Source organism: Nicotiana sylvestris, chromosome 4 (assembly GCF_000393655.2).
Source record: "Nicotiana sylvestris chromosome 4, ASM39365v2, whole genome shotgun sequence".
Classification (NCBI taxonomy): domain Eukaryota; kingdom Viridiplantae; phylum Streptophyta; class Magnoliopsida; order Solanales; family Solanaceae; genus Nicotiana; species Nicotiana sylvestris.
The window spans coordinates 21,286,824-21,358,391 of NC_091060.1; the positions used below are offsets into that span (position 1 = coordinate 21,286,824).

Below are 71,568 nucleotides of genomic sequence, written 5' to 3' on the forward strand. Positions count from 1 at the left end.
CTGTGCTAGAGGAAAACATGTGAAGTCCTCTTTTAAGTCTAAAAGGGATGTGAGCACCTCAAAGACACTAGAGCTTTTGCATATGGACCTATGTGGTCCTATGAGAGTGCAAAGCAGAGAAGGAAAAAGATATATCTTTGTGATAGTGGATGACTACTCCAGATTCACATGGACTATGTTTCTTAGAACTAAAGATGAAACCTTTGAGGTGTTCGTGTCCTTTGTGAAGAAAATTCAGGTGAAGATGGAGTCTAGAGTCGCATGCATTAGGTCAGATCATGGAACAGAATTTGATAATGCCAAATTCGATGAGTTCTGTAATGAAAATGGCATCACCCACAACTTCTCATCTCCCAGAACTCCTCAGCAAAATAGAATAGTAGAAAGGAAGAACAGAACTCTAGAAGAGATGGCAAGAACAATGCTAATCGACAGTAGAATTGCAAAGAACTTCTGGGATGAAGCGGTCAACACTGCCTGCTACTTGGTGAACAGGTGCATGATCAGATCCCTCCTGAACAAAACCTCATATGAGATGTTGAATGGAAGGAAACCCAAGCTGACTCACCTAAGAACATTTTGGTGCAAATGCTATGTTCTCAACAATGGAAAGGATCAGCTTGGAAAATTCGATGCCAAGAGTGATGAAGGAATATTTCTGGGCTACTCTTCTCAAAGCAAAGCATACAAGATATATAATAAGCGGACTCAATGTGTTGAGGAAAGTGTTCATTTTATTTTTGATGAGTCTTATCCATCTTGTGAGAAGAATACTGAAGAAGATAAAGATGGAGAACCCTTACTAGTCCCTGGTGAAGTCATTGACATGGCAAATAGAAAGGCAGATATGATGAGTCAAGTAAAAGAGCTAAGTGAAGACAATAATATCTCATCTTCAATGGAACCAGGTACTTTAATTACCACCACTAAATTTGAAGAAAGAGTGGTTGATGCAGTTCAGGGTACTCCACTAGCACCTGAGAGAAGAACTCAGGAAAACCAGTCAAATGTACCCACATTCTCTCTAAATGAACCTCGGACGCTAAGAGAAACAAAAGCTCTCTTCCTCTTGACAACATAATTACCCCTCTAGATTCCGGAGTACAAACCAGGTCAAAAGCCAGAAATTTACTTGCCTTCTCAGCCTTTCTCTCCCAAATAGAACCCAAGAATATCAAGGAAGCCTTGAAAGGTGCAGATTGGATTACAGGCATGCAAGACGAGTTATATCAATTTGAAAGGAACAATGTCTGGCACCTGGTACCCAGACCCTCAGATCGAACCATTATAGGAACCAGGTGGGTATTCAGGAAAAAGCTTGATGAACATGGGAATACCATAAGGAACAAGGCAAGGCTAGTGGTTCAAGGCTACAATCAAAAGGAAGGGATTGACTATGATGAAACATTTGCTCTGGTCACTCGCATAGAAGCTATTAGAATTCTAATCACTTTTGCATCTCATATGTAATTCACCTTGTTCCAAATGGATGTCAAAAGTATATTTCTAAATGAACTTCTTAAGGAAGAAGGCTATAGAAAGCAACCTCCAGAGTTTGAATGTCATGAACACCCTAAATATGTGTTTAAACTGGACAAAACATTGTATGGGCTAAAGCAGGTAGGGGCGGGCATCGGTCGGTTCGGTTCGGTTATGAATATTATCGGTTTAGCATATCGGTTATCGGTTTACAAATTTGATAAACCGATAACCGAACCAATAAGATATCGGTTAATCGGTTATCGATTATTATCGGTTTGGTTATCGGTTTACCCGATAAGATAACTCAATCTAGAGTTAAGCAAAAAAGAAAAGACAATTCACTGGAGTTAAGCAAAAAAAGAGAAGAATTCACATATAGTATACTAAAGACTTACGCTAGGAGTAACTAGTAAGGTCTATGAAGAATGAAGATGAAGCAACTGAAGAGTGGGGTTGAGAAAAAATAGGAGATAATGAACTAAAGCCCTAGCATTTATATATACTTAAGGATAAAGTCATAATTTTATTAATTCTTTTTGGGTTATCGATTAACCCATTAATAAAATTGGAAAACCGAGGCCCGAACTGATAACCCAATAATAAAAAAATTCTAAACCGTTACTGAACCATTAACCCAATAATCCGATACCAATAAACAATTAACGGTTCGGATTATCGGTTTTCATCGATATATGCCCAGCCCTAGAAGCAGGCTCCTCGAGCTTGGTATGAAAGGCTATCAAAGTTCCTCTTGGAAAATAGCTTTAAAAGAGGAAAAATTGACAACACCCTGTTTCTAAAGAAACGGGGAAGGAACCTGCTCATCATTCAGGTCTATGTTGATGATATCATTTTTTGGGCAATAGCTGATTCTCTGTGTGAAGAATGTGCAAAACTCATGGGAAGTGAGTTTGAAATGAGTATGATGGGGGAACTGAACTTCTTCTTAGGTCTTCAAGTAAATTAATCCCCAAAGGGTACATTTATTTGTCAGAAAAAATACATCAAGGAGCTCTTGAAGAGGTTTGACATGGAAGCATCAAAGGTGATAGACACTCCCATTGCCACGGCCACTCGACTGGACATGGATAAAACTGGGACTCCTGTGAATCAAACCATGTATAGAGGCATTATTGGGTCTCTTCTCTATCTTACTGCCAGTAGACCTGATATTATCTTCGGTGTGGGGCTATGTGCAAGGTTTCAATCAAATCCCAAGGAATCTCATTTGAAGGCAGCCAAAAGAAGTCTGAGATATCTTAAATGAACACAGGACCTGGTTCTTTATTATCCCTTAGGTAACAGTTTTAATCTCACTGGATATGTTGATGTAGACTATGCAGGTTATCTAGTGGACAGGAAAAGCACTTCTGGAATGGCTCACTTCCTAGGCTCATATCTCATCTCTTGGGGCATAAGAAAGCAAAACTCAGTGGGTCTTTCAAAAGCTGAAGCAGAATATGTAGCAGCAACATCTTGTTGTGCACAACTTTTATGGATTAAGCAACAATTGGAGGACTTTGGGGTACTCACTGAGAGTGTTCCCCTTCTATGTGATAAAACCAGTGCACTCAACATGGCCAATAATCTAGTTCAACACAAAAGGACCAAGCATATTGATGTGAGGCATCACTTTCTGAGGGACAATGTGGAGAAAGGGTTGATATGTATGAAGTTCTGTAGCACAGAAGACCAAAGTACAGACATTTTCACCAAGGCTTTAAGTAGGGAACACTTTGAAAGAAACAGAGTGAAGTTGGGCTTTTAAAGCCAATTTGAGAACCTGATTCCTCATTGTTGGCTATGAAAATCACCTTCAAGAAAAACTAGTTAAAAGTGTTTTCTAGCCGTATCCAACTCACTTCAATACCATTGCAGGTAAACACGCATGATGAGTATAGAAGTCGTAGATGCAGTGCATGGATGATAAACGAGGATTAATATTTTTAAATAACAGGTCAAGAACCTGGTTCTTGTACCAAAGGTTAGTAGTTCTGTGCAGTCTTTAATACACGTCTTAAAAAGGTACAAAACACAACTACCGTGTCATCTAACTTTTCAGATCCTGTTGTCACTTCTCTTCACTTAAAATCGTTCCATCTCCCTCTGAAATGTTGCATTTCTCCACGCCCAACCGCCGTTTCAGAACTGGTGTCTATCTCTCTCTTAATAATTATCCATTCTTAATAAAAAAACTCCTCTGTTCTCCATAAACCATAAGTCCTCTATTAGAACTTCCCAAAGCACCATCGCTCCATCTTTCCAATGACTGATACAAACTCCGACCTCTCTGCCTCAGTCATACCTGTTACTGAAAAACCTATGGAGTCCTCCGCCCTACTAAGCCTTTTTTAACCACTCTTACCCTTCCTGCTAAAATCACACCTCACCCAGATTCCCCATATCTCTCTATTTCAAAAACCCCTAAAATTGTTGATTCATCCTCTCCATCTTCTAAGGTTCCCACTAATCAAAGACCAAGTGGAGAACAAGGTCAAAACCATAAGGTCACAGAGGGTTCCACCAGTATTGCTATCAATTGGTAGCAGTAGTCCCGATTGAGGAAGAAAATGTTGTAATTGTCTTTGTGGTGTCTGTTGATGGTGTACTGCATGAGATCATCTCTCAGAAAAATGAGGTACAAGGAATGGGGACAAAGGGTCCATTGTAACTGTTGAAGGCATTGTACTAGTAGATACTACTAGGCCCTCACATGAGGAACCTGATCTCTCTCCAGAGGACCCAGGTCAGGGTTCTTATTCCCAGAATAGTTCTGCTCCTGCATTTGCTGCTGTGCCGTTGGAAATACAGGCACCTGAGATGAGGTCCAGTGATGAGTAGGATCTAGATAATCTGGCTCTCGATGCGTTCATAATTAAGCGAAGGGTGGTGTCCACTCCCGAGTCTTCCACTAAGCGAACCACTACCAGGTTGCAAGCTAAAGTGGCCTACGACTCTGCCCTTCAAAAGAGCAGAAAAGATAGTAAGAAGAAAAGGAGGAAGCTGGTGAAAGATGGTGTGTCCGTAAGTGATAAGGCAATATCTGTGGTAGAGGTGGAAGAGGAAACACCAGATAAACCTGGTTCACTGGGTAGACGGTCTTAGAAAAAGAAACAGCCTTCTTTAGTAGAGAAGGTTTCAACCTCTAGCTCCAAGTTGAAGGATGTTGTGAGTGAGTTCTCGATCTGATGAGGATGTGTTAGTCAAAACCAAGGGAAAAGAAAAATCAAGTGGTGGGAAGTCCAGCAAACGAAAGTTTGAAATTGTTTAGGAACCTGGTCCGTGAAGAGGATGAGAAGTGAAGTCAGCCTTAGCTCAGAACGCCTGACGCACCAAAAAGTTCTGTTGGGTCGTACGTTTGACCCAGCAATCTCTGAAATGGCTGGTATGCGATAAATTTTTGAAATGGTTGAGTTTCAATGATGGGCGCATCTATTCCAAATAGATGCACCTAAGGCACATAGGATGAGGTACAAAGCTTCTTTGCTAGCCTCTTTCCCATTGAGACAGACCACATCTGTGCTTTGGTGAATGGAGTAGATATCGTGTTCGATGTAAAGTTGCTTGGAGAAATTCTTAAAGTTCCTACAGCTGATGTGTCTAGTGTAAAGGATGTGTGTCAGTTTAACTTTAGAAATGTCGTGGTAAAAGATAATGCAAACTAGAAGGGGACTAGATCCATAAGAAAGCGTTACTCCCTGTCTATTAGCTGATGTTCGAATTGGTAAACAAAGTTCTATTGCCTCGAGCTGAGAGGAGGTCATAGACTTCTAAGTATGACCTGCTCTTGATGGAGCAACTGGATAGCTTTACTCCTGTGAGCTTGCCTGCTATTATGATTGAACACATGCAAAAGGTCGCCATCTTCAAAGATGGTAATCATGGCCTTCCCTACGGGTTCTTGCTTACGCGAGTGTTTAAATTCTTTGAGGTGCCACTGGGGCCAGGCAAGGTGGGGACTAAGAAGCAGACTTTCTTACAAACAACATTGGAAAATGCGAGTGAATAGAAAAGAATGGGGGGCTAGGAAGTACATCAACCATCTCACAGCTTATTAATGCTCAAAACAGTGCAGCTGAGGAGATTCGTCGGTTGAAGGCTAGGAATACTATCCTAGAAGGTCAGCAAGCCCAAGGGGTTCTGGCGTCAAATGATGAAGTAGCTCGTTTGACAAAAGAAAATGCTGATCTCAAGGTGCAAGTAGAGAACCTGAAAGCATAACTTCTCAATGAGCAAAAGTCAGCCAATGCCCGAATAGACCTTGTTCTCCAAACACTTGTTGCAGCTTCCGAGCCCTCAACTCCTAGTTCCCCCTAAGTACCCCTTCAGTGAAATGTTCTTTTAAGTTTTTTTTTTGTTTGGCAGATGTTTTTTTTTTTTGATGTGGTTGGGGTGAAACAATACTTCTCCCATCCTAACAGTCCAATGTTGCCTTTACTTTTTTAAGCCAAGGCATATTAAAGTTTATTAATATCAAATCTATCCTCTTTTATCATCTCATTGCTTAAATTCTATGTTTCTTTGCTCTATCATGTTGTGTGCACATATGTGGCATGAGTTAGCTTGGGTAGATTTTTTTCTGCTATTTATCTGATTGTGTCTTTTAATGATGCTAAAAGGGGGAATAAAGTCAGGGGGAACACATATATGTGTCATAAGTTCCTGTTGCTTTATCTGGATAAGTATGATCAAACAGGAAGGAAGGCATAAAGTTAGGGGGAACTTATGCTTTATCTGGTTCATCTTGCTCTAAATAACAACGTTATCTGTTTAAGTTTGTCATCATCAAAAAGGAGAAAATTGATAGGTTTTTCAATGTCTTTGACTTATGTTTTAATGATCTAACAAACTTTGTTAAGAACCAGATAGGGAACCTAACATACTTGGGCTGGACTACAAGTTAATAGATTTCAGATCAAATGTGAACTAGCTTTAGGGGATAGAAAACCAAACAAGGACCTGATACCCTTGTTGTTCCCTCATAGCAGTACGAGGTCAATGGGACATAGCTGGAAGATGTGACTGCCTACACTGTTTTTGCCTGCACTGCACTACTTCCAGTGCCCACTTATTCCTTGACCAACTAAAGTGCTTACATCATTTCAAGTGATGTCATCAAGGTTTATCAACAATGAGTTTATATCAAAACATCACTTGAACACTTCTATTTCTCATTCAAGCCTTTTGCAAAACAGAGAAATCAATTCTCACGAGCTTGAAGAACAAAGTTAAACGCTACTACGGACCAGTTCCTAAAGTTCATATTTTGTTGTCCTTAGTTGAGTTGTAACTTTGAGATTATTCTTATTGTATCTCCTAAACTGCTTAGCCAGAAGCATTAATTAGGAATCCTCTTGTAAAATCCGTAAACTCTCTGAGTTTATATTGTGACTAGGTTAAGTCATAAGTTAAAGTCTTTGTCACTAGAGAATGACAAAGTGGCTTGTGGTGAGAGTATCACAAGTTAGTCAAAGTCTTTGTAACTAGAGAGTCACAAAGTGGCTTGTGGTGAGAGTACCACAAGTTAGTTGAGTTGAATCCTTTGTAATAGAGTTATTACAAAGTGGCTTGTAATAGGTTTTTACAAGTTAGTAAAGTTGAAAGACTACAGGTGTAGGTCGTGGTTTTTATTCCCTTGAGTTGGGATTGTCTCACTTACTTACAGTTTTACTAGCATTCTCAGCATAACCTCATAGAGGACCAGGTAATCTACTGTTTGGTGGACTCATACAAACTAATAATAACTAAGTCGGCGCCCACTATCCCCATCTCGTACCGGACGAGCATCAGCAACCGTCGATGCCTTTGGAGGGTCAGCAAAATGCCCATCCTAGTCTTGTGAGGTAAAGGTCGTGCCCGCAATCGACAATGGAGATGATGGGGTCACCTGCAAAGTCCCTGGAGTAAGCCCCAGACTAAACGATGGGATATCACTAAGATCAGGGTGGTCACCCGAGCCCAAACCTAATATACAATTTGGACGTAAAATTTAAGGTATATATTTATGATGTATGTTATAATAAAGAGAGTATTTGACTATGTTTTCACCTGCAGCAGCGGCATAAATCCTGCAATGTCTTGCTGGGTGACCATGCATGCCCGACACATCTGCCGGTACAAGTAACCAAGAACAACATCACCCCAGCTATATTGACGTAAATCATCTAGCCGCTCAAGATGATGAAGAAATCTCAAGCTGACTAGGTTTTCTGAAGTGTTCGGGAATACCTCCAAACATAAGTAGCAGCAGTGACCTCGTGTACTGATTAATATGAAGATCCGGTGTATCATGAGTAATGTCATCATGCATGGCCTCCAAATGCAGCCGTATGGGCGTCAATGCAAGACGACTAGCCCCAACCAATGCACCCTCATCCTCTGGCCAGAAACCGGTGAGCCGCTGCAACGTCTCCCGATAATGATCTCCTGTATAATCTCTCATGGCTTGCGGCAAAGCAACAGGAAGTCCATCAACCGGCAGCCCATACAGAACCTCCACGTCCTACATCATGATAGTAGCCTTGCCAATGGGCAAATTGAATGTGTGCATCTCTAGTCTCCACTGCTCTATCAAAGCAGTGATCAACGACCAATTCAGCTGCAGCCGGCCGATCTTAATGATCCTATAACCCGTATCTTGCAAGTGTCTGACTATATGGGGATGGAGCTGGCGGTCCTTAAAAAAATCCCACATATATCTACTCTACTAGAACGTAAAGCCTGGGCCAATAACTGCCCCTCTCATATGTAGGAAGACATATGCTCGGCCAGTAGCTGTAGTAGCTCTAGGGAGGCAGGTCCGGGATGCAAAGGCGCAACCTCCATGACAACTACTGTAAATTGAACAAAATTAATTACATTATTTTTCTTTTCCATTACTTAAATATATTGCAATACCTTAAATATTAAATTTTATTCGATATTTTTACTATATTGTTAATTAGGTTGATACATTTTTAATATTATAATTTTATATTTTATATGTATGTTAGTTTTATTATTTTATATATCTTTTAGTTATCAACCTATTTTTTACTATACAAGATTTATTATTAAATATTCATATTTTGGTTCCGGACACAATATTTGAGGCCCAGTAGCACCAATGTATCATGAATTCTTATGTTCATGATGAGAATTTTTTTTCGATTTACACTCAACATGTCTGTTATTTCATATGTTAGTTTATTATTGTATATATTGTATATGTTAGTTTTATTATTTTATATGTTAGTTTTATTATTTGTTTGTTTGTTACTGACTTATTTTTTACTATACAAAAATTAAATAATTAATTTTCATAACTACACAAGATTTAATTATTAAATATTTATATTTTGATTCTGGACGCAATATTTGAGGCCCAGTAGCACACATTCAATTGGAGATAGTTTGTGTTTGAACTACCAGCTTTTTGACGTATTTTTGGGAATAAGAGATATTAAATGATTAATTTCTATAACTATAAGGATACTACCTAAAGGGCACTACGTTTTACTACGCTAAAAGGTCACTACATTATAAATACGAGTACTACATTAGGCTACAAGATACCACTACAGGGAGCTAAAGTAACAATTTATCTAGTTTACTAATCTTTTAGCAAATAAATAATCTATATCAGATAAAAATAACAAATCAATTTAATCACAAAACAATCACGAAATTACATATACCACAGTAAAAAGTAACTAATTAATATTTTTTTTAAGAACTAATAACAATTTCTCTATTTTACGATTTTTTTAGCACACTAATACTATAGTCCAGATAAAAAATGATAAATTAGTTAAATCGAAAAACATTCACAAAATAACATAGAGAAAAACAACTAGGATGCATTTTTTATATAAGTTTTAACAAAAACTAAGTTGGAATACCTTGATTTAAGGTTTTTAGAAAGTCGAAGATTTTGTGATTTGGAGTCGAAACAAGCAACAATATCCGAGATAACGCCTTAGCTAGCACGTGGGAATGAGAATCTTTACTTTTTGTGGGACGGGTAAGCTCCACTCAAGTTTTTTTGGATTAAAAATGGAGGGGGACCGCTGAATTTTTTAATTTGAGGGGGGGGGTCGATGATTCTGTTTTGGGGAAGGAAGAAGACGGGTCTATATTATATATATAGCGTCTTTTGTTAAGACATTATATATATAACGTCTTAACAAAAGACGCTATAGTTTCCCGCTTAAATTAATTTAAATTAAAAAGACGATATACTTAACTGGGCAAACAGCCGCTAAGGTATAGCGTCTTTTAAAAAGACGTTATATATATTTTGGTCACTATATTTTTTTTCCACATATTTTTGTTCTTTGAGTCCAAAAGAACCACATTGTAGTTCCGGACTCCAACTGAGAATATCCATATTTTCAGCCAATTAGCTCTTAGTATACCCAAGTACTTCTCAAAGTCCCTTCAACAAAGCTCAAAGAAAGTGTCGGAATTGAACCAACAACCTAATAAAGATTTTGAACCTCCTTAACCACTGAGCTATGCTTGGGCAATATTAAGAGGACTCAAGATATAATATTGAGGTACAAACCAGATTTTTCCTTATAAGTACAATGTAATTTTTCGGCGAAGAGGGTTAACTCAATTTGCCCCCCCCCCCAATCTGCCCCTGGTCAGGTCAGGATGATACTTGAATAAAATATTTCGTCCATTTCAATTTGTTTGAAGTTTGAACCTTTTCGGTCAAAATAACTATTTTTTGTGTGAATGCGGACATAGATTCTTTAAGTTTTCGAAATAAAATTTATATATTTTGAAACTAAGCTAGCGTTTGGAATAGATCTGGTTGAAAATGAAAAAATGAGATTTTTGAAAATGAGATGAAAAATAGTTTTTGAAAGTTGAAATTATGTTTGGTCATGCATTTTACTTGAAAAGAATTTGAAGTTTTGTGAGTAGAAAACTCCAAAAACTAGAGTTTGTTTTGGAATTTGAAGATTTCGTTTTCAAAATCTGCCAAAAAATAGTTAAAATCTATAACCAAACAGATATTTGTAAACAAAATTTGAAAATAAGCTTCCAAAGTTTATGGCCAAATTGGAGCTACATAAAAAGTACCGTAAGCCACAATATTTAATAATTCAAAATATTTAAAAACTATTTGCAAAATATATGGTGAAAAAAAATCTTGTTTGACTCTTCAAATAGTAATATGTTTATTCTTTTTGAGACGATCAGGAGCAATATCCATAACTTTCAGCCCTTGTTCTTTTGGGGTTTTAGGCTTTCATGGCTTTTTACAATGTTGATTTTAAGAAAATATCTTTTTTATCTCTTACCTGTAAAGGATAGATCTCTCATATGTAAAAGCAAATCTCCCATATGTAAAAAAAAAAAAAAAAAAAAGATGGGATCATAAAACTAAATACAAGTTTGTAATGGGTCACAAAACCAATTGACCCGTTATTTTGCGCTTCTGGTTAAAATTAATGTTATATCCTGTTTAATTCTCTCTCTTATTATCAAATAAAAAGCAGAGTCTGTACCAACTAGTGTTCCATTTTTTTTTTCAGTGGACATCAAGTGATGGACAAGGTATAAAGACGGATCCAGATTTTGAACTTAACAAATTTGAAAGAGGCCAAATCAGAAAAGGTGTTTAGACAATCCTCACACTCTGCTATAATGTTCATTGTTTACACAAGTAATAAAAAAGGAGTTGCTGTTAAACTAATCCATGTTTATTAAGTACAAATAGCTCTATAAAATAACAATATCAACTGTCCTTTTATGCATGTGCATGTATTGTATAGAGCTTAGTGTTTGACCAATTTAAAAAGTGATAATCAAGTTAAACTACTTTAAAAACAAGGTTGAGTACAAGTTTTAGCAGATTATGAAAGCTTGACTTTGGGAATTACATCATAGTCAACTTATCATTAGTTAAGTAATAATCAAGTTAAACTTTTTTAAAACAAGTTGAAAACAAGTTTTAGCAGATTCTAATAGCTTGACTTTGGGAATTACATCATAGTCAAAAGAAGAAATACAGTTGGTCATTTATGCATCTGTAAGTTACAATATGACCGGTCTGCAATTGCCTCTAAGAACATCATTTATTTCATGCTAAGGAGCGCATTACTCAAATAGTCATATAACTATCCGAAATTACCTACTAAAGTCATCTTTCTTTCATTTATAACAGAAAGTCATTTTACCACTAGTAAGGTCACTCAACTAAATTTCTCAAACTTTTGATTACCAAATACCTATTTTACCCTCTAAATTACTTGTCTTCTTTTTATTTTTTTAACTTTTTAATATTATAAAATACCTATTTTGTTTTCTTGAGCCGAGGGTCTTTCGGAAACAACCTCTCTACTTCTTCGGGGTAGGGGTAAGGTCTGCGTACACACTACCCTCCCCAGACCCCACTAGTGGGATTTTACTTAGTTGTTGTTAATATATTATGAACTTACCTAGAATAAAAATAGGTAAAGTTAAGTGACTTTTCAATTACAAACGAAAGAAAGATGACGACTTTACTTGATAATTTCAGATAGTTGAGCGACCGTTTAAGTAATGGACTCCGTGCTAAGCTGTGTAGCTTGCTAGCCTCCTCTACATATTCTCAAGTGTTCAGGGACAAAAACACCACCAAATTTGTTATGATTTTGCATTCGCATATGGATTCAGCATTGTTCTCCTCCTATCACTCAGTAACTAGTAAATTTTCCCTTCTATTCTTCATTACAAGTTTTCTGTGTATTTCTGTGGCATTGTGTCATGGCAATGACACAGACCAACAAGCACTACTTGCATTCAGGAGAGCAATAAAGGATCCTTTTGGATATATGAAACCATGGAATGTATCCACACACTTTTGCCAGTGGCCTGGTGTCACTTGTGGACGTAAACACATGAGAGTCCTTCAACTAAACCTCGCGAACCAAAATCTAGATGGTCCCTTGTCACCCTTTATTGGCAACATGAGTTTTCTCAGGTCTCTATACCTGTCAAACAATAGCTTCCGTGGTGAAATCCCCTCGGAGATAGGTCGTTTGAGAAGGCTACAACGATTGAATCTTGGTAACAACTCATTTCATGGTGATATTCCCTCAAATTTATCAAGGTGCTCAAATCTTGTATCTCTTCTCCTTGGAGGTAACAAGTTAGTCGGAAGTCTTCCTCCGGAGCTAGGCTCATTGTCCAAACTCGAATACTTGTTACTCACTCGAAACAACTTGACAGGTGAAATCCCTTATTCTTTTGGAAACCTAACTTCATTGAGAGGATTCTATGCACCATTGAATAATCTTCATGGGAAAATCCCTGACTCACTCGGGCAGCTGAAGAACTTAAACAGTTTAGGATTAGCTGCAAATAATTTGATTGGTACTATTCCTTATGCAATCTTCAACATCTCTTCCATGACAACATTTGATGTTGGAATAAACCAAATTCAAGGTACTCTTCCTTCAAGTTTGGGAATCACCCTCCCCAATCTTGAACTATTTATAATTGGTGGGAACAACATTTCTGGATCAATACCATCTTCATTGTCCAATTCATCAAAGTTAGTGTATTTTCTTGCGGGAGGTAATCAACTTACAGGAAGTGTACCAAGTCTTGAAAACCTGAATGAACTTCAACAGTTAACCATTCCAGGGAATTATCTTGGAACTGGAGAACCAGATGATTTAAGTTTCATGTCCTCTCTGACGAACGCATCTAGTTTCAGAATTTTGGAGATGCAGTTCAATAGTTTTGGAGGAATTTTGCCTGTATCCTTCCAAAATCTCTCAACTGAGCTTCAGGTTGTGCAATTGTCATACAACAAAATACGTGGTAACATACCGGCTGAGATTGGAAATTTCATCAACTTGGAAGAATTTCAGGTGAGGGAAAACTTACTCACTGGTACTATTCCTACCAGTTTTGGGAAGGTTAAGATAATGCAGATTTTGGATTTGTCTCAGAATAGATTTTCTGGGAATATTCCATCATCTCTAGGAAATCTGAGTGCAGTAACCATCCTTCTTTTTCACGATAATGATCTTACGGGTGAGATACCAGCAAGTTTAGGAAATTGCAATAATTTGATTGAAATATATGTTGCTCAAAATAACCTGTTAGGACAAATACCTAAGGAACTTTTTGCTCTCTCTTCCTTAGTTGCTGTAGATATTTCTGAGAACCATCTAGATGGTTTCATTCCTCTCGAAGCTGGACACATGAGAAATCTCGAATATCTCAATGTTTCCGAGAACAATTTGACTGGCAAAATCCCAAGTACCATTGGTAGCTGTGTGAGACTTGAAGTCTTAGACATGAAAGGAAACTCTTTTCAAGGAATTATTCCACCTTCTTTCAGTTCTTTGAGAGGTCTGCATGTTTTAGACCTTTCTAGGAATAACTTGTCTGGTCAAGTACCAAATTACTTGGAAGATTTTAAGTTTCAACTCCTGAATTTGTCGTTCAATGGTTTCGAAGGAATGTTACCAAATGATGGCATCTTTAAGAATGCAAGTGCAATATCAGTAATTGGAAATCCAAAACTTTGTGGGGGTGTGCCTAACATACATCTTCCAGAGTGTGACATCAAAAGATCAAAAAAATTTGGTTCGAGGTTTATCCTCAAGATTGTAATGTCTATTGTCTTTGGTATACTAGGACTTGCCATTCTAGTCACTTTACTATTTTTTTTCTTGTTCAAGAAACCAAAAAAGGGGCCTGTTTTGAGCTCATTTGGCGAATCTCTCATAAATGTATCTTACCAAAGTTTGCTTCAAGCTACTAATGGATTCTCTGAAGACAACTTGATTGGTGCTGGTAGCTATGGATCTGTGTATAAAGGAACTCTTGATGGAGGAATAGTCGTCGCAGTGAAAGTATTAAACCTCTCGCGACATGGAGCTTCCAAAAGCTTTATGGCTGAATGTGAAGTCTTGAGAAACATAAGACATCGGAATTTGGTGAAGGTTCTCACAGCTTGTTCAGGAATCGACTATCAAGGGAATGAATTCAAGGCATTGGTTTACGAGTTTATGGCTAATGGAAGCCTCGAAGACTGGTTGCATCCGAGTCCAAGTGAAGATGCAAATCGGGAAGAATCGAAAAAGTTGAATATTCTTCAAAGGCTCAACATTGCTATTGATGTTGCTTCTGCAATCGATTATCTTCATCACCACTGTGAGACTCCGATAATTCACTGTGATCTCAAGCCAAGCAACATTCTTCTAGACGATAGATTGATTGGTCATATTGGTGATTTTGGTTTGGCAAAGTTCCTTCAACCAACTGCACAAAATTCTTCTGTTTCAGAAGGAAGCTCTAGTCTTGTTAGAGGAACTATTGGTTACACTGCCCCAGGTAACTGTTTCTCTCATTCATTTTTTTTTTTTCTCTACAATAAGAAACTTATCACGAACTGTTTACTTTTATAAAATCAAATCCTACTAAGTTATGTTCCTTTTAAGAAACTAAAGTTCCTTATTTTGTTTTGTGAATTGTAGAATATGGGATGGGCAGCGAGCTATCGACTTGTGGTGATGTGTACAGCTTCGGAATCCTCTTGCTTGAAATGTTCATAGGAAAAAGGCCTACAGATGGAATGTTTAGGGATGGTTTAGACCTGCCCAGTTTTGCTAAGTATGCTTTGCTTAATGGAGCTACAAAAGTCATAGAACCATCCCTTATCTTTGGAAGTAATGAAGACAATGGAGGTGAAAACACAAGAATGTACCAGAGTGAGGAGTGTCTGGTTTCTATACTTCAAGTTGGGGTTGCTTGTTCTGCATATTCTGGAGCTGAAAGAATGAACATCACTGAAACTGTTTCCAAATTGTACTCTATCAGAGATGCTGTCATGTGACCAGGAGGTCACGGGTTCGAGCCGTGGAAACAGCCTCTTGCAGAAATGCAGGATAAGGCTGCGTACAATAGACCCTAGTGGTCCAGCCCTTCCCCGGACACCGTGCATAGCAGGAGCTTAGTGCACCGGGCTGCCCCTGCTCTATCAGAGATGCTCTTCTGAAATCAGAAAAAAATTCAGGAGCATGCTGAAAACATCTTCTTTTCTTTTCTAGTTATAAGTTAACTGTGTCTTTGTTGTTTTTACCAATGAGTATAATAAGTTTCTTCGTCGGTACTTAGGCTATTCATCACCTGATTACATGATGTTAGAACTAAAGAATATCTTGTAATAAGTATAAGCAGAATCAAAATCAGATTGTATAAAGACAAGAAGGAAACTTTTATTGAAGCTGAGACTTCACAAGGTGGAAAATTGTTTTGGTTCTCATTACAATTTTCAAAAAGGAATAATAATCTACAAGCAGTGGAAAAAATTTAAGCAACTATTTAGCAGTACTGTTATTTCATATTTCATTTCCACTGGTTTGCAACAATGTCAGCAAGATCAACCACCCTCTGTGAGTAACCCCATTCATTGTCATACCAAGCAATAACCTTAACCATGTCATCTCCCATGACCATAGTAAGTGAAGCATCAACAGTTGATGACACATCACTGCACCGGAAGTCGACTGACACGAGTGGTTCATCGCAGACATCGAGAATGCCTTTGAGCTCCTTGTCAGCAGCCTCCCTAAATGCAGCATTCACTTCCTCAGCAAATGTCTTCTTGGAGACTTGAACGACAAGGTCAACGACCGAGACGTTAGGGGTTGGCACACGGAGGGCAATGCCGTTGAGCTTCCCCTTAAGGCTTGGGAGGACAAGGGCCACGGCCTTAGCAGCACCAGTTGAGGTTGGAACGATGTTGAGGGCTGCAGCTCGTGCACGTCTAAGGTCCCTGTGGCTCGCATCAAGAAGCCTTTGGTCACCGGTGTAAGAGTGAGTAGTTGTCATGGTTCCCTTGATAATGCCTAGGAAAAATATTTTGTTTATGAGTTTAAGTTATATGCACTGACAGTAAAGAACAGTTATGCTCGTGTATAACTAGATAAAGATGTATTACCGAATTTTTGGTCAAGAACCTTGACAAAAGGAGCAAGGCAGTTGGTGGTGCAAGAGGCATTGCTGATGATAGGTTCATCAGGGTTGTAGAGATCAGCATTGACACCAACAACATATGTGGGGATGTCACCTTTTCCGGGAGCGGTGATGAGCACCTTCTTGGCTCCAGCCTGAATGTGTTTTCCGGCGCCTTCTCTGTCGACAAACACTCCGGTACCTTCTATCACCAAGTCAATCCCAAGATCTCTGAACAAATTACACAAACATTTTGAACAATAGTAGTTGTTAGAGGTTGAAGGGGAACCTTGGCGTAACTGGTAAAGTTTCTGGCATGTGACCAGGAGGTCACGGCCAGTTCAAGCCGTGGAAATAGCCTCTTGCAAAAATGCGGGGTAAGGCTGCGTATAGACCCTTGTGGTCCGGCCTTTCCCTAGCCCCGCGCATAACGGGAACTTAGTGCACCGGGCTGCCCTTTAGTAGCTGTTAGAGGTTGACTAGATATCACAAGCTAGTATTATACTAGACAGTACATGAGCTAACTTAAGCATGTTATCATGATTCATTACTAGCTACTCACTGTTGGACATTGTTAAAACTTATAACTACTGTTTCATATTTTTGTTTTTTGTTCTCAGCATAATGACAATCACTTGCAATGCTCGTCCAAGTTGTGCTTGGACCACAGATATTGCACTAATCACACTAAGAACAAATGGATTGCTATTTTGTGATAATTCAAATTTTTGTACATTGAAAGTATAATGAATTTTTTACACTATCCATACTTAAAAACCAATTATAGATGACAACAAATAGTAAGGTAAATTTTTTTAACTCGAGAAAAGAGGATAACTAACTTACTATAGCCGGTTAAGTTACGGTTAAGATATAAATTTCCTTACACTATACATGAATGTATACAACTTAAATCCTTTCGTTATATGTTAGCATGAAAGAACTTACCCCCAGGGGAGGTTGACGGGGTTGCGATCGGAGACGACTTGGATGACTTTTCCGTCGACGGAGATGCCGTCAGTGCCGACGGGCTTGACATCAGCATCAAAGATGCCAAGGGTGGAGTCATATTTAAGAAGGTGAGAGGCTTGCTTGACACCACCAGTGTCATTGATGGCAATGACATCAAGGGGAGAGTCTTTCCTACCATGCCAACACCTCAAGAAATTCCTCCCAATTCTTCCAAATCCATTGATTGCCACTTTCAACTTGGCCTCCACTACTCCCCTCTTGCTGTTCCCTCCTCCAATCTACATTTTATAAATCCAATTTCATGTAATTATCACAAGAAATCTTGTTATACAACAACAAATCTAGTGTATTTTCACAAGTGGGGTTTGGGGTGGGTAGTGTTTACGCATACTTTACCCCTGCCTTTAAAAGGCAGAGAGGTTGTTTCCGGAAGACCCACGGCTCATGAAAAATAAAACGAGGGGGCAATGACAAGCCAATATATTGTTATACAATGACCAAAATTGTGGAAGTATAATTTAGATGTTATACAATGTTATCATTAATTTATGTGGTTCAAATTCTTTTTAAGAGTAGTGTTGATCTTCCTTCAAACTTATGCAATTACCAATTTGCATCAAGATCCAGTGAGGAGCTATTTTTCTTTTCTTGTTCTATTTCTAACTCTCTTTGCTAGCATTAGAGCACAAGAATTGCACTTACTTTTAGAAGACTAACAGTTAGAGGCTTAAAGTCTCTGACTTTTTCCTTTTAACCAAACACATCAAATCTTCCTATACTAAAAACGACATAAAGTATACTCGATGAAAAAGTGAATCAACATCCAACATAAAAAAGGAAGCATAGACTACAACAAGAACACAGCGGGAGTCTTGATCACAATAGACATGAAGGATTTAAGTAATATACGAACTGCCTCTTGCAAAAAATGCAGGGTAAGACTGCGTACGATAGACCCTTGTGGTCCGGCCCTTTCCCCGACCCCATGCATAGCGGGAGCTTAGTGCACCGGGCTGTCCTTTTACACTGTGTTACACTATCAGTATAGTTTAACCCGTGATAGCAGATTAGTTACCGTACTTGTCAAGTTACCAGTTAATGCTTGAACAAGTTACTAGACTCAAACTCAATCATTCAAAGATAAAAATACAATAATAGTACTCACAACAGAGGTTTGAAAGGCAACAACAGAGAGCAAGTCATCGTTAGTTTTCCTTCCGAATGGAATAGCTGATGAGGTGCGCAGCCCTGAGAATTCAGAGAATCCTTTGTTGCTGACCTGCATTCCCATCAATACAACAAACAAGAATTCAACAAATTAAAATGTTCATCCATCAAGTTAATGACAAGAAAAAAGGACAACATTAATTATAGAGTGAGTGAAAGAAGGACCTGAAGAGAAGAGTTGGCTACTGAGAGAGCAGCCGAAGCCATTGTTCTTTTTAGAAATGCAGCAGAAGAATGTGGTATTTGGTGTGAAAGTTAAAGAAATATGGAAGGTATAAGGGGATGAGTAGGACAAAATGGATGGAGGGAAGAAAATGGATGAGATTATGGATGATAACTAGATAGATAGCCTCTCACTCATTGTATGGCTGTGGTTGCCTACTTGCATGTTCTTTTCCTTATGTGCTACACCTTTTGTTTTTTCAAGTTTCCAGAATCTATTGGTCCGACTAATCTAGATGTGTATATTTTTCTCACTTTTTTAGTAAATGAGTTTAACTTCTTGAGCCGAGGTCTATTAGAAATAACTTTTCTATATTTTTAAAGTAGTGATAAGGTACGCATTATCCTCCCCAGATCTCACTTGTAAGATTACAATGTATTTGTTGTTGTTGTAATGAGTTTAGCTTCTAAACACCAAAAGTGTAAACAACTTTACACAATCACTTAAAAGATGCAGTTAGTAACTGCCTATAACAAGTGAAATTAGTAACATGAAGGCAAATAACCTACTAGGACAAGGCAAATTATATTGATAGTGTCAAAGTTCTTGTCACTGTACATAAATTAAAACCTTAATTTATTCAAGGTAGTCTCTATTTTTAGAAATTAGTATTATTATACTTCTGGTTTATATTAGCTAATATGATAAATCATGTGAAGAGACCTTTTAATTCGGTTTTGAATGTCTATGAGAACAAATTTTAGAGTGACGTCGAACATTAAGAACTCTGACTTTCTAAAATAAAACTTGGAGATTTGAGAAACAATGTCAAAAAATTCAAGATTTTATTTTTATTTTTTTTCGAAATATTAATTATACATAAAGAAATTTTGATATGTCGTATGAAATCTAATTTCAGAAATATTATAATTTCCCTTCACACCAAACATACCCCTAATCTTTTTTCTATAAGTTTAATTTGTGCGTTATTAAATGGTAATTCACATTTATAGTTTTATGTGATCAATAAAAATTCTTTTTCTTTTGTTGCCAAAGAGTTATTTTTTGTTATTTTACGTGCAATTTCTTTTCTTATTTTTCTTCTGTTAAATTTAAAGGTCCATATAAATTGGTCAGGTCACAGTTATTGCTATCCATAAGAAATTGCCACCTTGTCACTGAGACTCCCTGCCATTGGACAGCCAATGACTAGATATCCTTTGTCCATATCTGTTTTATTGGTTTTCCGTTTGGTGTCTGGTGCACGCGTTGGAGCCAGATTATATTCGAATTCGGACCGCATAAGACCTCATTCATAATACCGAAAAAATTTTCATACGCACGGTGCGAACCCGAGACCTCTGATTAAGGAAATAATAGCCTCATTCGTTGCACACTTCCTTTGGTGGTTTTGTCCATATCTATCTTAATTACCTCATCAAAAGAATGTATTTCTTCACCTTTGGTCCCAATGATATTTTGTAAGGACTTCAAAAGGAACAATGTTAAAAAATTGAAAGAAACATCAATCCTATTGCACAAATTGAGAGTGAAATTTGTGGCTTCAAAAAGTTTTCTTTTATGTGATATCTACCCATATCCTTTGGATTTAAAATAATGTTACTACCATTTTTTCAATAATTTGTTAAATCTTTTTCTACTGCAGACGATGGGACAAATTAAATTATTCTTTCCTCTCTTTTCTCCACCTTGCTTCCGGAGTTTACTCGGAAATCTTAATTCTATGGTAAAAAATGTTGTATAAATAATTAACAATACAAAAAATAGTGTGTAATAATTAATCTCTTTATACGTTCGTCATTTAATACTGTAATAGTATCCTAGTCAAAGAGCTAATAATATTCTGGAACATGCCATAACCAAGGGATGGTCCCTCGTAAAAATTGCACGAAGCGCCCTATTTGGTCGTCCTCATTTAACATATACCCATTTTTTTTAAAACTTTTAACTTGTACCCAATTCTTAAATAACTTCAGCCCCCTTTGTCTTCCTTCTTCTCCTCCTTCATTTTCTTCTTCTTCTGAAATAAATAGCTGAAACATGCAAACAAGCAAATTGAAAGAAAGGAACTCCATCTCATCACAGCTAGATGCCAACAAGGAGTTCTCTCTGATCAGATATCATATTACTCTATAAAACTTTAGTAAAGTTATCTAAACAAAGTCAAAGTACAGAATATTGTGGAAAAGGATTGGGTAGCCAGCACGATCATTATACAATTTCTGTGTAAAACATAGCGCTTATTTTCTGGTTAATATTGTTTAGTCGTTGACGTGAAAACAACGAAACAGAGAAATAATGCACTTGATTTACAAATAGTTAATTGCATTGTCAATACATCAATTGAAAGAAATGGTTGAATGCTAATAGCTGGTGAAGGCTTCATCAATTGGATCAATGGAGAGGAGCAAATCCAACGGCTTCATATAAGAGTTAATTTTATCCAAGCTTCAGCTCTAGAGCTGAAGTTTCCCAGTCACAACACAGAAACTTCAGCTCTAGAGCTGAAGTTTCCCACTCACAACACAGAAACTTTAGCTCTAGAGCTGAAATTTGCCAGTTATAAAACAAAAACTTTAGCTCTAGAACTGAACTTCAGGCCCGGCTACTAGAATGCTGAAGTTTTGCGTGATTGTCTTTGCTACTTCAGCCCCGTGTGCTGAAGTTATGCGAAAAAAGCGGGTACGCTTGCATTTTTTTTGCAAAGCGGACACAAATTAAAATGTGACACAAAAAGCGAGTATAAATGCAAATGCCCCTGGTCCCTCTACGCATATCATTTGTTTTATTCCTCTATTTGGGCCTAGTTTCAAGAAACATGTTATATAAATTGTCAAAGAAGATAATAGTGTAAATGATAATGCTTGGTACAATCAGACCTCTTTATAATAACATCTCTATATAACAGTCATTCACTATAAAACCAATTTTTTTTTTCTAATGTGATGTTATAATATATGCCCTCTATAACAGCACTTCACTATAGCAGTCAAAAAGTATCGGAACAAACGAGGCTGTTATAGAGAAGTTTGACTGCATATTATTGTAATATGAACTGCATTTCTCACAAACATATTATACAATGCTTCTCATATTATGTGTAGATGTATTTCTAGGTAATATGAACTGCATTTCTCTTGATCAAATTATACAATTCTTCTCAACTTTCCTGACTAATTTACAAATGTGGTCGAGTAATTCCAATTATGAGATAAAGAAGATACATTTGAACAAGTACACTTCATAAAATCAAAGGTTTTGTGATGTTCTGGTAGTTTTTCTCGTCGGCCGCCACACCCCACTAGCAGTTCTGATAGTCTTTGGAGGGTCCTTGAGAGATGTTGTAAGCTGAACTTCCAGTTTTGAAGGGTCCAAAGACAGCATTTCTCGGATAAAATCATCTAAATCAAAGCCGCTTCCTGTATCTATGCTATTGTCCTTGATGTTAGCCGAGGAGGAACTGCCTGATTCTTCTGTGCTGATGTTAGCCGAGGATGAGGAGGAACCGGCTGATTCTTCTGTGCTGATGTTAGCCGAGGAGGAGCCGGTTGATTCTTCCTGGCTGATGTTAGTCGAGGAGGAGCCGGTTGATTCTTCTGAGCTCCCATCAGTGTCGTCTGCAGCAGTAGTATTAGAAGACTCCTTTACCTTGTAATAAGAGTTCTGATCCAAATTCAAGAGCCTCTTTATGCTATCAATCGCCGGATCAATGACATCTAAGAAACCCATAATCCATGACTCATCGTCGACAACTTCAGTACGCTGTTACACAGGGAAAAAAAGATCATATCTCAGTCTTCACTGAACTTATCTAGCTTCATTGGTTCTTGTTATGACTCTATTTCTGAAGCTTAAACACCATTTACTACTTCTAAGATAGGTGATCAACGCCACAACCATTGTCAAAGCGTAAACATAGACATCTATTGGTTGGATTAAGCAGAAATAATGAATATTGAGAACACTGCTAAAAATATGCTCGTTGAAGGAAATCGCTTGTATTAATGGGGAATACTCATTTACCTGCTGAAAGTAGAGGTTACGAATTTCCTCTGCACGCACGGAGTTGCCTTGATCTTCCTCCAAATTTGCCCATGTCATCCATGTTATATAGCTCTGAGAGTTTATGTTCAGAGAAGATCTAAACAATCTTCGAGCAGCTGATAGATTTCCGGCTCTTTGCTCCAAAACACCCCAAGCCTACAAAGCATATCAAATTAATAAACAACTCTCAGTACATTTCCTACGGGAAACATAATCTCCACAGTTTAAGATATACGCCAGAACTATGAGTTTTAGGAAAAGCAAACTAGAAACTTACTCTATCAATTTGAGATTAACATTACCTGAAGACAGCGCGCAGCACTTTCGGTTGTTGAATTGATCGACAGAGCTCTCTGGTATAGTTCCCTAGCAGTGGAAATGTTACCTTCTTTCCACTCCATCCAACCCCAAGCCTAAATCAGTACCAAGTTTAGTAAGCATTTGATGAAAACATTCATGTTCAGGACAATGGATAATTGTGGAGGAAGTAAACTTCTCCCGAACGTAGAAAAGGGGGAAAATAAAATATGAATTTGGACTCATTGGAAAGGGGAAAAAGCAAAGAAAAAAAAGGTAGATGTTCCACCTTACTTTGCTTTGAGTACTCACTCCAGGAAACTCCCTTTATTTTCCGATACTACTGTCTGTTAAAAATGCATAGGATAGGTATTGAGTTGTTCATTATTCCTTTTTCTTGGTTGTCAAAGTTACAAGTTTACTATCTTAGACTGTTGCCTGAAAACAAATGGAAAAGCTCTGCCGGCTTCATCAATTGTTGTCATCTCTTATAGTCTTTCATCTTCTATTTACCATGTTAAGCGTTTGTTTTCTTTTAGTAAGGCTTTCATTTGCCGAAGGTTGTAAAGGAGGTCAGTCGATTATTCGGTTGAAAATTGAGAACATACAAAAAGAAACAAAACCAGGATACTTCTAACTTCTGTAGAAAAAGTTTAATATTTAAAAGAAAAGTCTTACAATCCAAACTGGTTGATGCCTTGGATCCATTTCAGATGCCCTCCGGAATAAAACTCGTGCGAGGTTGGCACTGGAGTGCTTGTATTCTATCAAAGCAAGTGACTGGAGAAGAACAGGATCTCTAGGATTTACCATATGCCCAATTGTCAGAAGTTTCCTTCCTTGGTCAATGTTTTCAAGATTAGCTTCAAAAACTCCCCACACGTGCCACGCAAACCGATTTTTTGGACTGGCCTGAACTGCTTTCTGCTTTGTCAGGAGTATAAAAAATACAAGAAAAATAAATAAAGTTGAAACTAAAGTAACAATGGCATCAAAGAAATAGGAAATGCTCAATGATGATAGCAAAGGATTAACTTCAGAAAATACAAACCTCGAATAGCTGCCTAGCAGCACGATTATTCTCTAACTGAGCCTCTAGTTGAGCCCATGCCTGCACAAGAGAGTACAGAACCACTATAAGGAATCCACCAAAGACATGTGTACAGACCATTGAAAAAGAGCAAAGGCGGATTAAAGTTTTTGGATAACTCTTACCAGCCAACTAGCACAACTTTTTCGGTTACACTTTGTCGCCTGTTTGAACAAGTAGCGGGCTCTTTCATATCGTTTTGCTTTAGCTTCAAGGAGTGCAAGAGTTTGGTATACGTACTCGTTACCTCCACAAAACTTGAGGCCTTTGCCAAGAAGATTTCTTGCCTTTTTTATATTCCCTTGCTTCAGCTCTAAAACTGCCCATCCATGCCAGGCTGCAATATGCTTCTTGTCAGCAACTGTGGCAGCATCAAATAGTTCTCTAGCTCTCCGTATATTACCCATCCTATTTTCCAGAATAGCCCAGCACTAGTCCAAAGGAGTAAGTTTGGTGAACTTCTGATACAAAAGATAAGTTGCAAGAAGACATGTAGTAGGTCATATTGTTTTCAATGAAGGCACATCATTTGCAAACGGATAATCTGACCTTGAATCCTCTTAATAATTAATTCTTTTTTTTCCACCCTAACAGACTCAAGGACCAATTCACTGATCCATGTTAAGACTTAAGAGACAGTCAAGGATTACTGATGAAAATTCTCTTCTTCGATATTTGAAATTTTGAACTTTATTAAGAGAAGCATTATGAAACGACCTTAGACATGATCAGTGGCGGATCCAGAATTTTAACTAAGGGGAATCAAAATATAAATAAGCATGCAAAGAAATCAAGGGGAGTCAACATATAGTATATATATATAAAAAATAAAAAATTTAACCTATCTATGCAGTGTAATTTTTGACGAAGGGGTGTCAATTGACTCCCCTTGCTAATGAGTGGCTCCGCTAGGGGGCATGATTTTGCCTTTTGCAAGGTGAATAATTGCAAGACATTGTAATGTTTGTATATGAATCAGCTGTTCCACATGCCCAAATTTATTTAATGTACAAAGTTAAAGGTCACTAAGAAACTGAACAAAATATACTATAAATGATCTTTACTCCATCAAGGATGATGACATATGTTTAGGTTGCAAATCATTAGTACTAAATCTGCTATCAAACACAAGTGGAAACTATGTGCTTAAACAACATATTCGACGGACTTGAAAATCAAATTATGCATTACAGTATGCTAGTAGAGAAACTTTTAACTTACAACAGATTCCTATTCAAGCTCAAGATTAACGTATAATATGGAAGTATAGGAGAAGACTAAATACAATGATAACACTGTTATAACACTAACCTGCCAAATGTAAGGATTTTCTCCTTGTGTTGCCTGGCATCCTTTTTCGTAAACAGTTCTGGCTTCGTTTAATTTTGATTGCTTACTCAAAATCTTTCCCAAAGCAACATATGGTCTCCCATCTTCTGGCCAGACATCAATACACTCCATGCATAAAAGATCCAGAAATCAGTAACATTATTAACAAATAATGAAGTGTCCTCACGATATCAAGAGAAAAGAACAAGGAATGTTTTTTTTTTTTTGGATCAACGAATGCTACCTGTTGCAAAATTTTCTCTGCATCTGCATACTGATACTTTCGAGCCAAAATCTTTGCCCGATACAGTGCTAAGTCTAAATTGACTTTAAGTGGCTTCTCTCCAGAACCAGATTCCAGCCTATTTGGCTCAAAAATTGGCATCTTCTTTGCAAATTTCCTAAGTCCATCATCAAGTGGAAATGACGAGGAAGATGGTTGCTCTTCCAAGAGATAATTTCTGTCTTGGGAATTCTCAAAGTTACGCATCTCTTCCCCTTTTTCGTCACCAACTTCCCCGTTAGGGTCCTTCACTGGCCTACGAACCACAAGTAACTCTTCCAAGGACTTCTTTGTAGTTCTGATCTCATCAGCAACTTCATCAGCGTAACGTCTATCTTGGCGATCAAACTTAGAAGAAGATCTTGATGTTTCTGGATTTTCTTCAAGAAGTGGTGATGAAGAAGATGACTCATGGGAACAAAAGGGATGTAAAAGAGGAGGTGAAGGTGATGGTTGGGATGTTCTGAAGGGGACGGAAAAATGAAATTTTGACGGATTGTGGTTCTGAGTATGATAGAAGAGAGTGAAATTAGAACTCGAAGAAGAAGTAAAAGAAAATTGACTCATTGCTTTTCCTTTACCTACACTTGTACTAGTACAACTGTTGTATACTTGATGGAAGACAATGGTGACTGGTGAGGCTGAAAAGAAAGGGCAAGTTTGTGTCTAAAGAGTCAATTTTATCCTATAATTAGTAAGAATAAATATTACATTGGTTTATATGTTCACCAGAGATGAAAGAATAAGCTGATCAACTTCACGGCTTGTGAGAAAATTGATGTGAAATAGCTCAAACTTATTGATAGTTCGACAGATTCTAAGAAGCAAGGTTTATTTGAAGATGTTCAAAATGCCCTTTCTCATAATAGATTATCCCAGTCAGGCATGCATTTATCTGTATCAATCCAAGAGCATCCTGTTAATTTGAAATGAATACAAGACAAGAGAAGATGGGGAGAAATATTTTTCTTCATCCCTATGACATACTGCCTTTTCAAAACAGCGAAGAATGTTTAACTTACTCCTATACATAGAAAATCAATTCACTAAACGATTTGAGAAACCAAACACATTACATAAGACACATTTAATCTATGATGGGATTTTTTTTTCACCCATTAAACTTTATACACAAACTAAATTCACCTTAAAAGTTTACCTTAACAGCACTATGTAACACAGTACCTAACTCAAATTAGCTTCTTAGTCTAGTGCCAACTCAGCCTACTATGCTAAAAGAATGCAAAGCGACTAAAAGGAAAAAAAGATGATCCACACCTTAAACCTTTGAGAAAGTCAGACAAATCTAAGTACTTTGATATATTCAAATGATGCAGAAGATTTATCAAGAGCTTATCATTAAATCTCTCAAACTAGTTAAACTAACCTAGATAACCTTCGAATATTGAAACTCGATTAACATACAGCTAAAACTATAGTTTGGGGGGTGGGGGGGGGGGGGGGCTAAGTGTGTTGGTAATAAAAATAATAATCCCGCCTAGGAATAATATCCACGGTAAATAACAATAACACAAGAGAGTAACAAGGACACCAAATATTTTAACGGGATAAAATATAATACCCCAGCGGAGCAATATTAGCACTATAATATTACAACTTAGTAGTGTCAAGAGACTACTACAACTTTGAAAGAAATAACTCTTTATTTTAAACACTCCACTACAATATTACTCTCACTCACTATTTATCTCACAGACTACAATCTGTGGATTACTCTCTCTAACTCTCTGTTGCTTCTCTCGATTTGGTGTATAGAAATGGAAGGATTGAGCTCCTATTTATAGGAGAACTTGCCAAACTTTCAGCCAATCAAAATGCTTGATTCATTGCAAGTTGCCAACGTCCAAGCTTGGTTTTGGTTTCAGCCTTTGTTGCAACTTGATTCTTGTTTCAGCCGTTATTGATGGCAACTTGTTGTTATCTTCTTCTTTTTTTTTAATTGATTTTTGTTTTTTTTAGATTGGCCCCACAAATCTCTCCCTTAATTTTGATTTTTCTTCTTCATTCCAAGTCTTGATCTCAAACTTTGAAAATCTTCAAATTTGAGAGGTTTGGTAAAAATATCCGCAACTTGATCATGAGATTTCACATACTTGAGCTCGACTTCCTTTTTGGCAATGCATTCTCTGATGAAGTGATATCTTGTATCAATATGCTTGCTTCGATCATGATATACTGGATTCTTCGCGAGTGCCTGTGCAGATTTGTTGTCAATACAAATCTCTGTAGCTGCAATTTGTGGCAAATTGAGCTCCTTCAATAATCTTCTTAGCCAAATAGCATGACATGTAGAAGATGTTGCTGCTATATATTCAGCTTCACAAGTCGAGAGAGTAACAATTAATTGTTTCTTTGAACTCCAAGAAATAACAGAATTACCCAAGAAAAACACAAAACCAGTTGTGCTTTTTCTATCATCAATATCTCCCGCATAATCACTATCACAATATCCTATAAGGTTGAAATCACTAGAAGAGGAATAAAATAACCCAAAGTCAATCGTACCTTTTAGGTAACGAAGAATTCTTCTAGCGACCTTCAAGTGAATGGAGCTAGGAGCTTCCATGAAGCGGCTTACTACTCCAACTGCAAAGAGTATATCTGGCTTGGTACAAGTCAAGTACCTCAAACTTCCCACAAGACTTTTGAAAATTGTGGGATCCATTTTTTCTCCTTCATCAAACTTGGACAATTTTGTCCCACTCTCCATCGGTGTATTCACGGGGTTGCAATCGAGCATGTTGAACTTCTTCAATATTTCTTTTGTATAGTTTTCTTGAGAGATAAAAATTTCATCCTCCATCTGCTTCACTTCTAGGCCCAGGTAGTATGACATGAGCCCTACGTGTGTCATCTCAAACTCAATGGACATATCTTTCTTAAAATCTTCAAACAAACTTGGGTTACTGCCCGTGAAAATAAGGCCATCAACATAAAGACAAACAAGCAAGATATCTCCATTAGTATGAACTTTAAGGTAAAGAGCATATTCATAGAGACAACGAGTAAACCCATTGTCTTGAAAATATTTGTCGATGCAACTATTTCATGCTCGTGGGGCTTGCTTTAATCCATATAAAGCTTTCTTCAACCGCAACACTTTATCTTCATGGTTTTTGACCACGAAGCCCAATGGTTGTTCAACATAGACTTCTTCTTCAAGATAGTCACGAAGCCCAACGCTGACTTGACGTCTAATTGATGGAACTTCCACTTCATTTGCGCCGCCAAAGAGATTAGCCGGCAACAGGTGCATAGACTTCTTCATAGTCAATGCCTTGCCTTTGCTTGTAGCCTTTAGCCACAAGTCGTGCCTTGTATCTCTCCACATCTCCATCAGCATTCTTCTTTGTCTTGTATACCCATTTCACTCCAATTGCTCGATGACCCTTGGAAAGAGTTGTTAACTCCCAAGTGTTGTTCTTCTCTATTGACTCAATCTCCTCTTCCATGGCTTGTCTCCACTTTTTGTTTGTAACAGCTTCATCAAAGTTCATTGGTTCACTGTCAGCAAAGAGACAACATAAAAAATCAAAATTAGTAACTTCTTTTGTGTCCTCATAGAGCTCTTGAATACTCCTTGTCCTTTGCGACTGTTCATTTGAACTTTCTTGAGAAGAGGGAGATGCAACATTGGTTGGAGAAGGAGGTGGAGTTGTATCCTGCACAGGTTCCACGGTCTCTGGTTCTTCTTCATTACCAAAGTATGGAAGAAAATCATATGAAGTTTCTTCCTGAGCTTCCGAGTTCCATGCCAATTCTTCATCAAATTCAACATCGTGACTTACCACCACCTTGCTGCTGGTTGGGCAGTATAACTTGTAGCCTTTTGAACTCGTATCATAACCAATAAACACATGCTTGACACTTCGATCGTCAAGCTTCGCGCTCCCTTGATGTGGCACATGAGCATAGGCTATGCTTCCAAAGGTTCTCAAGTGCTTGACACTTGGCTTTCTTCCACTCCATGCTTCTTGAGGGGTTTGATCTTTAACATTCCTTGTTGGAGACCTGTTGTTCAAATAAACTGCACAAGAAACAGCTTCGGCCCAAAATTCCTTGGGCATACTTTTAGCTTTCAACATACATCTAGCCATATTAAGAATCGTTCGATTCTCTCTCAGCAACTCTATTTTATTGGGGTGAATAAGGTACCGTTAGAGGGCGACGAATTCCATGAGACTGACAGAAGTCATTAAAATCTTTTGAAGTGAATTCGCTTCCTCTATCGGACCTTAAAGCATTAATTTCATAGCCACTTTCTTTCTCTACAAGTACTTTGAAATTTTTAAAAGCAGTAAAAGCTTTAGATTTTTGGCTCAAGAAATAAACCCAGGTCTTTCTACTAAAGTCATCAATGAAAAGTAGAAAGTATTTACTTTTACCAAAAGAAGGTGGATTGATTGGTCCACACACATTAGTGTGAACAAGCTGGAGCGGCTTGATTGATCTTGACATGGCCTCCTTTTGGAAAACTCCTCCTTGCATGTTTTCCAAGAAGACAAGCTTCACACAATTGATTGGGATGGTTGATTGATGGTATCCCATGCACCATGTTCTTTTCTCCCATTGATTTGAGTGCTTCAAAATTCAAGTGCCCAAATCGCATGTACCAGCACCATGATTCATCTTGCACATTAGCCTTCAAACACTTTGCATCAATTGTTTTAAGATTCAGAGAAAATAATCTATTCTTTGTCATATGCACTTTAGCAATTAGAATTCCACTTGAATCTCTAAGCCAAAGATGCATATTTTTCATGTGGATGTCATATTCCTTTTCAAGAAGTTGACCCAAACTCAAAATATTACTTTTTAATTTTGGCACATAATAAACATCTTGAATTAGCTTGTGACTACCATCTTTACACGAGATCAGAATCGTACCTATCCATTCGATTTGAATCTTTGAGGTATCTCCAAAGGACACATTACCTCTTACCGTTTTATTGATCTCCACAAACTTTTCCTTGCATCCACACATATGATTGCTTGCTCCATTGTCCAAATACCACGAGTTGCAATCATCCATGTCTTCTTACTTGAGTGTCATTAACAATGTTGAGTCAACTTCTTCTTTCTTGTCGTCAACAAGGTTAGCTTTTTCTTCAACATTGTTACGACATTCCCAAGAGTAATGGCCAACTTTATGACAATTATAACACTCAATTTTTGATTTGTCATACCTTTGTCCATTATTTTCTTGGTAGTAGCCACGTCCTCTTCCTCCTCTTTGTCCACGACCACGACCTCTGAATGTTTGGTGGATTTTAGCTTCATTATTGAAGTTGTTACCGTTACTTCTTCCTTTTCCATGACCGCCGCAGCCTCGTCCTCGTCTATTTCCTCGGTAGCTCTTTTCACCTCCATAATCCTTGAAGGATGCCTGCGTTTCAAGAAGTTGCTCCAATGGCGCTTCTTGTCTCCATTTGATCTTTTCTTCGTGGGCCTAGTCTAAATCTTTAGACTCCTCAATAGCACACATCACAAAATCAAATTTAGGTGTTAAAGTGCGAATGATCTTTTCTACCATACGGACATCTTCTATGTCCTCCCCGTATCTTCTCAATTGATTTACAACAGCCTTCACTTTTGAACAATAATCTGAAATGCATTCGGATTCTTTCATTTTTAAAACTTCAAAATCAGCCCTTAGAGTTTGAAGTTTTACCTCCCTCACCTTGTCAACTCCTTGAAGAGAATTTTGTAAAATCTCTCAAGCTTCCTTTGAGGTGGTAGCATCTGCTACCTTCTCAAACATGGCATCATCCAAACATTGGTGGATGAGCGTGAGGGCTTGTTGATCCTTCTTCCTTGTCTTTGCCAAGACATCTTTTTCATTTTGAGGCAGAGCTTCCTCATTATCGGTTTTGCATACCCTCTATCTACGATTTCCCATACATCTTGAGAGCCAAGAATGGCTTTCATACGTAGACACCATTTCTCATAATTATCTTTTGTGAGACGAGGGTATTGAAAAGACGGCGGACCATTATTCGCCATGGCTCTGATACCACGTTGTTGGTAATAAAAATAATAATCCCGCCTAGGAATAATATCCACGGTAAATAACAATAACACAAGAGAGTAACAAGGACACCAAATATTTTAACAGGATAAAATATAATACCCCAGCGGAGCAATATTAGCACTATAATATTACAACTTAGTAGTGTCAAGAGACTACTACAACTTCGAAAGAAATAACACTCTTTATTTCAAACACCTCACTACAATATTACTCTCACTCACTATTTATCTCACAGACTACAATCTGTGGATTACTCTATCTAACCCTCTGTTGCTTCTCTCGATTTGGTGTACATAAATGGAAGGATTGAGCTCCTATTTATAGGAGAACTTGCCAAACTTTCAGCCAATCAAAATGCTTGATTCATTGCAAGTTGCCAACGTCCAAGCTTGGTTTTGGTTTCAACCTTTGTTGCAACTTGATTCTTGTTTCAGCCGTTACTGCAACAAGTTGCCATTGCAACTTGTTGTTATCTTCTTCCTTTTTTTTAATTGCTTTTTGTTTTTTTTTAGATTGGCCCCACAAAGTGCATCCTTGCAAACTACTACTCCCTCCGTTCCAACATTTTTTTTAGTCCATTCATCAAAGAATGGCAGTTTCTAAATATGAAAATTACTTAGCTTAAACTTCATATTTTACCGTTAATAAAAGTTTTTATAGTCACACAAATGTTACGAAATATTTAGCACTACATATTTCAAAAGTCTTACAACCATACAAATATAATGTCATGTTTATGTATAACTACAGATAGGAAGCTGCGGAGGTCGAGTATTAGGGTTGTAGGTTAGGAGGTAGTTGAGCCTATTTCTACTTCATACCAATGTGAGGCTAGTGTGATAGGATTTTTGTCTTAGACTGCTAGTGGTTAATCTTGTGTTCTCACTACTCTTCCATTTTTCATAGTGTCGGGTCTATTTAGTGGTTATTGCTTTTGTTTTTCATCTATTTTCTGGTTCTTATGATGTTGTTATTATTCCTGTGATTTCTGTTGATGACACTGATATATTGTCTCTTTTCGTCTTCTTGAGTTTCAGAAACAACCTCTCTATTCCCTCGGGTAGGGGTAAGTCTACGTACACACTACCCTCCCCAGACACCATTAGTGGAATTTTACTGGGCCATTGTTGTTGTTGTTTATATATAACTACAAGTTTCAAAAGGTCTTTTTTTTTCTTAAATGAGGCGCTTATTCAAATTTTGCCACATAAATTGGTACGGAGGAAATAGTAAATTTTTAAGCTCTAAAAAAGAAGCGTACGTAGTCTGCAAGAACATATGATCTACCAGTATTTGGGAAACGGAAATGAAGTAAAATGTGAAACTTACTATTGAAGGTAAAAATGCACTGATTGCCCACCAAATATGAGAATTCTTGTTTCTTGAATGCCACCTGCGTAAACTGAGAGATGGGGTTGGTGTGTTTGGGTGAATATGCAAAGATAGAAGACGAAGAAGAAGTTATGTTAGTAAAAGGGTGAATGGAAGTATAGAAAGTGTTTGCAGTAAGTGCAGGTAAAGTGACAGAAGTGGATGAGATTGTTGATGACTTGGAGATTGCATTTGGCTTTACTCTTTTAACTGAATGGCTGTGGTTTGTGGACGTGTATGCACCTTCTTCAGCCCCTTGTCATTTCTGCTTCTTCTTTTTCTATTTTTATTATTTTCCTTTTATGTTAACAGTAATAGTTATTTGAACACTGTTACTTTTGGATTTTTGCACCACTATCAACGTAGTTTAATTTGTGACTGTAGATAATTATTTTTTTTATCAAATTCATTAATTATCATTTTTACCAAATTAATTTTTACCTATAATTATGTTATAAGTGCTTTATTGTATAAACATTTTTTTCATAATGTATTATTGTCGGTGCATAAAATTAGAAAGAATTAAGCAACTTTCTGGATAAACAACTTTTTTGTTGAAGGTACATGTATGCAGATATATAAGTTGCACATTCTGAATTTGCTATGGAATCCATAGCTCGTCTTTATCATTGGGTTCCCAATTATAAGTTTATACATATTTAATGAATATCTTAATAAAATATAATATCTAAGCAAAAGTGGCTGGGTTTGGCTGAACCCACACTTAGTAAGCTCGCTCCGCCCCTGAGCTTAAGGGCATAAAAGACGGATTTAAGATTTTAAATCAGTAGTTGCAGAATATCCACTGTACCAACTCTCCTCTGTGATATCGGTAGCACTATCCAGTATAAATATATCCTTTGCATGGCCGGCTCCAACCTTGCATGGAGTGAAATTCAAAAATAGTTAGATTTACAACTGGTCGTTCAAAAATAGCCCAGTTTCAAAAGTAATCAAAATTTAGCCACTTTTCATGTAAAGATAAATTTGAGCGAAAATACTATTCAAAACCCGAAAAATTCGTCAGTATATTATGCTTGAGTTCCAGCATAAGTATACTTGAACTCCAACATATTATACTGGAGTTCCAGGATAAGTATGTTGGAACTCCAGCATAATAAGATGGAGTTCCAGCATAAGTACACTAGAACTCGAGCATAATATTCTGGAGTTCCAACAAGTATACCGGTCCAGCATAATATACTGGAGTTTGGAGCACCGGTGCTTCAGTCTCCAGTATATTATACTGGAGCTAGCAAAGTATACCGGTCCAGCATAATATGTTGGAGTTCATACACAGGTGCACCAAACTTCAGTATATTATGCTGGACCGGTCTTTATTGCAGCAAAATAGTTGCTATTTTTTATTGACTTGGTAAACGCTGGCTATTTTTGAATGACCAGTCCAAAAACTGATTATACCCGTGCTATTTTTATGTAAGGCTTGTGCCTTAGGCTCTCAAATTTAGGGGGGGGGGGGCATTTTTAAAAAAATAATAGGTTCGTAGGTTTTAAAAAATAATATTCAGTATTTTTAATACAAAACTAGAGTTTTTAATATAAAAGAAAGAAAGCCTTTTAGATATATAAATAAAATAATAATTTGACTTACTTAAAAATGTGTAGATAAATAGTTTTCATAACTTTTAGTTTTTCATTTTTTATTCTGACATTAAAAAAATTGCTCTCTTTTCCTTAATTTGTCTAAGTCAATCTTTCTTTTTTTCGAATCTCTTCATATTTCAGAAAATCCTACATATTTTTTGTATTTCTCTTTGATATTCTTACTCATTTCTTTCTCCGAGATTTCATTACTCACATTCTTTCTCCAAGATTTCACTAGTTCAAGTGTTCAGCAATACTTTTAAGCTTTCAATAGTTCTATACTTTTATTGCTTTGTAAAATCTTATCTAAGATCAACAAGATTTCAAGATAGATTCAATAAGCTGGCTATATTATTAATCGAGCAAGAATTATTAGAGAAAATCGATTATTAAAAAAATTATTAACAATTTTATATATCAAAAATTTAGAAGAATAGACTTCAAATAAAAACATATTTTATAACTTTCTTTTAAAAATTTAGGTCTCATATTAAACCTTGGCTTTAGGCCCCATATGTACTTGAGCCGCCCCTGATCCTTTGGAAATATCACTTTCACTATATATATATATATATATATATATATATATATATATATATATATATATATATATAGTCTTCTATGCCTACACGAAGAGATGAGCTATTGTGTTTTTATAGCAATGTTACATACCATAAATTACCATTAGACCAAAACATTTGATCTCTGGGGAAAAAAAGAGTTAGCTCACAGTTGGACAATGGATTCTTATGAATTTCCTCTGCAACAAAAAGCAATGGCGAGATTTAAACCAGAAGGACCTGAGGAAAGACTGAAGTAAAAGTAGTAAAATGAATGTTAGACCAAAAGGCTTGCATATGCATATTTCAAAAGCTACAAGAAAACAATTCACAAGTTCTCAAACAAACAAGTGAATGAACATTTTATTCATACAAATGCTTATTAGTACAACATTTTCCTCGCGCAGATCTCAGCGCTGAAGCTAATTCAGTACATTGTACAAAATATACCCTTCTCTACGATAGAATCAAAATATACCCTTCTCTACGATAGAATCAAAATATACTGATCACGCGTTGTTTAAGTGGTGTTGACCTGTAAATTTATGCCTGTTTCTTTTTCTCCTTCACATAAAAGTAGTTCCTCTGAAAGTAAATAATTGCCAATACCAAATGCCAGAAGCTTATCTCAGGCCATAGCGCCCGAGGTGAATATAGAAGACAATGTGCGCTCTGCCACAAAAGAAAGTTGCTCAAGCGAGTTCCTCCAGAAGTACGGATTATAACATCAGGATCAGGAACACCAGCCATGTACATATGCCTGTCAATATCCGCTACTCCAATAAGTTGCTCAAGCGCGTAATTTCCAGTATTACTTGCATCTTGTTCTCTGATCTCGTCCTGTTTTTCTTCACAAGATTCTTGAACAGCACGTGCTATCTCGTCTGTTGAAGTGTAGGCAACACAAACAGATAATACAGCTTTTGAGTTTCCTGCTGTCTTTGCCATTGCCATCTCAACTGATGATCTAACCGGTTCACTCAAAAGCTTTAGGTTTCCTCGAAAATAAATCCTAATACCAAGGCGGTTCACTATACTCTCCTCTGCAATCAATTCGTCGATCTTCTCTTGCATCAACTCCATAAGGGATTGAACTTCTTCAGGGCGTCGTTTAAAGTTATCAATGCTGAAGGCATATACAGTAATCTGTTTCATCCCTAGCTCGTAACAGTATCTTAGCACGTTTATTAGAACGGAAAATCCAGCACGATAGCCATCCTTTTCGAGCAAATTCTTCTTCTTAGCATATCTTCGGTTTCCATCCATAATGAATGCAATATGACTTGGAACAGGACCTATCGAAAGCACAGAAAATATACATTTGCGAATCAAGCTGCTAAAATTGTCAAATAATCCTGCTTTTTTATGGTTCTCTCTTACCATATCCATGCTCGAAACTTGTTCGAGCTGGATCCAGAAGCAAGATCAACCTAATGAAAGCAACAGAGAATTCAGCTCAACTAATAGAAGATGATAAAGTGAAAATTAGAGCAACACTTAAACGACGATCAAGTGTCATGCGCATGCAGAAGCTAGTAAAGCAACACTTAAACGACGATAAATCAGACAGCAGAAGAGAAATATAACAAAAGACACGCAAACATTTAACGTGGTTCGGCCAATTGACCCACGTCCATGACGGAGATGAACAATCCACTATAAAAAGAGAATACAAAATATCGAGAGAACAACTTCACAAAGAGGCAAACACAAGTTGCACACTAAAACTTGCCCCGAAAAGTTCTCCACCTAAGCAAGACTGTCAAATCCCTAATGATCCTTAATTTGTAAAAGTCAAAATATTTTCCTCCAAGAAAAAGAACTAGCCAAATATGGAAGAATTATATTTTCCTTTTAGTAAAAGGAAAAAAAAAATTATGGTAAATATGTTGTCCTTCCTTCAACAAATAAGAAAACCAAATATAATAAGAAAATCAGGACAAACACCTAACACATATATGCACTTCTTGTAAATAACAAATCCAAACTCAACATAAAGAAGTTAATGCTACTATAATTATTCCAAGAAAAGTAGTCCTTGAAATACAAGAATGAGTTATCGTTACCTACCTTTAGTGTGCATTAACAGTACGTTCTTTACTGCACCAATGGCTCAGTACACCAAGAATGTACACATAAACTATATTTATGGATAAACTATATTTATAGACACAGAAAATTAAGAATAGGCCAATGAGATGACATCATGGTTGTTTGTGGCCATTTTCTCCGAAATTTCTATATAGACTATTGTCATCATTGGACTATTTTAAAGTTTACGTTTTGGTATGGGCAAAACATATTTTTCCATGTTACTAATCACTCCGTCCTGATTTTATTTACGTAGTTACTCCCTTCTATTTCAACTTACATGATGCAAGAAAGAAATACTTTTGAATATAGACTTAGATATGTTATAATAATTTTGAGCGAAAAATTTATAAATGGCCAGTTTTACGCCTGGTCAATTAAATTTAGCCACAAAATCAAAGGTCAACGAGATTTAGCCGCGAAGTTAGCACGGTAACAATTTGTTGACTAAAATACCCCTACTCTGTTTTTTTAAATTTACGCGACTTGACCTCATATTCTTCTTTAGCACAATCTTGCGGCGTCAATCTGCAAATCCAAGTAAGCTCTCTCAATTATTTGTCTGATTGTTTAAATTTAACTAATTTGAATTTCTTCTACAATCACAAATTGAATTGTGATAATCTATGATTCTTCTCTTTGTAATTCAAACCAGAAAATTCAAAGTATCAGTAAAAAAAATTTGATTCTTCGAATTTTCTGGTTTATTTTTAATGCTTTAATCTGTGTTAATGTCTAATTTTCTCAATGCGTTAATATGTGCTTATTTGTATTATATACCTTCTTTTCTGTAATTTAGATCGTAACTAATAAAATCTACATTGTTCAAAATCACAAAAAATAATATAAAATCTCGCAAAACATAACGCCAGTATAATTTGCTGGACCTTTCTAAATTAATATCTAAAGTTGAGATACTTCAAGCTTATTATACTGAAAAAATCTCATAAAATGGTTTTATAGTGCTTGATTCCAAATGAACAAAACCAAGTATAATATGCCGGAGCTTTTTGTATTAATCTGCAAAATTCAAAAAGCTACAATGTATTACACTGGAAGTATCTTTCATCCAAACTACTATAAAAAATTGTAAATAAAATGGTATAGAACAAAACACCAGTATAGACTACTGGACGTTTGTTAATTTAATATGTAAAACTTAGACATTTCTAGTATATTCTACTGGAAGTATGTGTGACTGCAGTAACCCCATCATAATAAGCTGGAATTTACTTTATTAATATGAATATACCAAATAATTCCAACTTATTATACTGGAGTTATATTTTTAAACAGTATTACTTCTAAATATCTTATTATTTGGGTTCATTAATGAATGGAAGTTACTCTAATAAACTATCCCTCTCACTTTTAATATTAGTAACTAGTATGAACCTAGCGAAGTGGAGGATACATGGACTAAAAGCTAACATAATTTGAAGGAAAATAATAATTACTAGTAGGGAGTAATATTCAAGAAGCAATAGATTAACATTAAAACGTGTAAATGCAAATGTAAATACAATGCGGATAAGAGGTATTCTACATGTTAAGACTTCTTGGTAACTGATGTGCCAAAAAACTAAACTATATTATAATATTCATCTAGTATAACATATTGGAAGACAAACATTCACATGACAGACTTCTATTATAATATACTGGATAAAATTTTATTAAATTTAATAAACAAAAAATATAATCAAAACCCACACATTAGACGTCTACTATTCATACACAACAGACGTCCCGCAAAAAATACTGGAATTAAACAACGATTACAACATAAAACTAATAACATAGTTACAAAATTACCAGAAATAAGACAAACTAATGAACAGAGAAAAAACCGTAAAAGTTAAAATACAACAAATATTTAAAACCTAACGGTTCAAAATTAAACCTAAAGAACCATTAATAACAACGAAAATTCAAACACATTATCGTAAAAAAACAAAACTCACCCATAATTTTGAAGAAAATTGGACCTAACCCAAACAAGATTCGAAAAAAAGTGCTCTCTCAAGAAGCGAAATCCGTACAACTGCCGTAAAACAAAGAGAAGGCCGATAAAAAGTAACTAAACAGTATGTTAAAAGGGTCAAGAACAATTATGTCATTTACTAATATATTTTAAGTTAAAATGACTAGAAATCGATTACAATAGCTGGCTATCTAAAAGTGACTACGCCATACAATTTTATCCTAAAATATAGTGATTTCTGAAAATTTATCTTGCAAAATACTTCTCGGGTGGCCCAAGATAGGGACGATAAAGAAAGGCCCAGTGTTTGGAACTCAAAGGTAAATATTCTATTGTGGAGCGGACAGGACGGGGACACAACCTCAATATTCACGTCGCCGCCGTCGCTTCTCCGGTCTAGGTTTCCGATCATGAGCTCGTCCTCCGATCAACTTCCGCCACTTACACTTCGCACTGTTTCTATATCATACTCCGAACTCAGGGACAGAAACGCTGATTTATCGGCAAAAATAGAACAAGGTTTTGGGCCAAATGGTTTTGGAATTCTCTCCATATCAGAGGTTCCAGGTTATTCATTATGGCGTAAGAATCTCCTCCAACTTGGGCCCAGGTTAGCCAACCTTCCCGAAGATGTGAAAATGGAACTTGAAGACCCTAATAGTAGGTATAATTTTGGATGGAGTCATGGAAAAGAAAAACTCGAATCAGGAAAATTAGATCTTTTAAAAGGATCTTTCTATGCAAATCCAATACTAGATGTACCTACAACAGAGCAATCCTTAATTGAACGGTATCCATCATATTGCGGGTTAAATATTTGGCCTCGTAAGGTTTTGCCCGAATTGGAAACAGCATTTAAAACCCTTGGAAAGTTGATACTTGATGTAGGATTGCTCTTAGCTTATCATTGTGATCGCTATGCAATGCTAGAGGGTACTGAAGGCGGACTTGAACGTACACTAGTTCGCTCTAGATGTCATAAAGGTCGTTTTCTTTACTATTTTCCAGCGCAGCATGGGCAACAGACTGCTGATGCCCATGATTCCATGTCATCATGGTGCGGATGGCATACAGATCATGGTTCACTTACAGGTCTTACACGTGGCATGTTTTCGAGAAATGGTGTAGGAGTAGTTTGCCCTGATAGTGCTGCTGGCCTTTACATAAGAACGCGAACAGGTGAAATAGTTAAAGTGGAGTATGGGGAGGATGAAATAGCATACCAAATAGGTGAAACAACTGAGATCCTCTCAAGTGGTCGGCTTTGTGCGACACCACATTGTGTTCGGGCACCACAGGGTGAGGGTGATGCTGCAGCTGGTGTTGATCGTACAACGTTTGCATTATTTATGCAACCTGATTGGGACCAAAAGCTTAATTTTCCAGAGGAGTTGCATATTCATCAGGAATTGATTCAATCCAATCGATCTCTTACTTTTGGAGAATACACTGAGAAGCTCCTTGACAAGTACTACCACCTCAAGATGTAAAAATAGTTGTTATGAGAGTAGATTTGAAAAGCTCCTTCACTCTGATCTAGTCTAGGATAGATACATCGAGCAATATGCACTATGCAGACACTTGCTTATAATTGCGAAGGTGATCTTCTGAACTGGGGTTTCGACATTCTGATAAAGACAGGAGAAAAAAGGTCAATGTAGTACAAGTTCTTGTCCTCCTTACAATAGCTAGTTGATTAGGTCTTGGTAAATCATGCTTTCAACACCTTGATGTACTCGAAAGAACCATATTTTGATGTATATGTGGAACAGTAGCAATTGGTTTACCAAAACTAAAACTCTGTTCTTGAGCTTCTATCAATTCTAGAAAACCTTTTTTATTCCAAATGTTTTCATAAAGCATTTGAAAGCAGACACCCTCATAAAATGAATTGCAACTGCCTTTCTCGGACAACAACTCTGCTAAATTTACCATTTACATGCAGAGGGGAAGGCAATTCTTCAGAAGTTCACTGGCAAAAATAGGTCTTTCCGCTCTTGGTACACGATCGACTAAGCAAATTCCATGTGTAGAAAATTGAATACAAAGCAAGCAGTGTTGTAATCTATACAATGCATTTTTACAAAGGCCTTACAGAATGCAGATTAGATTTCTTATAAATTCAAATAATGAAATCAACTGGTAAACATGCTGCTGGTAAAGGTGGTAACAATCTTTTGCAATCTAACCAAAACAGACTAGTTCAAGGGAAAGAAGTCTAATACTAATAAGAAATCATGATACACTGGTATATGAACTTAAAGAGAGCAAATCAACCGTGCACCTTTGGTAGAGGTGGAATCCAGGATTTGAACTTTATTGGTTTGGGTTTCACATTCTACCACATCCCATCTATTCTACTAGACAAATACAAATCTATTATTTGTAACTAATCCAGTTATTTTTTTTTTAAAAATACATCTATAGGGCCTAAACCAAAGTTACTAGGATGAGATAAACCCATAGCTTATTCACTAGATCGCCCCTGATCTTTGAAAGTCACCGGCATTACATTGGACTTTACTTCCCTAGGCAAGATTACTGGGAAGAGACAGATGAGATTCGAAGCTTTTCACTCACAAATTAGTTGGGATTGACTATATGGATCTTTTGTATACTCTCTCTACAGAGGTACAGGAAGATAGCATTTTCCGTAAGTCACTTTGAACATCATGCAACGGCAGCAAGTATAGGCTCTTCTAATTCTTCAGATAAGGAAGAATCTGACATGGCCTGCTCCTCATCAGCAGTCAAATGACCAACATTCGGGACATAGCCAGAGAGCTTCATCAGTTTAGTTAGTGTATTCAATATCAAATATATCTCTTTTTTCTGCATATGTCTCCTATCTTTTACCATGAAAATATGAACCTGGCTTTCTATTGCAATCCAACTGCAACCAGGCTGTTTAACAACGCCACGCTCTCTCATAAGTTTTCGGACCATTTTGACATCTTGCCATTTCCCCTGTTCAGCATACATGTTTGATAGAAGAACATAGGGGCCAGAATTTGTAGGATCAATCTCCAGAAGCTTCTCAGCCACATACTTTCCCAACTCAATTTCCCTGTGAATTTTACATGCAGCGAGCAAAGATCCCCATACCACACTATCAGGAGACATTGGCATGGATTCAATCAAATCCTTTGCCTCTGCTAAGCAACCAGCCCTGCCAAGTAAATCGACCATGCATGTGTAGTGGTCCTTCAACGGTGACAACCCATGCTCTGTGCTCATGGAATAGAAATGTTGACGCCCCTCCTCAACCAATCCTGCATGACTACATGCACAAAGAACCCCAATCATAGTCACATGGTCTGGCTTCTCTCCGTATACCAGCATAACCTTGAAAGTTTCAAGAGCTTCAATAGCATGCCCATTTTGTGCATATCCAACTATTACAGCATTCCACGAAACCCAGTCTCTGTCCAGCATTTTTGTGAATACACAGCTACCATCTTCAACTGATCCACATTTCATATACATGTCTATGAGAGCATTTCCCACAAAAACATCAGACTCAGGTCCATTCTGAAAACGAAATCCGTGCTTCAAAATATGTGCATGAGCCTGCCTACCAAGCTTCAGGTCAGCTAAATTTGCACATGCATTGAGGAGATTCCCAAATGTATAATGAGTTGGCCAAACAGACTCTCCTTTTAGCATAAGAAACAGATTTAATGCCTCCTCATTGTCCCCGTTCTGTGTGTATCCAGCAATAAGAGCATTCCAAGACACAACATTCCTTTCAATCATCCCCGAAAACATGGCTCTTGCAGTCTTCACACTTGCAACTCTCGCATAACCACTTACTAAACAGGTGTGTGACACCACGCTTCTGACTGGCATCTTATCGAAAATCCACCTAGCTTCATCAATTCGCCCAAACTTTGAATACATATCAACCAATGCATTGCATATAATAAGATCATCCCTAAGCTTATTCGACTTCACAATCCGGGCATGAATTTCCTTACCTTCTCTTATTGCACCCAAACTCGCACAAGCACTTACTACACTTGCCAAAGTCTTCTCATCCGGTTTATACCCAAAGTCCATCATCCTAGCAAATATCTCAAGTGCATTGCTTGCTGGCCCATTTTGCTCATAACAAGAAATTAAACTATTCCACGACACCACATTACACTCACTCATCTCATTAAACACCTTTGTTGCACAATCCACATTGCCCGTTTTCGCATACATATCAATAAGCGCAGAACCCGTGTAAACATTGTTTGAATACTTGGATTTAGCAACCGAGGCATGAATCTGAGTTCCCATTTTCAAGTCCCTTAAACCTGCACAAGTACTTAAACCACTACCATAAGCATACTCATTCAAAACAAAATCTTCTTTGTGCATTCTCGCAAAATACACTATCGACGAATCAAACAATTCACATTGAGCAAAGCTTGACACCATCAAGTTCCAAGAGCATTGATCAGGCTCAGGCATTAAGTAAAAGAGTTCCTCGGCCTCAACAAGCAATCTTGATGCTGTATAAGCATTTATCATAGAGTTCCAAGTGAAGGTATTCTTTTGGGGCATTTTATCAAACACCTTCTTGGCATACTCGAATTCACCGCATTTCCCATAAGCGTCAATTAGCTTGTTGTTGATGAAAACCTCTGAGCTGAAATGGGTCTTGAGAATTTGGCCATGGACAGCGCGTACGACATGTTGGGACTTGGAATTGATGCAAGAGTCTAGAATCTCTGCGAACGGTGTAGAGTTTGGGAGCGAAAAGAGGTTGCAAGTAACGAGATTTTGAAATAAAAATGTCTTCTTTGCCATTTGGCATAGGATTCAAGGAAGATTTAGTGATGGGCATATTGCTCAGAAGAACATCAGATATTCCAACACAATGAACGTTGTTCCGAATAGTTTATGCACAGATTTCAGTGTTGTCTCGGTTAACTGGAAAAAATTTGGTTGGAGCTTTCCCTTTTTAACGAGTTTTAGCCTTTAGGCCATCAAATTCAAATTAATCCATCCAATACTTTTTGCTTAGGCTAAGTAGTAGAGGAAGTTTTTACTAAGGACACCTATTTAAATTTTGTTGGCATTAATAAAATTTTAGTATTTGTAGGCTTTCGTCAGAAGTAGAACTACTGTCTTCTCCTCCTCTTCCTCCTTTTTTCTTTCTTTGTTTATTTCTTTCAATAAATTATGAGCATACAATTAAAATTTAAAAATAATACTCGAATTGAGCGGGTTAATGTTCAATTGAACCTATAATTTCTATCACGAATGATTTGGTTTGTTTTGGTCGGAGAAAGTTATAAAACACCATTGTTTGATTTTTTGAGCTTGGAAAAAACTTGTTAAAGAAGAAAAAATTGGTCTATTGAATTTTGAAAGTTAGGTTAAATATAACTATTGAAAATTGTTAGCATTGGTATTAGAAAAATAGTATATCAAATTTGAAGTCACTGATAGTTGATTTGGATCAATTTTGAAGCAAACATGTGTTGTAAATTTCTATCTTGTTAGCCCCCGAGCCTGACCTCAAACAGGGGACGTTCATGGTTTGAGATTCAAATTCGGGTCGAATTTAAGGATCATGGTCGGGGGTCAGGATCAGGGTTCGACGTCGAGGTTGGGGTTGAGAGTCGGGGAATTGGGCTCCGAGAATAGGATTGGGGTCTAAGGTCTGGGGTCAGGGTTTAGGGTCAAGGCTCGGAGGTCGGGGGTTAGGGAACATGGTCTGAAGTTTGTTACTTCCACTTCGAGGTCATAGTATTTGCCCAAATTATATCTAAATGCTCTTAAGATTTATTTTTTTTTACTGACCAAACACCAAAAAATAAGTATAAAAAAAAAATACTTACTCTTTAGGAAAAATATTTCATAATACACACACCCTAGGCATTTGAAAATTTATTGGTAGAATCATTTGAGATTATAGCTATGGTTTTACTCTTTTATTAGGCAAGTATAGGCTTTACGTTACTTTCTTTGCTAAGTTTGCTCTGATTATTTTGCGATTATTACTTATCAATCGAGTTATTTAACAAACTCAATCATAACTTAGTGAAGTATTTTTTTTATAAAGAGAACCCATGGATAATCTATATCTATCTATCTATCTATCTATCTATCTATCTATATATATATATATATATATATATATTAAAGCAAGAAAGTTACCATATATAATTGACATTATGGTTAAGCCAAGTGGCAAGCTAATAAATGTCAATAGTATATGGTAACTTTATTCTATATTTGACTATTTTAGTTAAATACTATATATATATTTAGTTAAATAAAAATAGTATATATATATATATATACAGAATTTGAATTAAAAGATAATTTTGAATTTATAGATAAAGTTCTAAATTTCGAATTTAAATTAAAAATAAAAATTATCTTTTTTTTTATCATGTTATCATAGTTAATTCGGTTAATGATCATATGCAATCATGTTAGGAACTTTAGTTATTTTTTCTTATTTTTTAAATACTACTTCGCCTCTAGAAAAAAAAACTACTCCATATAACTATAAAACTCTTTCACATTTATAATCCTATAAGTATAGTTCTTTGAAACACTGTAGCTAGATTTGAATAAAACGAAATTCTTTTAAAATAAATGTAATATATAGGGTACACGTCTATGTTTATCTAAATAACAAAAAAGAGTTTACAAAATCAAATAAAAGTTTACTTACATATATAATAAAGTAAACATACATGCTGGAGAAAGAAACATCACAAAATCAGTCAATATTAAAAAAAATTGTCTTTTTTCTTCGTGAAGAATATTTGTTTGAAGAGTCAATTTGCATAAATGGACATCACACAAATAACAACACTTTGGCTATACAGTCGCTATCATTAATTTCAATTTAGCACATCCAAAGAATTGAAGGGTATCAGCTGAAACCCCTTCATTTAGCTGTAGTCAAGCCAATATTGCAAAGGTATAATATTTTTTTCATTGAAAAATATTGGTTTTGAATCATTAGATTATGTGAAAGGTTTTTTTTTCAAACTCAACAAGAGAGAAATTGGTTTCTAATTGATAGTTTCTATAGCGACTTTTAAGTGTAACAAAGAGTATATATAAAGAAAAAATTAGTATGACATGAAATATTTTTTTAAAATGTAAACAAATTATTTCGAAAAAACTCTTTACTTTTTTTAATTAAAAGATAATAAAAAGATAACATATTTTTTAACATTAGTAGAGAGTTTTAAAATTATATTAGAAGTTATATCATGGATAAAATAAAAAAATCGAAATTTTATAGAATATTTACATAATATTTGGCCATATTTATTGTTTACTTTTTATAGCTAATATAAATAGATGATATATCGACAACACACGATTATACACATATTATATATGGATTATATATAAATTACACATCATTCAATTTTTTAATTTAAGTGATCGGGTGAGCACCTATTTAGGCTGATTAGATAAAGCCAAAAGCAAAATATGAAATAATTTCAACCAAAGACTAAAAATATAATTAAAGTTCATATGTGGACAATTTTTATTAAAACTCATCCTTTTATAGTGAAATAAATTAATTTTTTGTAACAAAATAAATAATGACATAAAAAATAAGATAAAAGAAAATAAATATTTAAAAAAATGTTAGAAAGATCTAAAAACGAGAAATGAAAGATGACAACAAATTTCTTCTTATGTTTCATCTTTGTTGAGTATAAAAAATTTGAAAGTTAATCTCATCGATTTCAAATAATTTTTTTCACCTCAAATACATATATTATAAGATAAGGATATCTTAGAATATTTTTTTAATTTACATTATGTGTCGTTTTTAAAAAATCACTATTACTAACAAACTGATATGATATTCGAATTTGAATTGGAATGCAATTTGAGTAGTTTGCGTTGAGGTTAAGCCAAGTATGGTCTCGAAAAATAAACTACTTGACAATTTTAAGACAATATATGCAATGTTTTCTAATAATAATCAACTAATTTTGATATTTAATGACACAAAGAATAAATTTTTTTGTATATATAGGGTATTCAAAAATCAAATTCTGGGGTTAGAGATATCGATAAACTTAAAGTGGAGTCATACTGAAATAAATCCGGTTAAAGAATCATTTAAATTTTTAGATAGCCGATTAAAGTTAATTTTAAATTACGGATAATATCTTCACTTGCATCGTTATAAAGATAATCATTAATAATAATAATATATATATTTGTATATATAGTTTTAGAAATTAAAATTTCAAAATAGAAATATTTTTTGAAAGACAAACTCAGACCAAATAAGAGTTCAAGTCGTAGTATAAGAGTCACATCGTAATCAAAGAATCGTTCATATCGTGTCAACCTTTGTGCTTTGCCATACATATGAGCTATTATTTCACTTTGTGGCTATTTTTAGGTTCCAATGACACCTATGAGAATAGTGTAAAAATAAAGTTATCACTCGAGAAATGAGAAAATGTTAATTTTTTTTCATGTAGTGTTTCTTAATTAATATCTGATGATTAACTATACTTATTTAGAAGGTTTAAATGTTAAGGTTATTTACATATAATTCAAATAACTCAGATATTTAACATGGTTAATGTCAAATATTAAAATGGAGTAAAAATATTCACTAGCTAAAGAATTGTTTTTATTTTTAGATAGCCAACTAAAATGAGTTTTGAATTAAGAACAATATTTTCAATTACATTTTTATAAAAATAATTATTATTGAAAAATAATATTTTAGAAACTGAAATTTTAAGAAAGAAATATCTTTTAAGAGATATCAACACACCAAATAAGAGTTCAAGTAGTAGTAAAAGAGTTAAGTCTTATCCAAGGAGTCATTCATTGTCTCAATATTTGATTATTTTGCCATAGATATGAGTTATTATTTTGCTTCCTGACTATTTTTAGGATTCAATGACACCGGCAAGAATGGTATCAAAAAAGAAAAATAGAAGAAATGGTTACTTTTTGTCATGTAGTTAATATCCAATGATTATCTATATTTATTAAAAAAGTGTAAATTTTAAGATTATTTACTTACAATCCAAATAACTTAAATATTTGATATGATTAATGTCCGCGCATTCGCGCGGGTACTAATACTAGTATATATTAAAGCAAGAAAGTTACCATATATAATTGCATTGTGGTTAAGTCAAGTGACAAACTAATAAATGCAAATAGTATATGGTAACTTTATTCTCTCTCTCTCTCTCTCTCTCTCTCTCTCTATATATATATATATATATATATATATATATATATATATATATATATATATATATATATATATATATATATTAAAAAATAATTTTGAATTTATAGATAAAGTTTTTAAATTTGAATTAAAATAAAAAAGAATTTTTTTTTGGTTAAGTTATCATACTTAATTTGGTTAATGATCATATTCAATCATGCTAGGAACTTTTATTATCTTTTCTGATTATTTAAATACTATTGCGCCTGTGGTAAAAAAAAACTATTTCATATAACTATAAAGCTCTTTCACATTTAAAACCCTATAATTAAGTTCTTTAATACAATATATCTAGATTTGAATAAATCTAATTTCTTTTAAAATAAATGTAACATATAGGGTACACGTCTATGGTTATCTAGATAACAAAAAAGAGCTTTAAAATCAAATAAAAGTTTACTTACATATATAATGAAGTAAACCTACATGCTCGAGAAAGAAACATCACAAAAATCAGTCAATATTCAAAAAATTTATTTTTTTCCTTTTTGAAAAAATATTTGTTTGAAGAGTCAATTGGTATAAATGGACATCAAATAAATAACAAAATTTTGCCTATATATTTGCTATCATTAATTTTAATTTAGCACCTACTAGGAATTGATGGGTATAAGCTGAAACCTCTTTATTTAGCTGCAGTCAAGCCAACATTGCAAGGGTTTAATATTTTTTTGTTGAAAATATCAGTTTCGAATCACTAGATTATGTGAAAAATTATTTTTCTCGAATTAAACAAGAGGGACATTGGTTTCTAATTGATAGTTTCTATAGCAATTTTCAAGTGTAACAAAAAATATATTTAAAAAAAACTGGTATGACATGAATTTTTTTTATAAAAAATGTAAACAAATTATTTCAAAAAGGGATTATTTTTTAATATAATGTAATTTTAAAAATAAATGGATAAGATATTTTTGAATTTTGTAGAGTTTTTAAATTATTATAATAGAAGTCATATCATGGATAAAATCAAGAAATCGAAATCTTATAGAATATTTACATAAATATCTGGCCAGATTTATTGTTTACTTTTTATAGTTAATATCCATATATGATATATTGGCAACACACGATTATACATATATTATATATGAATTATATATAAATTACAAAATCTTTAATTTTTTAATTTAAGTGGTAAGGCGAGCACTCATTTAGGTTGATTAGATAAGGCCAAAAGAAAATTGTAAGAATTATATATATATATATATATATATATATATATATATATATATATATATATAAAGCAAGAAAGTTACCATATATAATTGACATTTTCGTTAAGCCAAGTGGCAAGCTAATAAATGTCAATAGTATATGGTGACTTTATTCTATATTTGATTATTTTAGTTAAATATATATATATATATTTTTGAATTAAAAGATAATTTTGAATTTATATATAAAGTTCTAAAATTCGAATTTAAATTAAAAATAAAATTTATCTTTTTTTTTATCATGTTATCATATGCAATCATGTTAGAAACTTTTGTTATTTTTTATAATTATTTAAATATTACTTCGCCTCTAGCAAAAATAACTACTCCATATAACTATAAATGTGATGACCCAAAATGTCAGCTTTAAATTAAATAATCATCTCGGTGTTTTAAGACCTTGAAAAAAAAGCGCTATCAATAATTCCTCGACTTGCGCGTGCAGTCCGTAGAATTTTCCGGAAGGTTTTTGTATGAAAAATAGATTAAATTATGAATTAGAGCTTTAAAACTCAACTGAGTTGACTTCGGTCAACATTTTAAGCAAACGAACCCGGATCCAAGTTTTGAACATTCCGGTAGTTTCGTATCGTGATTTGGGACTTGGTCATATGCCCGAAATCGAATTCGGAGGTCCCTAGATCAAATTATCGCCATTTAACGGAATCTAGAAATCTAAGGCTAAAGATTTCTTAAGTTTAACCGAAGATTTGACTTTTGAGCAAACGACCCTGGAATGGAATTTTGATGATTCAAATAGTTTCGTATGGTGATTTTGGACTTAGGAGCATGTTCGGATTTGGATTTGGAAGTCCGTAGGACAATTCGGCGCATTTTGGCGAAAGTTGGAAAATAGAAGATTTTTGAAAAAGTTTGACCGAGAGTTGACTTTTTGATATCGGGGACGGAATCCATTTATGAAAATTTTTATAGCTTCGTTATGTAATTTATGACTTGTTTGCAAAATTTGAAGTCAACCGGACTTGATTTGATAGGTTTTTGCATCGAATATAGAAGTTAGATGAATTGAAAACTCATAATTCGATTCATGGCGCGATTCGAAATTTTAGTGTTGTTTAGCGTGGTTTAAATCCTCGACTAAGTTCGTATTATATTCTGGGATATGTTGCCATATTTGGTTAGAGTCCCGAGGGGCTCGGGTGAGTTTCGGAGTGGTTTCGGACCATTTTTAGGCCAATTTAACTTGCTGGATTTTGATAGCAAGGTTCGAAAATTCTGATGCGAGGAGCATAATTTGGAAGCTTATATCTAGAAATCTTTAAGGAATCTGAAAATGTACAAAACATAAAAGTTGTAGCCCTTGCATTCTAGTTTCCTGAAACTTTAACCATTAAGCATTTGCATATTTATACAGAAAGTTATGATCGATTAAATAATGGCTGGTAAAGCTGTTTTGAAATTTCCCAGAAATTTCTGATGCGAGGAGGCTACTGTGGAAGCTTATATCTCGAAATATATAGGGAATCCAAAACTATGCAAAACATACAGGTTGTAGCCATTGGATTCTAGTTTCCATAAAGTTAAACCATTCATCATTCGGACATTTGTACAGAAAGTTATGATCGATTAAATATGGCTGGTAAAGCTATTTCTGGTGGACCTTTAGTGACGAAAATGGACTTTTAGTGACGGATGGGCAGAAACTTAAGGACCAAAAATGCTCATTTTCTTCATTTTTGTTTTGGAATTTTTGGAGCTCGGTTCTTGGGCTATTTTGAGGTGTTCTTCACGATTTCAACTCAAGTAAGTGTCCTATACTCGAAAGTGTTTATATTACATAAATCCATGGTTATTTTTATCGTTTAATTCGGATTTAAATGGAAGAAAATCTAGATTTGGAGGTCGAGTTGTTATCGGAATTTGATAAAATTTATATGGGTGAACTCGTGGTTGAATAGATTATCGGATTTTGTGAGTTTTGTCGGGTTCCGAGACATGGGCCCCACGAGCGAATTTTTAGTACAATTTCGGATTTTTAATGGAAAATGTAGAATTTCATATGGAATTAATTCCTATAATTTTTATTGACTGAATCGAATTATTTATGACTAGATTTGAGAATTTCGGACACGAATTCGCAAGGCAAAGGCTTGTTGGAATTTTGAATTGGTTGCAAAGCGAGGTAAGTGTTTGGTCTAACCTTAGCTTGAGGGATTAGGAGTTGTGTCTTATTTGTTATGTGTTATTTTTTGAGTACGACGTATAGGCATGGTGACGAGTATTTATACGTTGGTGTCAAACATGCCCGTGAGTCTTATACTTTGATTAATGTGACTCCGTTTAGTATTGTATATGCTCTATATGATAATTTCTATTGAGGAATATGACTTGTGGAAGTATTATTATTAATTGAACATGGTAGAGTGTTGGCTCAAGTTGATAATTTAATTGTTGAACATTGTAGAGCATTGGCTCAAGTTGAGAATTGAATTGTTGAACATTGTAGAGCATTGGCTCAAGTTGAGAATTGAATTTTTGAACATTGTAGAGCATTGACTCAAGTTGTGAATAGAATTGGGAAGTAAACGTGAAAGAAGAAAGGAGAGAGAGAATCATGATATTGTCTCCCTTGCTGGGACATTATTGCTTTGATGTTGTTTTCCTTGCCGGGATTTGATTGTTGCACTATTGTTCCCTTACCGTGATTTTATTGTGATTTCATTTATTTCTTTGCCCTTACTTCTTGTGATTGTTGTTTGGGTGAGGAAGAGTGTTAAAGCACGAAGGGTGATGCCGTGTATGATTTTGTGAGGAAGAGTGTAAAGCACGAAGGGTGATGCCGTGCCGCACGATGTACAATTCCATGCCGATTATATTGATTTTATGGTGAGGAAGAGTGTAAAACACGAAGGGTGATGCCATGCAGTTTATATTGATTCTTATGGCGAGAACGAGAGTAAAAGCACGAAGGGTGATGCCGTGCACTTGTCCTTGATTTTTCCTGATTCTAATTGAGTTATGTTGTCCTGTACGTTTATTTACTGATTTTCCGTTATTACTTGATTTTATTTCAATGTTATAGATTCCCTTACCCTATTTGCTTTGTGTTTGTTGCTTAGGTGAGGAAGAGTGTAAAGCACGAAGGGTGATGCCGTGTATTGTTTTGGTGAGAGAGTGTTAAAGCACGAAGGGTGATGCCGTGTATTGTTTTGGTGAGAGAGTGTTAAAGCACGAAGGGTGATGCCGTGCACTTTCTGTTTGCTGTGTTTACTTGTTATTAACAATTCAAGTGTATTAACTGTTTAGATCTCTTTACTGTTGTGATACTATTATATATATATATATATATATATATATATATATATATATATATATATATTAAAGCAAGAAAGTTATCATATATAATTGACATTATAGTTAAGCTAATTGGCAAGCTAATAAATGTCAATAGTATATGGCAACTTTATTCTATATTTGACTATTTTAGTTAAATACTATATATATATATATATATATATATATATATATATATATATATATATATACAGAATTTGAATTTATAGATAAAGTTCTAAATTTCGAATTTAAATTAAAAATAAAATTTATCTTTTTTTTTTATCATGTTATCATAGTTAATTCGGTTAATGATCATATGCAATCATGTTAGGAACTTTAGTTATTTTTTCTTATTTTTTAAATACTACTTCGCCTCTAGAAAAAAAAACTACTCCATATAACTATAAAACTCTTTCACATTTATAATCCTATAAGTATAGTTCTTTGAAACACTGTAGCTAGATTTGAATAAAACGAAATTCTTTTAAAATAAATGTAATATATAGGGTACACGTCTATGTTTATCTAAATAACAAAAAAGAGTTTACAAAATCAAATAAAAGTTTACTTACATATATAATAAAGTAAACATACATGCTGGAGAAAGAAACATCACAAAATCAGTCAATATTAAAAAAAATGTTTCTTTTTTCTTCGTGAAGAATATTTGTTTGAAGAGTCAATTTGCATAAATGGACATCAAACAAATAACAACACTTTGGCTATACAGTCGCTATCATTAATTTCAATTTAGAACATCCAAAGAATTGAAGGGTATCAGCTGAAACCCCTTCATTTAGCTGTAGTCAAGCCAATATTGCAAAGGTATAATATTTTTTTCATTGAAAAATATTAGTTTTGAATCATTAGATTATGTGAAAGTTTTTTTTTTCAAACTCAACAAGAGAGAAATTGGTGTCTAATTGATAGTTTCTATAACGACTTTTAAGTGTAACAAAGAGTATATATAAAGAAAAAATTAGTATGACATGAAATATTTTTTTAAAATGTAAACAAATTATTTCGAAAAAACTCTTTACTTTTTTTAATTCAAAGATAATAAAAAGATAACATATTTTTTAACATTAGTAGAGAGTTTTAAAATTATATTAGAAGTTATATCATGGATAAAATAAAAAAATCAAAATTTTGTAGAATATTTACATAATATTCGACCATATTTATTGTTTACTTTTTATAGCTAATATAAATAGATGATATATCGACAACACACGATTATACACATATTATATATGGATTATATATAAATTACACATCATTCAATTTTATAATTTAAGTGATCGGGTGAGCACCTATTTAGGCTGATTAGATAAAGCCAAAAGCAAAATATGAAATAATTTCAACCAAAGACTAAAAATATAATTAAAGTTCATATGTGGACAATTTTTATTAAAACTCATCCTTTTATAGTGAAATAAATTAATTTTTTGTAACAAAATAAATAATGACATAAAAAATAAGATAAAAGAAAATAAATATTTAAAAAAATGTTAGAAAGATCTAAAAACGAGAAATGAAATATGACAACAAATTTCTTCTTATGTTTCATCTTTGTTGAGTATAAAAAATTTGAAAGTTAATCTCATCGATTTCAAATAATATTTTTCACCTCAAATACATATATAATAAGATAAGGATATCTTAGAATATTTTTTTTAATTTACATTATGTGTCGTTTTTAAAAAATCACTATTACTAACAAACTGATATGATATTCGAATTTGAATTGGAATGCAATTTGAGTAGTTTGCGTTGAGGTTAAGCCAAGTATGGTCTCGAAAAATAAACTACTTGACAATTTTAAGACATTATATGCAATGTTTTCTAATAATAATCAACTAATTTTGATATTTAATGACACAAAGAATAAATTTTTTTGTATATATAGGGTATTAAAAAATCAAATTCTGGGGTTAGAGATATCGATAAACTTAAAGTGGAGTCATACTGAAATAAATCCGGTTAAAGAATCATTTAAATTTTTAGATAACCGATTAAAGTTAATTTTAAATTACGGATAATATCTTCACTTGCATCGTTATAAAGATAATCATTAATAATATATATATATTAATAATAATAATATATATATTTGTATATATAGTTTTAGAAATTAAAATTTCAAAATAGAAATATTTTTTGAAAGATAAACTCAGACCAAATAAGAGTTCAAGTCGTAGTATAAGAGTCACATCGTAATCAAAGAATCGTTCATATCGTGTCAACTTTTGTGCTTTGCCATAAATATGAGCTATTATTTCACTTTGTGGCTATTTTTAGGTTCCAATGACACCTATGAGAATAGTGTAAAAATAAAGTTATCACTCGAGAAATGAGAAAATGTTAATTTTTTTCATGTAGTGTTTCTTAATTAATATCTGACGATTAACTATACTTATTTAGAAGGTTTAAATGTTAAGGTTATTTACATATAATTCAAATAACTCAGATATTTAACATGGTTAATGTCAAATATTGAAATGGAGTAAAAATATTCACTAGCTAAAGAATTATTTTTATTTTTAGATAGCCAACTAAAATGAGTTTTGAATTAAGAACAATATTTTCAATTACATTATTATAAAAATAATTATTATTGAAAAATAATATTTTAGAAACTTAAATTTTAAGAAAGAAATATCTTTTAAGAGATATCAACACACCAAATAAGAGTTCAAGTAGTAGTAAAAGAGTTAAGTCTTATCCAAGGAGTCATTCATTGTCTCAATATTTGATTATTTTGCCATAGATATGAGTTATTATTTTGCTTCCTGACTATTTTTAGGATTCAATGACACCGGCAAGAATGGTATCAAAAAAGAAAAATAGAAGAAATGGTTACTTTTTGTCATGTAGTTAATATCCAATGATTATCTATATTTATTAAAAAAGTGTAAATTTTAAGATTATTTACTTACAATCCAAATAACTTAAATATTTGATATGATTAATGTCCGCGCATTCGCGCGGGTACTAATACTAGTATATATTAAAGCAAGAAAGTTACCATATATAATTGCATTGTGGTTAAGCCAAGTGACAAGCTAATAAATGCAAATAGTATATGGTAACTTTATTCTATATTTGACTATGTTAGTCATATATATATATATATTTGAATTAAAGAATAATTTTAAACTGAATTTGAATTAAAAAATAATTTTGAATTTATAGATAAAGTTTTTAAATTTGAATTAAAATAAAAAAGAATTTTTTTTTGGTTAAGTTATCATACTTAATTTGGTTAATGATCATATTCAAACATGCTAGGAACTTTTATTATCTTTTCTGATTATTTAAATACTATTGCGCCTGTGGTAAAAAAAACTATTCCATATAACTATAAAGTTCTTTCACATTTAAAATTCTATAATTAAGTTCTTTAATACAATATATCTAGATTTGAATAAATCGAATTTCTTTTAAAATAAATGTAACATATAGGGTACACGTCTATGGTTATCTAGATAACAAAAAAGAGCTTTAAAATCAAATAAAAGTTTACTTATATATATAATGAAGTAAACCTACATGCTCGAGAAAGAAACATCACAAAAATCAGTCAATATTCAAAAAATTTATTTTTTTCCTTTTTGAAAAAATATTTGTTTGAAGAGTCAATTGGTATAAATGGACATCAAATAAATAACAAAATTTTGCCTATATATTTGTTATCATTAATTTTAATTTAGCACCTACTAGGAATTGATGGGTATAAGCTGAAACCTCTTTATTTAGCTGCAGTCAAGCCAACATTGCAAGGGTTTAATATTTTTTTGTTGAAGAATATCAGTTTCGAATCACTAGATTATGTGAAAAATTATTTTTCTCGAATTCAACAAGAGGGACATTGGTTTCTAATTGATAGTTTCTATAGCAATTTTCAAGTGTAACAAAAAATATATTTAAAAAAAACTGGTATGACATGAATTTTTTTTTAAAAAATGTAAACAAATTATTTCAAAAAGGGATTATTTTTTAATATAATGTAATTTTAAAAATAAATGGATAAGATATTTTTGAATTTTGTAGAGTTTTTAAATTATTATAATAGAAGTCATATCATGGATAAAATCAAGAAATCGAAATCTTATAGAATATTTACATAAATATATGGCCAGATTTATTGTTTACTTTTTATAGTTAATATCCATAGATGATATATTGGCAACACACGATTATACATATATTATATATGAATTATATATAAATTACAAAATCTTCAATTTTTTAATTTAAGTGGCAAGGCGAGCACTCATTTAGGTTGATTAGATAAGGCCAAAAGAAAAATATGGAATAATATATATATATATATATATATATATATATATATATATATATATATATATATATATATATTAAAGCAAGAAAGTTACCATATATAATTGACATTATGGTTAAGCCAAGTGGCAAGCTAATAAATGTCAATAGTATATGGTGACTTTATTCTATATTTGACTATTTTAGTTAAATATATATATATATATATATATATTTGAATTAAAAGATAATTTTGAATTTATATATAAAGTTCTAAAATTCGAATTTAAATTAAAAATAAAATTTATCTTTTTTTTATCATGTTATCATATGCAATCATGTTAGAAACTTTTGTTATTTTTTCTAATTATTTAAATATTACTTCGCCTCTAGCAAAAATAACTACTCCATATAACTATAAATGTGATGACCCAAAATGTCAGCTTTAAATTAAATAATCATCTCGGTATTTTAAGACCTTGAAAAAAAAGCGCTATCAATAATTCCTCGACTTGAGCGCGCAGTCTGTAGAATTTTCCGGAAGGTTTTTGTATGAAAAATAGATTAAATTATGAATTAGAGCTTTAAAACTCAACTGAGTTGACTTCGGTCAACATTTTAAGCAAACGAACCCGGATCCAAGTTTTGAACATTCCGGTAGTTTCGTATCGTGATTTGGGACTTGGTCATATGCCCGAAATCGAATTCGGAGGTCCCTAGATCAAATTATCGCCATTTAACGGAATCTAGAAATCTAAGGCTAAAGATTTCTTAAGTTTAACCGAAGATTTGACTTTTGAGCAAACGACCCTGGAATGGAATTTTGATGATTCAAATAGTTTCGTATGGTGATTTTGGACTTAGGAGCATGTTCGGATTTGGATTTGGAAGTCCGTAGGACAATTCGGCGCATTTTGGCGAAAGTTGGAAAATAGAAGATTTTTGAAAAAGTTTGACCGAGAGTTGACTTTTTGATATCGGGGTCGGAATCCAGTTATGAAAATTTTTATAGCTTCGTTATGTAATTTATGACTTGTTTGCAAAATTTGAAGTCAACCGGACTTGATTTGATAGGTTTTTGCATCAAATATAGAAGTTAGATGAATTGAAAACTCATAATTCGATTCATGGCGCGATTCAAAATTTTAGTGTTGTTTAGCGTGGTTTAAATCCTCGACTAAGTTCGTATTATATTCTGGGATATGTTGCCATATTTTGTTAGAGTCCCGAGGGGCTCGGGTGAGTTTCGGAGTGGTTTCGGACCATTTTTTAGGCCAATTTAACTTGCTGGATTTTGATAGCAAGGTTCGAAAATTCTGATGCGAGGAGCATAATGTGGAAGCTTATATCTAGAAATATATAAGGAATCTGAAAATGTACAAAACATAAAAATTGTAGCCCTTGCATTCTAGTTTCCTGAAACTTTAACCATTAAGCATTTGCATATTTATACAGAAAGTTATGATCGATTAAATAAGGGCTGGTAAAGCTGTTTTGAAATTTCCCAGAAATTTCTGATGCGAGGAGGCTACTGTGGAAGCTTATATCTCGAAATATATAGGGAATCCAAAAATATGCAAAACATACAGGTTGTAGCCATTGGATTCTAGTTTCCATAAAGTTAAACCATTCATCATTCGGACATTTGTACAGAAAGTTATGATCGATTAAATATGGCTGGTAAAGCTATTTCTGGTGGACCTTTAGTGACGAAAATGGACTTTTAGTGACGGATGGGCAGAAACTTAAGGACCAAAAATGCTCATTTTCTTCATTTTTGTTTTGGAATTTTTGGAGCTCGGTTCTTGGGCTATTTTGAGGTGTTCTTCACGATTTCAACTCAAGTAAGTGTCTTATACTCGAAAGTGTTTATATTACATAAATCCATGGTTATTTTTATCGTTTAATTCGGATTTAAATGGAAGAAAATCTAGATTTGGAGGTCGAGTTGTTATCGGAATTTGATAAAATTTATATGGGTGAACTCGTGGTTGAATGGGTTATCGGATTTTGTGAGTTTTGTCGGGTTCCGAGACGTGGGCCCCACGAGCTAATTTTTAGTACAATTTCGGATTTTTAATGGAAAATGTAGAATTTCATATGGAATTAATTCCTATAATTTTTATTGACTGAATCGAATTATTTATGACTAGATTTGAGAATTTCGGACACGAATTCGCAAGACAAAGGCTTGTTGGAATTTTGAATTGGTTGCAAAGCGAGGTAAGTGTTTGGTCTAACCTTAGCTTGAGAGATTAGGAGTTGTGTCCTATTTGTTATGTGTTATTTTTTGAGTACGACGTATAGGCATGGTGACGAGTATTTATACGTTGGTGTCAAACATGCCCGTGAGTCTTATACTTTGATTAATGTGACTCCGTTTAGTATTGTATATGCTCTATATGATAATTTCTATTGAGGAATATGACTTGTGGAAGTATTATTGTTAATTGAACATGGTAGAGTGTTGGCTCAAGTTGAGAATTTAATTGTTGAACATTGTAGAGCATTGGCTCAAGTTGAGAATTGAATTGTTGAACATTGTAGAGCATTGGCTCAAGTTGAGAATTGAATTTTTGAACATTGTAGAGCATTGACTCAAGTTGTGAATAGAATTGGGAAGTAAACGTGAAAGAAGAAAGGAGAGAGAGAATCATGATATTGTCTCCTTTGCTGGGACATTATTGCTTTGATGTTGTTTTCCTTGCCGGGATTTGATTGTTGCACTATTGTTCCCTTACCGTGATTTTATTGTGATTTCATTTATTTCTTTGCCCTTACTTCTTGTGATTGTTGTTTGGGTGAGGAAGAGTGTTAAAGCACGAAGGGTGATGCCGTGTATGATTTTGTGAGGAAGAGTGTAAAGCACAAAGGGTGATGACGTGTCGCACGATGTACAATTCCATGCCGATTATATTGATTTTATGGTGAGGAAGAGTGTAAAGCACGAAGGGTGATGCCATGCAGTTTATATTGATTCTTATGGCGAGGACGAGAGTAAAAGCACGAAGGGTGATGTCGTGCACTTGTCCTTGATTTTTCCTGATTCTAATTGAGTTATGTTGTCCTGTACGTTTATTTACTGATTTTCCGTTATTACTTGATTTTATTTCAATGTTATAGATTCCCTTACCCTATTTGCCTTGTGTTTGTTGCTTAGGTGAGGAAGAGTGTAAAGCACGAAGGGTGATGCCGTATATTGTTTTGGTGAGAGAGTGTTAAAGCACGAAGGGTGATGTCGTGTATTGTTTTGGTGAGAGAGTGTTAAAGCACGAAGGGTAATGCCGTGCACTTTCTGTTTGCTGTGTTTACTTGTTATTAACAATTCAAGTGTATTAACTGTTTTGATCTCTTTACTGTTGTGATCCTTTGTGTTGGGATCCATAGTGTTTATAATACCTCGCCTTATTTTTTTTAATATGTTCAATACTTCAAATTTCAAGAATTGTTACATTTTTAACTCAATTGATTTCTCAACTAAAGTTTCCTTAAACCGTTTGAGGTTGTACTTTACTTAAAAAGGAATTTCTACTATGTTTTAATTTATTAGTTTCTTGTATTAAAGGTAATGATTCCTTCGATATTGTACTTTAATTGAAAATGGTATTTTCTTTATCAAATGATTTCTAAAAATAACTTCATCTTTTCTTGTTGATTTCCTAATTGGGTTGGAAGTTGTACTCTACTTTATGTTAAGTGAATGAGGCTCCTTGAACATTCTTAATTGTATTGGGTTATGGAACCTATGAGCTGAGTAACATAAGAATATCGTTGTGCAATGTGAGACAGAAATATGTGGGCACAAGGTGTCGGGGAAAATATTATGGTCTTATTTAATGGCACGTGAGTTGTTCGTGCGGTTGTGACATAAATATGGGCACGAGGTGCCGAGAAAATATGAAAGTGGGCTGAGACTGTCACGACCCAAAATCCCAACCCGGTCGTGATGGCGCCTCTCGTGAGGACAAGGCCAGCCAATCAACAAAACAGTACATCTCTTTATAATTACTTAGCAGGAATAAGTCTAAATCATGGGCAATATAATCTTAAATGCGAAATAAACGTGATAGAACAAGGAAAACCATCCCAACTCAGCCCGAAATTGGGGTGTCATGAGTCATGAGCTATTACAGAGTTTACTAATATTTTACAAAGTCTGGAATTATCATAAATAACAAAGATAAGGGAGAAAACGGGGCTGCGGACGTCAACAACTACCTCGTTACTCCTAGTCACCGCCTGGTCTGGAAAGAATCAGCGCTCAGGAGCGAACTCAGCTCTGCCTGTATCTGCACACATGGTGTAGGGAGTAATGTGATTACTCTGACCCAGTGAGTAATAAAAATAAATAACGACTGAAAACATGAAATCTCATAACGACAACATATAGCGCTATCCCAAGCAGTAAAATCAGTTAAACAGTAAAACAGTGAGTATCAGATAATTCTTCTTTTAAAACAGTGAAGCCAATTAATTTCCACAGTAAGGATTGTAAGCACGTGATTTTTGACCCTCCCCGAGAATTTTTACATTTTTTGCGTGAATATGTGAAATTGAGTCTAGTACAGCTATTTTAACTATTTTTACTTTATTTCGTTGCAAAAAGAAAATTTCAAAAAAATATATATATAAATTTTAGTTTATGTATTTCTCATAAACTTGAAAAATACAAAAATTGCACTTTATTTTTATACCTTGTATAATTTCGAAAAAAATACAAAAATAATAATTCTGTTAAAGTTTTATAGTCATTTTAACTTTGAAAAATACAAAAATATTACCTCATATTTTATCTTAATATTTAAAACGAAAATTACAAAAAAAAAAAATAGTTTCATTAATATTTTGTAGCTATTTTAAATCTTGAAAAAATATTCAAAAAAGATATAGTTTTGTTTAAATACTAGTCTTATTTTTGGTAGTTATTTTGCTTACATAGGACTAGTTAAGCGACGTGTTCCTATTTCTCGGGTCCTGACAAAAGAATAATATTCAGGTTTAAACTACCCGGTTTTAGGCCTAATTTTTGGACCTAGCCCGTAATAAACCGTGTCCAGGACACGTGGGGAACCCCACCACGCGTGGGGAACATATGCCTTGAACCCCACCACGCGTGGGGCTCATTTTTTGAGGGAAAAACATTACAAATACACGGACAAAACATGAAAGGGAGAGGATTTTGGAATTGAAAAGAACGGGATTTTAGAATTTTTGAGGAACAGATACTACTGTTCCTCTTTCTTCTTTAAAGAGAAAGGAAAAAAAAAACCCTAGGGCGGCTCCGATCGCAAAAACCTCCAGGCAACCACCCTACGTCCACCAAGCCTCCGACCTCCACCCCGTCTCCTCCCAACTCCTACCAGCAGACCCCTCCACTGTTCGAGCTTCTTCTTCCTAAAGAAGAAGAAGCAGAAAACCTAAAACCACCGTCCAAAAACCACCCGACACCACCACGACCTTCCACCTCCAGCTATCAGCCTCACCATCAAACACCATCGCCCAAACACCATAACCAACACCCAAACACCATCACCCTCGTCCCCAGCTGTTCGTCGAAGCTGCGTTTGCGTCCTCACCTTCCCATCGTAACCCACCAAACCAGTCGCAACCCTCCGACGCCGGAACTCCAGCTCAACCTCACGTCCAAACCCACCTGCTCGTCGACCTTTTGCTGCATCCTCTTCGCAGCTACAACCCATCCTACTGTCGCAACTAACGCCCTCGTCATTGTCCAGTCGACAACCATCACCCCGTCACTATTAAACACTGCCCGTCGACTCCCACAATCGTCGACTAAACAGTCCGTCAGCTTCACGCCACTAGTTGAGCCGGAGTTCATGGAGGTGAGCTGCTCGACCTTGTGTTGAGGTCGAGTTCCAGTCCAAGGTCCAAAGGTTGAGTCGAGGTCCGGTACGTCGAGGCGCTGTCCGAGGTTCCGTCGTTGTTCTTCGTTCAGAAAGGTCCGGTTTAAGTTCCGTCGGAATCGTGTTTGTCGCTCTGAGTTTGTCGAGGTGCAAAGGTTAGTAAACCTCGATGTATTAGATAAATAAACCTACGTTGAATGTTTGAGATGCAATATAAAAATTGGTATGGAAATTTTCTGCCTATGTTTCATTGCCTGCATTTTGGTTCATTTTCATGTTACATTATTCTTGTTTATTTGATGTCGTTTAATTAAGTTGGATTAGTCGTTCCATGACGCAAGTTTGACGTTAATCTGTTCGTCCTTTCCTTCGGTCAGGTCATTCGAAAAATAGCATTAGTGCATGCTGTTACTACTACCGAAACACTCATTCACTAAACTCCTTTTATTAAACTTTTAACAAGTCATGGGATTTTAGTTGTAAAGAAGCCGTAAGGTTTAGTATTGTTAAAGGCGTAAAAATGGCATCCCATTAAAAATATATATAAAAAAAATAATAATAAAAATAAATAAATAATAATAATAATAATAAAAAATAAAATGAGACGAGCCTCGCCAAATAAAAGGGACAAATTGCGGGGCCCTCACAAAATATATGTATTAAATACTTAGATTCCAGAATGGGTCGTTTAGCAAATTTCACGGCCCTACCCAAAAATAATAATGCGCTAGTTGCTTTAGGCGCGCCTTTAATAATGTTATCTCCCTAAATTCGGGTGCACATTTATGTGACCCAAATCCAAATCTCAACGAAATCGAAATGTGCCTCTAATCACGGGTACATTGACTGTGACGTGGTATGAGATGCATTTCCATGACGTTGCAAATTCCTTTTAAAAAATAAGCATGATATGAGCCTCGCCGAATAACAACACAAATCGTGGGGCCCTCAATAAATACTTGTTTAAAATTACTTAGAATTCAGGAGGGTCGTTTAGCGAATTTCACGGCCTCCGCAAAATAATAATGCGCTAGTTGCTTTAGGCGCGTCTTTAATAATTTAATTTTCTTAAACTCGGGTGTGCATTTCATGCGACCCAAATCCAAATCCTAAAACATCAAATAAAATATGTTTCGGATTGTGGGTGCATTTCATGCGACACAGTCCAAAGATATATTTTAAGCGATGTTCACATTCTTGTAAAAACAATAATAATAAAGCGGTTAAAAGATAAATTTGCACATAAGTTCATATTGTATTAAAAATCAGATAAATAAGCCAAATATAACAGTTGAGCGACCGTGCTAGAACCACGGAACTCGGGAATGCCTAACACCTTCTCCCGGGTTAACAGAATTCCTTATCTAGATTTCTGGTACGCAGACTATAATATAGAGTCATTATTTTCCTCGATTCGGGATTAAAATTGGTGACTTGGGACACCCTAAATCTCCCAAGTGGCGACTCTGAAATAATTAAACGAATCCCGTTTCGATTGTCCTTTAATTGGAAAAAACTCCCCTGCGCCCCGCGGGCGCGGAAAAAGGAGGTGTGACAGCTCTGGCGACTCTGCTGGGGACAATAACCCAGAACCACTGGTTCGGGGTTAAGAATTCGAGCTTAGTGTAATTGTTATTATTTGTCTTTATTTATTATCTGATTTGATTACATGTTTCGAGCCTAAGGTGCTAAATGCTGCTTTTACTGCTTTGATATTATTTGAACTGTACATATAAACTGTGCCGAAACCCTTCTCTTCTCTCTTGAGGAGCGCACGCTGGTCGTGGCTTCTTTCTGTTAGTGTCATATGCCAAAATAGAACGAGGATTCGGAGGAGTTGCAAAATCGGATGGCCTTTTGGTTACCGGTACACAGCTCCCATCCTTGGCTCGAGTTGTCCGCTCGGGTAAGCCAGGTCTAGAACAAATACCCAGGTTATGAACTTAGTATAACAAAGCCACATGCCGGATCCCTAGTAGGAACGTTTATTTGCATCATGTGCATTTGACTTAGGGGACTCAACACAGGGGTTGGGTCCGTCTAGGACAAGCAACCTGAAAATAATAGACCATCTTTGGCATCCTATGTGCTACATGTTATATTTATTCAAGGGTGAATGAGTCATTTGGCGGACCAATGATATTTGCGGACAAATGACACTTCTTATCATGCTGATCACGTTAAATAAGAAAGTTGCACGATTTTTTATTAAGCATGCTATTATATTAATCAAAGCATGGGGAACATTTGTGGAATCCAAGAAGCCTTGGAATTCCCTATGTCCCCCACGCTTGCTTTTTGGGAAAGCACATGGGGAACATTTGTGGAATCCAAGAAGTCTTGGAATTCCCATATGTCCCCCACGCTTCATATGTTGGGAAAAGCGCATGGGGAGCATTTGCGGAATCCAAGAAGTCTTGGAAATCGTTATGTCTCCCATGCCACATTTTTGAAAGAAATAATAAATATAAAAAATAAAATTACAAATAAAAACAAAGCAAGAAAATCCAAATTTTTTTTATGTTGTCATCATTTTCCACATATAAGAAAATCGTGAAAAAAGGAGAAAATAACAGCATAGAAGTCCTAGTAGAGTCGAAACTCTGACGAAATTTTGAAAATAAAAAATGTCTTGTTAGTTTGTTATATTGAAAGCAAAGGAAAAAAAAAATAAAAAAAATGGATCATTATTGTTCTGTCTGGGTTTTTTTTAAATATTAAAGAAAATAGTTTGTTTTGCCATTAAATGAAAATAAAAAAGAATCTGTTTTTTTTTTAAAAAAAAAATAATAATAATAATAAAAAAATGCTTTATTTATTTTACTTTGTTTGTCTATGAAAATGGCGGAAATAAAAATAAAAAGAGTCCGGCGTTGAATGTGATTTTATTACTTGTTCCAAAAATAAGTATATATATAATCCAAAAAAAAAATTCAAAAGAAAGTTCAAAATTCAAAAAGATAAAATAGATAAATAAAAATCCGAAAATATTTTGATTCTTCTTTAGAAAATTCAGAAAAAAAAACATTTTAGAAGCATTCAAAAATATATCTTAGAAGTGTTTCTTGTAAAAATAAAATCAATCAAAAATCAAAAAATATACTTCCCTTCTTCTTTTAAAGTAGTTCTTTCGCAAATTCAAAAAAAAAAAAAAAGTTAGTTCATCTACTTATTCTTATTTGCCTACTTATTCGTATTTGACCGAACTACGCGGGTTTGATTCTCACCGGGTGTGAGATACGTAGGCAACCCTCATCGGGTCCAACCCCACCTTCTCAAAAAAGAAGGAATGTTTTATGTTTTTGTTAATTCGTTTGTTATGAGTGAAAAATAATAGTCTATTTGATTGTTGTGAAAAAAAGAATAATACTAAAAATAGAAAATGGAAAAGGGTCTTCTCAAAAATAGTTTATTTGCCCGAACTACGCGGGTTTGATTCTCACCGGATGTGAGATACGTAGGCAACCCTCATCGGGTCCAACCCCCCTTTTTGCTAAAAACCCAAAAAAAAAAAAAAAAACAAATAATAAATAATAATAAAAAAAAACATGTCAATTTTTTATTCATAAATAAGTCGGGTGATGTCCAACTTCCCCTTTTACAAAAAATAGCAAAAATATATGTCAAATTTCATAAAGAAGTCGGGTGACGCTGTTTTATCAAGACATAGCCGAATGTTCCCGAAAGGGACGCCGGAAGGCTGACTTTGCATAAACAGCCACTTTTGGGTCATTTTTAAGACTTGGTCCAGTTGACCCCCACAGCCTAAAAATCTTCGTCCCCGAGACGTTGAAAGGCCGTGTTTGCAATATTGACTTTTCTAATTTGAAAAACAATGAAAAAAGAGTTATAAATAAGTCAGGTGATGCTGTTTTGTCATAAATAGCCGAATGTTCCCGAAAGGGACGCCGGAAGGCTGACTTGGCATAAACAGGCACCTTTGGGTCATTTTGAGATATGGACCCACACAGCCTTAAGAAAGCTTCGTCCCCGAGACGCTGAAGGGCCGTGTTTTGCAACACCAAGTTTTTATCATAATTTGAAAAAAAAAACAAATAGTCAACGGTCGGGTGAATGCCGTTTGGATGTTTAGTCAAAAAAAATATGAAAAAATAAAATAAGCCGAGCCAGTTTCGGTCGCGTCTTAAACCGTTCTTGCCGAAATAGCCTTAGAGTACCTTTCAGTGGTCGAAAGGCTATTTTCGTAAAAGAATGGACAAGTTTGTAAAGTGTCATAAAATAACCCTCCCCGGCCTCAAAATTTATATGAAATTTGGAAGGGGCCACATTTGCAAAAAATAACCGTCCGGTTGCATTTGGCAAACGGGGAAAGGAACTATCCGTTCGTTTTTGAGTTTGTAATTGTTGATTAGAGTATGCGAATTATTTTGATTTTCGGGTCCGTTTGTTGTCTCTTGTCAAAAGTCTGTTTTTGCAATCAAGTTTGTTTTAATTTGAAAATTGGAAATTCCAAAAAAAAAAAAAAAAATGTGTGCGTTTATTATTGTTTATCTTTTATTGGTCCGAACTACGCAAGGTCTGATTCATGCGGGGTCATGATACGTAGGCAATCTCTATAAGATTCGACCACAACAAAAAGAAAAAAATAAAAAAAAGGGAAAAATGAAAAAAATCGAAAAAGAGAAAAGAAAAAAAGATCGAAAGGAAAAGAAAATACAAAATAAATACAGGGGTTCCCAAAGTACTTCAAAGGGGCAAATAAACAAGTCGGGGTGACGCATGTTGTTTAAAGCAAAGCATGTTAGAAACGGTTAACTGCCTAGGGGCATTGCATCCTCAATGTGTTGTTGTCAAATCTGTTAAACTCTAAACGCTAACAAGTTTGTTGTTTTCCGAATCTCAAACAGTTAGTTGTTAAAGAATTCTGGCAACACACCCTTACCAAACTATATCCAAAGGACCGATAACAACAAGCATGGCTACTTCAGAGAATAGTACCGAGGAAGAAAGGCCGATGAGCCAGTTGTTAATGGAAGCGATGGGAAAGATAGAAAGGATGGGACTAGATATGAATGCAATGCAGGTAGCTCTAGCCAAAGCACAAAAGAGCCCTGAGCCATTGGGGCACATGCCGGAATACCCTCACTCCGGCCCTTCAACAAGCCTCCCAAATCCCCGTTACCATCAAGAAAGAAGCCCTCATGATTCCCAGGCTCCACCACCCCATCAACCTCTCCCAACACCCAATATTCCCATTTTTGTGGGACCTGCATCAGCCCCTTTGCAGCGAACGACCAGTGAGCCATTGTTTCAGGCTCACGATACACAATACTATCCCCCTGAGCCTACATTCCATGCACCCGAACCACAGGCTTACAATCCCCATTTGGAAGTACCGGCAGAGGTTGAGAAGCCGGATAAGGCCCCTGAACAGGATGAAGTGTTGAGAAAGTTCAAAAGCCTGGAGCAATCCTTCAGGAACTTACACGGGCTGGGCAATCAAGTCAGCGTGGCATACAAAGATCTGTGCCCTTTCCCAGATGTCCAACTCCCGGCTGGGTTCAAGATGCCCAAGTTTGATTTATATGAAGGGCACGGTGATCCCATGGCACATTTGCGGGGATTCTGTAGCAAAATGAGAGGGGCAGGAGGCAAGGATGAGCTTTTGATAGCTTATTTCGGCCAAAGTCTGAGCGGATCTGCACTGGAATGGTATACCAGGCAGGATTTCAGCAGGTGGTACACGTGGGATGACCTGGCACAGGCTTTCGCAGGTCATTTCCAGTACAATCTCGAGATAGTCCCTGACCGTCTCACATTGCTGAGGACTGAAAAGAAGCCCGGGGAAAGTTTTCGTGAGTTTGGTTTCCGCTGGAGAGAACAAGCGGCCAGAGTTGATCCTCCCATGAAAGAGGGAGAAATGGTGGACTACTTCTTGCAAACACTTGATCCAACTTACTTTGGTCACTTAGTGACAACGGTTGGGAAATCCTTCAATGAAGTGGTAAAGATAGGGGTCATGATAGAGGAGGGCCTAAGGTCTGACAAAATCCTAAATTACTCAGCGCTCAAGGCAACGACCCAAGCTATTCAGAGCGGCGCGGGAGGTGTGCTCGAGGTCGCATCAGTCGAAGCAGGTACTGGGTCCAAATTCAGAGGTCCTTCCCCTCACTACCAGCCCAGGCCCCACACTCCATACAACCTTCCACAACCCTACTATCCACCATCAGAGCCACTATTTTCAGCCTATCATGCCCATGCCTGCCCCCGAGCTCCATATAATCCGCCTCAATATTATCCTCCGAACAAAGTCCGGTCGCAGGGTCAACTATCAGGTCACCCCCGCTGGCGAGAGCCAGCACCACGTAATGCATTCTTGCCTTCACAACGTTTTCAAGCACCCAACGACCCTAGAAAACAGGGGCATGGGGGAAAACAAAGGCAAGGAAACAATTTCACGCCAATTGGGGAGTCCTACGCAAGTTTGTTTGAAAAGCTAAAGCTTTCAGGACTGATTGAGCCGCTCCTTGGCTATACTCCAGATCCATATGCAAAAGGGTTCAATCCTGCTGTACGATGCATGTACCACTCTAATGTCCAAGGACATAGCATTGAAGATTGTCGTTCTTTGAAAAAGGAAATCGAAAGAATGATTCAGGAAGGGGCAATTGTGATCAACGACAGTGACAGGGAGCAGGCGAATCATCTTGAGAACTTGTTGATTGATGTTGATAATACTGAAGTTGGGGATGGTCTTGGCAATGTTGATATAGAGCTCAATGGCTAAAATGTCATGCTTTGCAGTTGGAAGATTCTCCATTTTGGGTCAGCCGGAGATGCCGTGCTTGGATGGTTGGGAGGACGTTTTGTTCCTGGGTCAGCAAGAGAGAAGCTTGTGGTGGCTCATTTTGTTGTCATTTCTGTTGTTCGGATTATTAGGGTTATGAGTCGGATGTTGTCTTGTCCAGTTTGTTTTTAGGATTTTGTTCTGGATTGTTTTGTTTGTTTTGTTATTTAAACCATTTCACCAGTAGTCTAATACAAAGTCCGGTCTTTTATTATTTCCAGTCATCTTTTTGTTTAGTCCTTTTATCATTTTTGTTCAATGCCGATTCTAGGGACATGACATGCGCACCCAGTTTGGGCCTAATCTTAAAAGTTAATCATAAAACCCTGGGAAGGTGATCAAAGCATTTAAAGGAAATAAGAACGGTTTGAGATTATTTGGAGCTCGAGTCATGTGGAACTGGGGCAAGTTAAACACAAAGAAAACCGTTAAAGAAAGATTCGCCTAAATTGGCATGAGGGTCATTCATAATAATGAGAATGAGAGTGTCGCCCAACGGTGCTTTAGAAGTGACAAATGAACAAACAGATGTTGAATATAATTGTCAAGTCCGGCACCATCGGAAGAGCTATAAATCTATGGTTTAATTGTGTTGTTTGCACTTGGCATGTGTTGAAGACTGGAATGACGAAGGCATTTTGTTCTGCTACCCAAACACTTTATCCTTCGTTACCCCTTTTGAGCCTTATTTATTTTTCTTTCATACCCCTCGTTCGGAATTAGTAGCAACGAATAAAATACGCAAGCATGATAGGTAAGAGAAAAGAAAGAAAAGAAAACAACAAAATGGAAAAAGAAAAATAAAAGAAAAAGAGAGAAAGAAAAAAAAACGACAAAAGAAAAGAGAAAAGAAAAAGAGAAAAGAAAACTGATAACAAAGAAAAAAAGAAAGTCAAATGAAACAGAGGAATTGGGAACTACGTTTGACCTGATTCCTCAAAGAGGATACGTAGGCGCTTCACGGCTCGGTCATAGTTTTGAAAAATGAAAAAAAAAACAATCAAAATATCCCCAAGCAAGAAACTGGGGCAAAAGTTGCGTTTGTTGTAAATAAATCTAATTCCGAAGGTTGTAATTAATAACCCAAAATTAATGCATTTTTTTGAGCCTTTAATACCCTTTCTTTCTAACCCTATCCAAAACCCACATTACGGTCCAAAGAAAGACCTTCTGACCAGTCTTCAAAAGATGCCAAGTCAGACAAATAAGATTCTTACCGGCGAACATAACATTCTGTTTCCACAACAGAAAGGACTCTAATCTCCAACAAAAAGAGTCATGCCGGCAACACTCCAAATTCCCAGCTGGAAAGTGATACAAATGAGAGAGTCTTATTG

At 35.3% G+C, this 71,568-nt stretch overlaps 7 protein-coding genes across 9 annotated transcripts; 2 read left to right on the top strand and 5 right to left on the bottom strand.

Annotated features, from left to right (window-relative positions):
- The first annotated feature begins 12,122 nt into the window (after positions 1-12,122).
- Positions 12,123-15,328, top strand: LOC104246340 (probable LRR receptor-like serine/threonine-protein kinase At3g47570). The gene is made up of 2 exons (XM_009802150.2): positions 12,123-14,808; positions 14,952-15,328. Exons 1-2 carry the CDS (start codon positions 12,123-12,125, stop codon positions 15,308-15,310), a joined length of 3,045 nt encoding a protein of 1,014 aa, XP_009800452.2. The 3' UTR covers positions 15,311-15,328.
- A 339-nt stretch (positions 15,329-15,667) lies between these two features.
- Positions 15,668-19,018, bottom strand: LOC104246338 (glyceraldehyde-3-phosphate dehydrogenase A, chloroplastic). The gene is made up of 5 exons (XM_009802147.2): positions 18,796-19,018; positions 18,569-18,682; positions 17,380-17,681; positions 16,418-16,662; positions 15,668-16,325 (listed from the first exon to the last, which is right to left on the bottom strand). The coding sequence occupies exons 1-5, from the start codon at positions 18,835-18,837 to the stop codon at positions 15,823-15,825; spliced, it is 1,206 nt and encodes a 401-aa protein (XP_009800449.1). The 5' UTR covers positions 18,838-19,018; the 3' UTR covers positions 15,668-15,822.
- Positions 19,019-21,889: 2,871 nt separating this feature from the next.
- Positions 21,890-33,457, bottom strand: LOC104246339 (protein high chlorophyll fluorescent 107). The gene is made up of 9 exons (XM_009802149.2): positions 33,239-33,457; positions 25,819-26,752; positions 25,557-25,700; positions 24,371-24,676; positions 24,207-24,266; positions 23,834-24,079; positions 23,161-23,271; positions 22,838-23,014; positions 21,890-22,576 (listed from the first exon to the last, which is right to left on the bottom strand). The coding sequence occupies exons 2-9, from the start codon at positions 26,422-26,424 to the stop codon at positions 22,064-22,066; spliced, it is 2,163 nt and encodes a 720-aa protein (XP_009800451.1). The 5' UTR covers positions 26,425-26,752; positions 33,239-33,457; the 3' UTR covers positions 21,890-22,063.
- On the bottom strand, positions 27,860-29,097 carry LOC138889325 (uncharacterized mitochondrial protein AtMg00810-like). Its single transcript, XM_070172618.1, has 2 exons — positions 28,971-29,097; positions 27,860-28,848 (listed from the first exon to the last, which is right to left on the bottom strand). Exons 1-2 carry the CDS (start codon positions 29,095-29,097, stop codon positions 27,860-27,862), a joined length of 1,116 nt encoding a protein of 371 aa, XP_070028719.1.
- Positions 33,458-35,832: 2,375 nt separating the features above from the next.
- LOC104231116 (dehydrodolichyl diphosphate synthase CPT3-like) lies at positions 35,833-37,572 on the bottom strand. 3 transcript variants are annotated; one of them, XM_009784057.2, is made up of 3 exons: positions 37,516-37,562; positions 36,826-36,875; positions 35,833-36,740 (listed from the first exon to the last, which is right to left on the bottom strand). In XM_009784057.2, the coding sequence occupies exon 3, from the start codon at positions 36,709-36,711 to the stop codon at positions 35,989-35,991; it is 723 nt and encodes a 240-aa protein (XP_009782359.1). In that variant the 5' UTR covers positions 36,712-36,740; positions 36,826-36,875; positions 37,516-37,562; the 3' UTR covers positions 35,833-35,988. The 3 variants fall into 3 exon arrangements, with proteins under 3 accessions (XP_009782359.1, XP_009782357.1, XP_009782358.1); XM_009784055.2 differs by having other exon boundaries at positions 35,833-36,875; positions 37,516-37,572; XM_009784056.2 differs by lacking the exon at positions 36,826-36,875 and having other exon boundaries at positions 37,516-37,556.
- A 2,214-nt stretch (positions 37,573-39,786) lies between these two features.
- LOC104231115 (uncharacterized) lies at positions 39,787-41,367 on the top strand. The gene has a single exon (XM_009784054.2). The coding sequence runs from the start codon at positions 39,931-39,933 to the stop codon at positions 41,008-41,010; it is 1,080 nt and encodes a 359-aa protein (XP_009782356.1). The 5' UTR covers positions 39,787-39,930; the 3' UTR covers positions 41,011-41,367.
- Positions 41,368-41,723: 356 nt separating this feature from the next.
- LOC104231114 (pentatricopeptide repeat-containing protein At2g13600) lies at positions 41,724-44,610 on the bottom strand. Its single transcript, XM_009784051.2, has one exon. The coding sequence runs from the start codon at positions 44,315-44,317 to the stop codon at positions 42,191-42,193; it is 2,127 nt and encodes a 708-aa protein (XP_009782353.1). The 5' UTR covers positions 44,318-44,610; the 3' UTR covers positions 41,724-42,190.
- Positions 44,611-71,568: the final 26,958 nt, after the last annotated feature.

Excerpts from the sequence above, each read along its gene's own strand:
- LOC104246340 (XM_009802150.2), top strand. The coding sequence starts at position 12,123 with ATGGATTCAGCATTGTTCTCCTCCTATCACTCAGTAACTAGTAAATTT. Across the intron at positions 14,809-14,951 it reads TATTGGTTACACTGCCCCAG|AATATGGGATGGGCAGCGAG; the intron begins GTAACTGTTTCT and ends TGTGAATTGTAG.
- LOC104246338 (XM_009802147.2), bottom strand. The coding sequence starts at position 18,837 with ATGGCTTCGGCTGCTCTCTCAGTAGCCAACTCTTCTCTTCAG. Across the intron at positions 18,683-18,795 it reads TAGCCAACTCTTCTCTTCAG|GTCAGCAACAAAGGATTCTC; the intron begins GTCCTTCTTTCA and ends ATGGGAATGCAG. Across the intron at positions 16,663-17,379 it reads CCCGTCAACCTCCCCTGGGG|AGATCTTGGGATTGACTTGG; the intron begins GTAAGTTCTTTC and ends TAATTTGTTCAG.
- LOC104246339 (XM_009802149.2), bottom strand. The coding sequence starts at position 26,424 with ATGAGTCAATTTTCTTTTACTTCTTCTTCGAGTTCTAATTTCACTCTC. Across the intron at positions 24,267-24,370 it reads AAAGTTGTGCTAGTTGGCTG|GCATGGGCTCAACTAGAGGC; the intron begins GTAAGAGTTATC and ends TCTCTTGTGCAG. Across the intron at positions 23,015-23,160 it reads GTGCTGCGCGCTGTCTTCAG|GCTTGGGGTGTTTTGGAGCA; the intron begins GTAATGTTAATC and ends TATGCTTTGTAG.
- LOC138889325 (XM_070172618.1), bottom strand. The coding sequence starts at position 29,097 with ATGAAGTGGAAGTTCCATCAATTAGACGTCAAGTCAGCGTTGGGCTTC. Across the intron at positions 28,849-28,970 it reads CATGAAGATAAAGTGTTGCG|TTCATACTAATGGAGATATC; the intron begins GTTGAAGAAAGC and ends TTTACCTTAAAG.
- LOC104231116 (XM_009784055.2), bottom strand. The coding sequence starts at position 36,834 with ATGGATATGGTAAGAGAGAACCATAAAAAAGCAGGATTATTTGACAAT.
- LOC104231115 (XM_009784054.2), top strand. The coding sequence starts at position 39,931 with ATGAGCTCGTCCTCCGATCAACTTCCGCCACTTACACTTCGCACTGTT.
- LOC104231114 (XM_009784051.2), bottom strand. The coding sequence starts at position 44,317 with ATGGCAAAGAAGACATTTTTATTTCAAAATCTCGTTACTTGCAACCTC.